Raw genomic sequence first — 72089 nt, 5'->3', positions numbered from 1 at the left:
TTTATTTGCTCCCAATTGGGGTGTGGCTCGGTCTGAGCCAAGGCGAGTTGCAAACTCGTTCGAGCCAGTTGAAAAACAATGAATCAACAATTATTATAGTTTAATACATATGACAATGCCTATATATAATATATTATTATATATATTTATTTTTATATCATTTTGTATATTACTGTATAGTACGAATTTAAAGATATATTATAAGTTTGTGACTCAAATTATCCAATATGTATATCTTTATTACATTATAAAAATTCTTTAACCTAACTTGTTGAAAAGTTTCAAAAAAAAACAAGAAAGGATATTACAAATAACCTAATTGTCCTTAATAAACCCTCTTTTAAAAAGACTTATAAAAGATTACTCAAATTGCTCATAATTAACTAATTTACATCTAAAAGCCTTATATTCTAAAATAGTTTCACTACCACTTGTACATTGATTACATTACATTAACATACACTACTCGATGCGTGCACCGCCACTAATAGTCACTGCCATCACTATCAGTCAACGCCACCATTAGACCGCCGTCGCCGTCACGTTGCGCGAGCACTCTTCTAGTTTTAGTAGATGCATTAAGATAATCAACTTATATTTTGTTTCTAATATCTCATATATGGTAGATGGTAATATAAGGTTGTCGGGTACCTAAGCTTAGGTGTGGAACACTCACATATTAAATTTAATCCATAAAATTCATAGGGGCCCAATCATTTATTCATTAAAACAAAAGATATTATATAAGAATTAATTTAAAAAGATATGAGGTTAGCAGGTCGACTTGAAGGTCGAATATTCCAACCCGAATCCCACCCCAAAAAAGATTAGGTGGCTAGTTGACGGATTAGTAAGTCAAATATACCCAATTCTGACCGGATTTTTTTCAAGACGGTTTCAAGTCGGGTTTCAAATTACGTCGAATATTGACAACCATAATAAATGAACACATAAGCGTTCATGCAAAATGTCTCTTAGATCAAGTTATTGCTTATAATTTAAGTAAATTTTTGTTGTGTTGTGCATGAGAAGCTCCATTTATTTTCAGACATCAACGAGTGTGAGGATCCAGGAACCTACCCTTGTTATGGTATCTGCAATAATACTCTGGGGAGCTACAATTGTACGTGTAAACCGGGAACTGATGGTAATGCAACAATACAGAATGATTGTCAAGCTGTGGAAGCTTCTTCTAAAGCTTCTAAGTTTTCTTGGACCATATTCGTTATAGGTAATATTCTCTCATAAAAGTATGAAAAAAATTGACACCTTGAAAATTAAATTAGCTATCAAAAACTTTGTTCTCCTGAAACTGACTACAATGATTATCCTTTCTAAGTGCTTTTCATTTTCAACTCATATGTAGCAATGGCGTTAGGCCTTTTTGCAATATTATCTGGGATAATGGTGCTTTTCTTTGGTGTAAGAAGAAGAAAGCTAACTAAACTCCGAGAAAAGTTCTTTGAGCAAAACGGGGGTGTGTTATTAAAACAAAAGCTTAACTCACAAGGTTCTCATGAGGCGATGGCTTTGTTTAGCACTCAACAGCTTCGAAAAGCCACCAATAACTATTCTCAAGACCAAATTATTGGACGAGGTGGATATGGAGTAGTGTACAAGGGAGTATTATCTGATGAACGTGTGGTTGCGGTGAAGAAATCTAAACTAGTGGATGGTGGCCAGGCAGAGCAATTTATCAATGAAATTATGATAGTTACACAAGTCATCCATCGAAATGTGGTAAAGCTTTTGGGTGTTGCTTGGAAGAGGAGGTCCCTGTACTAGTTTACGAATTCATATCCAACAACACTCTTTTCCATCATCTTCACTATAGATCGGGCGGAGCGGGTTGGTTATCTTGGGATAACCGGTTGAGGGTAGCTGTTGAAACTGCTGGTGCACTTGCATACCTTCATTCGGAAACTATTATGCCAATCATCCATAGGGATGTCAAGTCGACCAACATACTAATAGATGACAACTACACTGCTAAAATTTCAGATTTTGGTGCATCAAGGTTAGTTCCATTAGATCATGACCAGGTAACCACACTTATTCAAGGAACGCTTGGGTATTTAGACCCAGAATACTTCAACACAAGTCAGCTAACTGAAAAAAGTGATGTTTATAGCTTTGGAGTGGTCCTTACAGAGCTCATAACCGGGAAAAAGCCCATTGGTGTTGACAGAAACAATACTGAAAAAAATTTAGCCAGTTACTTTGTCAATTCAATCAAAGAAAACCGCTTATTTGAAATTGTTGAACCTAGACTCTTACGTGAAGGGACTCTTGAGCAGTTACAAGCGATAGGTAATCTCATAAAAAGATGTCTTAGTTCACAAGGCTGTGATAGACCTACAATGAAAGAAGTAGCGGCGGAGCTAGAGGGCATGAGGAAGTTATCTCATCCTTGGCTTCAACAACAAACAGATGAAGAGACTCAAAGTTTAGTCCTAGAAGTCGAGCAGTCTGATCTTTATGATGTCCCACTAGTTTCATACACTACTAATGAATGGGAAACTTCCTCATGTAGCACGGACTTGGCATTTGGAGAAAACAAACCACGTTAAACATCGATGTTTCTTTTGGTCTCAACCGTTTCAGTGTGCACAAATATAGCTAATTAGGTTAAAGTGCTGATTTAAGTGTTCATCTATTTTGAGATCGTTAATATATAGCTTACTTGGAGTTCAAGAGATGAAATAAAAGCTTTGTATTTTCTTATAACTTTGTAATAGTTTCTAAAATTTCTAAAGGTATATGTAGTTCGTAACATGGATGCGTACAGTTCCGTTTGCTTCAATAGTTAGAAAAACCAAAAACTGAACCACTGTTTGGTTTTTGAAAACAAACGTAATAGAACAATAATATTGACATGTGTTCAATAAGATTTATTTTTTCTCAAGTTGTATCTCAGTACAACTTAAACTGTATCACTATGTACTTAAGTTGGTATCACTGCAACTTAGTTGTACGTACGGTGGTACACTTTAGTCTAACATTTCGTATTAGAATCATACAATAAGGTGTGAATAGCATGGGTGCATTTAGGTGAAAGACCCAACATCAGGCAAAGGGTTTGGAACCGTTCAGAAGGTGGTCTAGAGCATGCCATGGATGCCTTTTAAGAAACTTCCTACTTTGAACCCAAATATATATAGAGTTTCCTTATTTTGAGAGTTTCCTTATATAGAGTTTCCTTATTTTGAGAACCATTTTTTTTTTAAAAACCATGAGAACTCTTAGATAATATACTTGTTCACATGTTTTTTTGCTCATTTACATGTGAATTGATATAAAAAGGTATGTTGTAGAAGAAACTTTTTTATGAAACTTTGAAAGTAGCTTTTTATGAACTTGTGAATGAATTTGTTCACATTTTCTGTTCACATGTGACAAACGGCTATATGTAAGGTTTTGAAAAAAAATTTCTTCTGCAACATATATTTTTATAACGTTTCACATGTGAATGAACAAAAAAACCATGTAATCTAATAAAAATATTAGGAGTTCTTACGGTTCTTACAAAAAAATGGGTTCTCAAAATAAGGCTCCCCTATATATTTATATATATATATAAGGACACTTTTAAAACAAGGACACTAGGGACACTTCTCAATCATTCATTTTTCACCATCTCAACCACCACCACCACCACCACCATGATCCTCCGGTGACCACCGCCACCACGACTTACACATGTGTAAGTTGTACAACCACCATCACCACCACCACCGTCATCTCCGGCCACCATCATGATCCTCCCGCGACGGAAATTGCAAATTTATTGAATGGGTAGGGGACAACTATTTCAGCAGATGTGTTGCAAATTGCAGCGGACCAGTGGATGTACCAGATGGGCGTTGCTCAGGGGAAGGCTGTTGTCAAACACCTATACGAAAAGGTCTCAAATATTTCAATGTTACACTCACCTCGTTAGCGAACCACAATATTATTAGTCTAGCCATATATTTATATTTGTTTATGTAAATATCACAATATTAGAGGGTAGTTTAGTAAATATTCTGTATCTATTTATATTGATGATTAACGAGATGGCAGATTGATTTTCGCCTCGTACCAATTCTATCATGGTATCACGAGTTTAGCCACCTCCCTGCGCAAACCCTATTGCCACCATCGCCAAACCCTACCCTTCATATTTCGTTTGCTTCTTCTCTTCTCTACCTTTTTTTTTCTATCAACAGATCTGCTATCATACTTCATCTAACACTATGGCATCTCTTCACCCAGCAACCGCTGTCTCATCCCCGTCACACTTGAGATGAATAGCAGCGAGTATATTTCTTGGAGACAACTTTTCATAACCCATTGTCTTGCTTACGAAGCCATCGACCACATCATCCCTTCTCCCACAGACTCTTCTGCCGCCTCTCCCGAAAAACCGACCCCTTCAGGCAAGGCTGTTGAAAAACCAACCAACTGGGATCGTATTGATTCAATAGTGCTTCAACGGCTTTATGCAACTATTTCAACCGACCTCCTACAGACTATTCTAAAGCCGAATACCACTGCCCAATGTGGATGGGAAACACTGGAGATGATTTTTCATGATAATGCAAGTACCAGAACTGGAAAATAAGTTTTCCACCACCAAGTTGAATTCCTTCCCTGACATATCTTCGTACTGTCAAGAAGTGAAGTAAATTGCGACTGACCGGTGAATGTTAGCTCCCTTGTATTCGAGAAGCGATTGGTTCTTCAGATTATTTCTCATCTCAATGATAGGTTTAGCACCGTTGCGTCCATCATTCAACAAACCCCTTACTAGATTTCTATGGTGCTAGATCACAGTTACTTATGGAAGAATCCCGTCAAGCAAATCAAGGTTCCTCTCATTCAGTTTTTCTTGCTGCTCCCCCAGCACCACCAGCTTCCCCTACTGTCGCCGAACCACAACCTGTTCAACCCACTACCTAATCGGTCGGTCGTGTTTCTTCGGATTATACTCCTCGCGGCAAGGGGCGTGGGGGACGTTTCCGAGGTCACGGTCGGTCTCGTGGCCGAGGCTATCCCTCACAAACTTGGTATCCTCAGCCATACACCCCATGTTATTCTCAACAGCCTTGGAACCCACCTCCGGTCCCCTACCCGACTACTCCTAATGCTCCTGGACATGGGAGGGGTTCCCCTTTTGCTGGAAACTCGGGGTTGCACCACCAGGTTATCAACCCAATTATTACACACTGACCAACATTCATCAATCTTTGGCAGCACTAAACTTACACCCGGATCCAACATGGTACGCTGACTCGAGAGCTACTTCGCATATGTCTCATTCGCCAGGTAATCACTCAACTCATGTCGATACTAGTACACCAAACATTGTCGTAGCAATGGCTCACACATCCCAGTTCATGCCACCGGCCACACTACCCTTAAGCCACCTTAACCACCCCTTAAAATAAACAATATCCTTTTTTCTCCTTTAATCATTAAAAACCTACTATTTGTTCATTGTTTAACCACAGATAATAACATCTCTATTGAATTTAACGCATTCGGTTTTCTTGTAAAGGATATCAAGACGCGGATTCCTACCCTCCGATGTGATAGCACCGGAGATCTATACCCGCTATCATTGTTGTCTTCACAAGTCACTCTTTCATCCGTCTTTGCAACCCTTTCTCAAGATCTTTGGCATCACAGTTTAGGCCATCGTGGGGACTCATCTTTACGAACTTTGAATAATCAAAACTTTATTCCAGTTGATAGATTTGATAATAAGCGCTATGTCAATCTTGTATTTTTGGCAAACATATTAAACTTCCATTTAATGAATCTTTATCTTTTACTCGTATGTCTTTTGGATTCATAGTGACCTTTGGACCTTACCGTCACCAGCACCGGGGGGCATCATTATTATATCTTATTTCTTGATGATTTCACCAATTACTTATGGACTTACCATCTTGTCAATAAATCATCTGTTTTTTCTATATTTCTTAACTTTCATAAACACATCTACACTCAATTTAATTGTTCAATCAAATCCATGCAATGTGACAATGGCACCGAATATAATAACAAAGTGTTTCATCAGTTTTGCACTCAAAATGGCATGGTTTTTCGGTTCTCGCATTCGTATACCTCCCCTCAAAATGGTAAAGCCAAACGAAAAATCTGTTTCATCAACAACATGATTCGAACTCTTCTTACCCATGCCTCTCTTCCTTCCACCTTTTGGCATCATGCTCTCCAAATGGCCACCTATCTTCTTAACATCCTTCCATATAAATCCAAAAGTCATCACACCCATACGTCTCTTTTATTTCAAAAATCTCCCTCTTACTCACACCTTCGAACCTTCGGGTGTTTATGCTACCCACTCACTCCATCCACTTCTATTCACAAACTAAAAAATCGTTCCACTCCTTGTGTCTTTCTTGGATACCCCTCTGATCATAGGGGGTATAAATGTTACAAGTTGTCTACTCGTAAAATTATCCTTTCCTGTCATATGGTTTTCGACGAACAGGTTTTGCCCTTTGCCAAATTAAACATCCCTAAACCAACATATGATTTCTTATCCTCCCATTTGCACCCAAATTTGTGGCCTTCATCTACTACCGAATCTGAGCAGCCAACTTCACCATCCTCCCCCTCCCCTTCCAACACACCTTCCACCTCTCCCACCCATTTATCGGTCACAAACCAAACAACCTCCCCAACTAAATCCGCCTCACCTTCTGTTAGATACCAACCCACCACCAATGACCCACCCTTACAAACCTATTCTCGTCTACCTTTCATCCGAAACCAAATCCCGATCCCCCCACTCACCAACGCTCATCCAACAGAAACCAACTCGCCTCCACCACCCTCGCCCCCGCCTTTTCCACCGCCACAACATACCATCACCACCCGTAGTATGTCTGGCATTTCTAAACCAGAACCCACATTCAATCTCCATGCCAACACCATTGAACTACTCCTTAAATTGTCTATCAACGCTATTAATAACCCTGTGCGGAGACATACCATCGCGGATGAGTTTCGTGCTCTTATTGATAATGATACTTGGGAGATAGTGCCTAGGCACCTGGACATGAATATTATTCGTTATATGTGGTTGTTTAAACACAAAACAAAATCATATGGGACATTAAAGCGCTACAAGGCGCATTTAGTTTGTGATGGGCGGGCACAACAGGTTAGTGCCAACTGTTTTGAAACCTTTAATCCCGTAGTAAAACCTCCCATCATTAGTACTATGTTGAGCATTGCCTTACTCAAGAACTGGGAAATTAATCAGCTCGACGTTAAAAACGCGTTCCTACATGGCAATCTTTGAGAGACGGTCTATATGCATCAGTCGTTTGGGTTCCGGAACTCACATAAACCCAACCATGTCTGTCGCCTCAAGCGATCTTTATACGGGCTGAAACAAGCTCCACGGGCTTGGTATCAACGGTTCACAGACTATGTCTCAAGACTGGGGTTTCACCATAGTTCATGTGATCACTCACTTTTTATTTACAAACATTGTCAACAAACAGCATACCTACTCCTATATGTCGAAGACATCATCCTAATTACCTCCACCTTGGCTCTAAAGGTAAAGCTTTTATCTCACCTATCATCTGAATTTTCCATGAAATATTTAGGCCCCTTGAGTTATTTTTCAGGGATTTCTGTCACCCGATCGGCTTCTGGTATGTTTCTATCGTAGCATAAATATGCCCCTGACATTCTCCAATGGGCCCTATTCAAAAGGCCTCAGTGGTGGGGTGTGTGTTCTTCATGTTGACCCACGGTACCAGATTGCTGACATCTTCACTAAAGGCCTGCCTTGGATCTTTTTCATAGAGTTTCGTTCGAGTCTAAGCATCCGTAGTCCTATGCCTTAGACTAAGGGGGTATATTAGTCTAGCCATATATTTATATTTGTTTATGTAAATATCAAAATATTAGAGGGTAGTTTAGTGAATATTATGTATCTATTTATACGGATGATTAATGAGATGGCAAATTGATTGTGGCCTCATACATAAGTTAATATATAGTTGGTTCGGTTTTTATAGGTTTTTCAGCATATGAAACCGAAACCCGAACCGATCTGTTCGATTTTTGAAAACGAAAACCAAACCAATAGGTTTCGTTCTGTTTCGATTTTTTTCATTATATTTTTTCAGTTTTTGATTTTTCGGTTCGGTTTTTGCTAACCCCTAATTGGTTCTATACCCAAGTTAGATACATGACAGTCACATATTCTCATCCCCCTCTCTTTATATATATATATGGGGACAATCAAATAAGAACAGATTTAAAATAAGAACGGTGAGAATACCTTAAAATCATCATTTTGATGCATTAAAAGTCCATAAAGCTGACATAGTGCATAACTAATTATCATTATTTATGTGTTTAACAACACATTGATTCATCAAAATCGAAAAAATCACGTTTTTTGTTGGATGCATCATTTTGATGAATATGCATCCAAGATGGATGCACAAAACAAAAAACATGATTATTTCGATTTTGACGGATGAATGTGTTGTTAAACACTTAAATAATGATAATTAGTTATGCACTATGTTAGTTTTATGGACTTTTAATGCATCAAAATGATGTTTTTAAGGTGTTCTCACCGTTCTTATTTTAAAAGTGTTATCACCGGAGTGTTACCCTATATATATATATATATATATCATTCGTTCTATGCTAGTTATCAATTAAGAGTGACGCCAATAACATATTGTTTCTTCCCTATAAAATCTCTTACAAACAGTTAGGAAGTTGGGTGTTGATTTGGAATAAAGAGAAATGCTTACAACACGTTTGAAAAGATACCGAAGACCCGAAGGATATTACTTGAGCTGAGTTGGCCGTTCAGGAGACCATAACGGCTTCTTGAAAATGAACACAGGAAATTAGGTTTTAAGTCTCGTGAAATCTGAGTAAAATCTGATTCATTCTTGGCTGATGTCTTCTAACCTTCAAATCAAAGAACAAAATGTCGGTACAATTCTTTATGTTTATTTCTCAAACGAAGTGACAATGAGACTGCTAAAGTGCTTTTTTTCTATCTACAAAAAACCAAGTGAAACCATTCAAGCGGTGTTTTTATGTTATAATGTAACACCCCGAGCGAGGGCTCGAAATATTACGAAAATTATATAACACGAGGTGGAATTAATGTAGATAACTAAGTGAAAATAAGTGAATTAGGTGAATCCGACCTAGTATGTCAAGTATTCATGCAAAATACATAAGGAGCAAGTGACCATCAGAGTATACGAAAAATATCAGTCTCACGATGGCTATCGATCCTAAGCATAATGCAAGATGAGCAAATGAATCCTTGATCCACAAAAGACCAAGCCCGGGTCAAAAGCAAGTAGAAATCATGCATCACATCCTTGTTCACCTGATTACCTGAAAAGTGTACTAAACAAGTCAACACGAGGTTGGTGAGTTCGTAGTGATGGTTCACAAGGAAGAATTGTCAATAAGCACAAAATGTATAAGTGAAGGCAAATCAACACTTACAAGTAGCCTTTGCGTGTCATACAATCAATATCATAAGATTGCACAATAAAAGTGAGAACGTGTAATGAATAACACAAATGATATCAACATCAAGATATGTGTCGTATGCAAGTTAATGTCATAAAGCGTAGCATACGTGTGACCATCAAGTCATCAATGCAACGATACTCACATGTCATCACAATGAACAATGTGGCATCTCAAAATCATCAGCGTATATACGTCTATATACCCGGAGTCATGTACGTTTATCAATCAACACAAGTGCATACGTCTATACACTCAGATGTACTCATTTGACTCATCAACAATCATATCACTATATATGCGTGTGTGTCTCAACCACGAGTCCATAATCATTAAAACAACCCAAACCGATATGTACATACACTTAGGAGGATTCTACTTTCAATCGGTTCTCGATGCTTATATATAGGGTCACCCGCAGCCTCCCCACCACATTTCAAACCCTTTGAAGGCATAACCGACCTTTATGTATGTACAACTATCCTAAATAATCATCCAATCACATCCACATGCGTAAACCAAGCTCAAACCGAACATTCAATATCACAATCAAACAATCAAGCATTCAAACAATCAAACACATAAGTGTACACTTTTCAGCCCGAATCTCAATTGAGTAGGGAGCTACGGAACTCACCTTGATTGGCAAAGTAGTTAAGTATGATTCAAAGTCGAGTCAATGTCGTTCTACGTTCACTTCACGTCCACCACCTATATATTGATAATATTTGTACACATTAATGCTTAACATATACGTCATTCATTTCGTCATCCTCTAGTTACATTTGTAATTTAATTAATGGCTTCACTAGACCACCGAGACCCGACATGGTCACAAGAGAGGTCAAGTATAAGTTCTAACCTGATAAAGGTCGTTTATGAGTCGTCTCAAGTCCAATGACCATTATTATATTCAAGTATATATATATATGTATGTATTTATAACTTAAGTTAATACCCAAACCATGTTTCATGAATGTCCAAAGGCTTTGAGTGACTCCCACGACCAGAATAGCCTCATAAGGAAGTCCAAGAAACATCCAAATGCAGCCCAAAATGATCCAAGTTGAGTGGGCTTTAAAATGGAATTTCTAGAAAAAAAATAAGAAAAGGAAGCACCGTAATGTACGGCCATTCCAGGCGTAAGATACGGCAGAGCCACCGTAACTTACGGCTTCCCAGAAACAATCATTTTGGCGCCCATTTTAGCGTAAATAGTTTCATTTCAGCGTAAGGTCTATTTTAGCTTTAGAGATAAGCGTAAGCTACGCCACAGTCGACGTAATCATATCCGTCATTTATTTCGTCATCCTCTAGTTAGATTTGTAATTTAAGTAATGGCTTCACCTGACCACCAAGACCCGACATGGTCACAAGAGAGGTCAAGTATAAGTTCTAACCCGATAAAGGTCGTTTATGAGCCGTCCAAGTCCAATGACCATTATTATACTCAAGTATATATATATATATAGATATATGTATTTATAATTCAAGTTAATACCCAAACCATGTTTCATGAATGCCCAAAGGCTTTGAGTGACTCCCACAACCAGAATAGCCTCATAAGGAGTCCAAGAAACATCCAGATGCAGCCCAAAATGATCCAAGTTGAGTGGGCTTTAAAATGGAATTTCTGGAAAAAAAAAATAAGAAAAGGAAGCACCGTAATGTACGGCCATTCCGGCGTAGGTTACGGAAGTTCAAAGTTCCAGGCGTAAGATACGGCAGAGCCACCGTAACTTACGGCTTCCCAGAAACAATCATTTTGGCGCCCATTTTAGCGTAAACAGTTTCAATTCAGCGTAATGTCTATTTTAGCTTTAGAGATAAGCGTAAGCTACGCCACAGTCGACATAATCATATACGTCATTTATTTCGTCATCCTCTAGTTAGATTTGTAATTTAATTAATGGCTTCACCCGACCACCGAGACCCGACATGGTCACAAGAGAGGTCAAGTATAAGTTCTAACCCGATAAAGGTCGTTTATGAGCCGTCCAAGTCCAATGACCATTATTATACTCAAGTATATATATATATATATATATATATATATATATATATATATATATATATATATATATATATATATATATGTATTTATAATTCAAGTTAATACCCAAACCATGTTTCATGAATGCCCAAAGGCTTTGAGTGACTCCCACGACCAGAATAGCCTCATAAGGAAGTCCAAGAAACATCCGGATGCAGCCCAAAATGATCCAAGTTGAGTGGGCTTTAAAATGGAATTTCTGGAAAAAAAAATAAGAAAAGGAAGCACCGTAATGTACGGCCATTCCAGAGTAGGTTACGGAAGTTCAAAGTTCCAGGCGTAAGATACGGCAGAGCCACCGTAACTTACGGCTTCCCAGAAACAATCATTTTGGCGCCCATTTTAGCGTAAACAGTTTCAATTCATCGTAAGGTCTATTTTACCTGGTGGTGGTGTTGATGATTTGAATATGAAGATAAAGATGATGGTAAAAAGACAAAATTACCCTTATGTGCATTGCACATGAGAGGTTTAACGGAGGACAACAAACGGTCGTTAAAGACAGGGGTTTCCAATGATACAAAAAGTCACCACCGGGTGAAGTAATAATAAAAAAATGACAGAGACGTAAATTGATAATACAGCAAACCACATGGTGATGTAATGAAATTTTCTCTTAATTTTAAACCATCTTTTCTAACGGCTAATATATCTTTTGCTACAAATAAACACCCAAAGAAAAGACAATGGCACAATAAAATAACGGCTAATATATCTTTTGCTACAAATAAACATCCAAAGAAAAGACAATGGCACAATAAAATAGAAGATAAGAAGACTACTTCTACAGTAACGTGTGGAGAATTTGGTTTCTATGCTTCCATAATGACCACTATCAAACAAAGCAAGTTTGCCTTTAACACACGTTCTTGAACTTTTTGGGATACAAGATTACAAACTATCTCTTAATCTCTTATCCGCTCTAAAATAACTAAAGGCTGGTCATTTGGAATGTCCATGTTAAATCATTTTGCCACAAGAGTATTAAGTTTCAACGCAAATGGGCAGTATCCAAAGATATGAGCAGCTCCATGAAGTGAACAAACAGACATAAAATATTGGGGATGTCTAAACCTCTCCAACGTAAATTAAATCAACTTGATAGGCCAACTTGAAATTTTTAGATAATAAAAACTACAGTAATAAAATAGATCGATAATAAGAACATCGGATTTATGTACTGGCCGGCCATAATAACAACATGACCTGTTAAAGTTGTTTTTTAATTTGAGAGGATCCTTAGCTCAAACGGAGAGTCGAACTCTGGTCCATAAAAATCTAACACACTTGATATTAAGGCAAAAACCAATTGAGCGGAATTAACAATGCAAAATCTTTAATATAAAATCTAATAGATGACAGGATAAACAAAAGTGTTTTTTTTTTTTTAAGATTTCAAACGATTAAACGGTCAAACCCAAAGTCATTGAACCATAACACAAGTTGATGTCCACTCAATGCAAAACAGCAATAGCAGTACTAGTACCTATCAAAGTTTTTTTAAAAATAATAGATCTGAATAACAATAAAGGAAGATAGTTTATCCTTTTAATATATTAGCTTAGATTAAAACCAAATGAATATGTAATATGAATTCCATTAAATCTCTTTATTAATCTATCTTTCCAATTGTCAACGTTTTGCTATTAAGAGGATTTTTAAGATGATGAATTAGAAAGATATAAAATCATCAGTCAAACAATAAAATCAGAAAATTTAAACGTAACGTGGCCTAGTGATTAGCCTTTTGTTATTCTATTAGCATAAACCGAATAGAAAAGACCTCATTCGTTTACATCACTCTGATTGTGGTGGGTATACTACTAGTCTCCAGCCATTCTATAAATTGCTTGCTTTGAGAACTGTTAATAAAGAAACACACACACATACAAAATAAAAAATAAAAAAAACCCTCATAAACAAGCTAGATAGAAGGGAGAAACATGCTTCTTCACTTAATTGTCATGTGTCTCTTTACTACATTACCTTTTACAACAATATCTTTAGGAACTCTTCGAAGTTCCAACTCAAGTAATATGGGCCAATACATATCAAAGCCCAACTGTTCATCCACCTGCGGGGATGTTACAGTTCCTTACCCTTTTCGTATTGGCAATGACACGGGTTGTTCTCTAGACGACACATTCTACGTTACTTGTGACACGTCCGTAAAGCCCCCTAAGTTGTACCTCACATCAAGCAACATTGAAATCTACAACATTTCAGATTCAGAGTTGCGCATTAATACTGGAGCGGGCTATAAATGCTACGCAAGTAATGGAACTGTAACCCAGGACTATAATTATTGGACTAACTTGGCGTACGAGGGATTCACTTTCTCGGAGAAGAATATGTTCACAGTCATTGGGTGTGATGATCTTGCTCTTATCGAATGGGTAGGCGACCACTATTTCAGCGGATGTTCTGCAACTTGCAGTGGACCAGTGGATGTACCAGATGGGCGTTGCTCAGGGGAAGGCTGTTGTCAGTCACCTATACCAAAAGGTCTCAAATATTACAATGTTACACTCAACTCATTTAGGAATCACACGGATATTTGGTCCATCAATGACTGTGGCTATGCGTTCCTTGGTGACGTAGGCACTTTTAAGTTTCTTGGTGCCAGTGATTTATCTGCTTCCTCAGGCTTAGAGAAGAGGGTTGAGGCGAATGTTCAAGTTGTGATCGATTGGGTTATCAGACGAGACCATAATTGCACTCAGGCTACGGAATGCAAACAGAATAGTCAGTGCTATAAATTGGGACAAAGTGTATGCGGGTAACCCGTATCTTGATCAAGGCTGCCAAAGTAAGTTTCCTGGTCAAATCAGTGGGGAAATACATTTTATTTTATACTAATATATTATGCATCAATTCTCCATTTAAATATTTTAATTATTATCTTGTTTTTACATTTTACCAATTTATTTAATGAACTTAATGTCAGAGTCATAATAAATTGGGACAAAACAAAAATCATGGGAATTTAGACCTTAAACGTGTGCACATGTTAAAGTGTGTATAAAAATATAAAATCACAAAGGGTAAAAGTTTAGACCTTATTAATATTTATTCGGTTCTTTTATTTATATTTTTAGCATGTTTGGCCTACTTAGTGTCTTTAAGCATGAGATGAGAGGATACAATTAACTTAGAAAATTTTAAGAAAACGCAATCCATTAAATCATCTCCGATTTTACCTTAGTGTACATATTTGATTCTCTAGAGTGACGTATTTCCAAGGCTTTTCTTTTAAATCATTTATAACAACTCATTATCTATATCTCATAATCTAAAGTATGTTATAGCTTCACCGACCATTATATGATAACGTGTTCCCACTGGAAAAAACTTGATAGTTTTCTTTGGGGGAAAAATGTAATATATGTGAATTTAACTTTTAATAACATTGAATTAAAAAATATATAGTGATTTTACATATATGTATAATTTCGTAAAAAAAATTAACTACCAATAATTTATTGTTCAATTCATGAATTACTTAAAAAAAAAAATTTAACTACAAATAGTAGATTATTTTTTCCATGTTTTTGTTATTCTTGTTATTTTATACTCGTACATAACTTTACTTATACTATATAATATACATAGTTGTCGACTCGTAACTTTTGACTCGATTCGAAAACATGATTTTTGACTCGTGACTCGAAATGTGACTCGACTGGTAAGAGTCTGCACATTTGTATATTCTATATAATATCATATAATTATATATATGTGAGGTATTTATAAACAAAATATAAGTTGATTATCATAATACATTTTTAAAATATCACATATTCCATACTTTTAAGTCATAAACTTACCGTTTATCTCTAAATTCGTACTAAAAGAATAAAAAAAAAATACATATATAGAATACAAAATAATGTAACCATGAATATGATATACGATACATAACCATATTATCGAATTACAACAATCATAAGTTTGCGATCGACTCGCAGTGACTTGTTTCAAATTCACACCGCGACTCGTAAGAGTCAAGAGAAAAAAAAGTCACACAACGAGTTGCATTGTTTTTGGTCTAAATCGACTCGACTCGTAAGAGTCGACTCGTGACTCGTAAGAGTCTAACAACTATGATTATATATATAAAAGGTAGATTGTTGGTAACCTCTAGTCAAATGTATCATATTGGTATATATATTACCAGGTGCTAGAATAGCATCAAGGTTAATTAACTACCCTTTGTATATGATAATAGAGATTATGTGGTTGTTAGATACCTAAGTTTAGATATGCAATTTCTCACATATTAATATTATAATAGATAAAAAACATGAGGACCAATTATATATACATTATACAATAAATATTCATATGTGAAAGATTCTATCTCCAAGCTTAGATATCAAACAACCACATGTTATATTTTCTATATATATGTCTATGTGTGTGTGCATGTGTGTGATGTTGATAAAGCTTTGTAAGAAGTGGACAACATAACACAAAAACGAACACATCATAATAGAAAGAAGTAAGAATAAAACTTAAAGCACGTATGAAATGAAAAAATTGTAAGAATAAAACTAAAGGCACGTATGAAATGGAAAAATTGAAAGAAATGAAATGAATCAAAGAAATGATATACAAAAATGAAATGAATTGATAGATAAATTGAATGAATACCCTTGTTTGATATTAACAAGGAAATCAATTTAGAAAATGAGCAAAACTATATATTATTTCGTTGAGTAAGTAATTTGAAAAGTGAACCGATTCAACATTAATTGTCAAATAACACAACACAAAATTAAATAATCATAATAGCTAATCATATCTAGCCTAGTTGGTCAGAAGCATAAATTTCTTGAAAAATTAGTTTCTTCTGAAATCGAAATTGGTACATAAAGATACGTGTTTGAGAATTCAAGATTTCAAAATTTGAATTTTAATTATGCATATACACTTTTTATAATCATTAGCACGGTTCAAGCACAATCACTACAACAAAAATGTTAATTTCCTCGCATTTCTAAAAAATGTGAAAAAATATGTTAATTTGTTCACATTTTAAATTGTTTAAAAAAAATTCACACTTAGAAATGTGAAAAAATTAATAAAGACATACTTTTTTCACAAGTATAAATGTATAAGCAAAATGTTCACACTTAAAAGTGTGAAAAAATGTCAAACATTTTCACACTTAAAAGTGTGAGAGCTAATTTGTCACACTAAAATCCTCGCACTTCCTCTTGTGTGAGGAAATTTGGTGTCACAAATTACTTCCACACTTTTAAGTGTTAACAATTATACATTTTTACACATTTGAAAATGTGAACTTTTTGTTTCTACATATATAATTGTGAACATTTTTTGATCCTTTAACTTTATTCACACTTTTAAATGTGAGTCTTTTTCACACATTTATAAGTGTGAACAAATTTACAATTTTTTAAACATTTTTAAAAAGTGAGAAAAAATGAGTGTTAAAATATAACATATTTGTTGTAGTGAATGTAGCGACTGTTTGATGACGGGAACAAATGGTGATGGTGGTGGCGTCATCAAATGACGTAAATAATTGATGTAAATGTGTTTGATTTAAAGATGATAGTAGAGATTTATAGTATAATGGACTAATTAATAGAGTACTTTGATCAATTCACATGTCTCATTGTTTTTAACTTTCAACGTATGGGGCGATAAATTTTATATAGAAGTACAGATTAGTAGTATTTAATAATGTTTATGCTGTTAATTATGTGGATACTTGGTAATTAATTTTGTTATGTAATAAAGTCCATGTAGATGTTTATATGGATGCATGCTTAGTTGTCATCTCTATATTGGAAGAAGGCGTATTATAGAGATGTAACATAGTAATAAAAAGTTCTACGCGATGAAGCTAGAGAATGATCACATAAAGGCTAAAGGATAGTCTCTTGTATATGTAGATAAAGTTCTTGATTCTAAATTAAGTAAATTAATTTGGTTGTGTTATGCATGACAAGTTCCATTTATTTTCAGACATCAACGAGTGTGAGGATCCAGGAACATACCCTTGTTATGGTGTCTGCTATGATACTCTAGGGAGTTACATTTGTACATGTCCACCGGGATCCGTTGGGGATGCAACAACACAAAATGGTTGTCAAGTTGTTGATCGTCAAGATAAATTCTCCAAGATTTTTTGGACCATATTAGCTCTAGGTAATTCTCTCATAAAAGTATGAAGCGGCTAATCTAGCGTATAATACAATAATCAGAAGTGTCAAGGATTGGATCAACTTTAACCATTTGGATTAAATTTAATGGTCAAGAAAAACTTGGATTAAACTCAATAGTCAAGATTAATCTTGACCATTGAATTTAATCCAAATAATTTAAGTTGACCCAAAATTTACCTACAAAATTGGATCAACTTTATAGGCTCTCAATCCGGTTAATATTGCCTGTTTATGCAAATAAATATTCGTTATTGCATATTTGTTTTAAAAAGGAAACGCACTCAACATAAAAGCAGTAAAATAAAGAATTCCAACGAGAATGTTAATTTCCACACATTTTTTTATGCAAAAGTTGAATGAGAATTAACACTTATTTTCTAAAATTAAAATGAAAAGTGTGATTGGAAAAGATCAGTTTTTTTTTCTAAAAAAAATTTATCAGTTTATTTTTTTCCCTTGAATTAAACGACTTACAAAATCCAGCTAGACTTAAAAATATTAGTTCAATGGGTTTAATTATCGGATTGAGATCCTCGTTGATCAAACTTTATATGTACAGTTGGATCAACTTGTATCACTAGATTAAATCCAATGCTCAAGATTTAAATCTTAGTATAATGTTGATATGTCATGCCACATCACAGTTTATGACTTTTATTTATTTAATAAATTCTTCACAAGTATGGGCTTTCTCAATTTATTACTTGTAATAGTCACCGTGGCCTGTTAATAGTCGAAGTTAAACCATCACCATCAAGTGGTCTAATGACAAAAAGATATGTTTTTTCATAGGAGTTCTTAGGTTCGAGTTTTACTTAGGGCATATTTAGGGATGACCATAAGTATCTAATTTCCACCTGTGGTGGGCCTTAGTAAGTTTTCCCCTTTAGATCTCTGGTTGATAGGAGTTTTTCATCGAGACGTTTAAATTGGGGATCTATGATCTGCGAGGGCTCTCTAAAGCAATCCGATTAAAACAATGTATATTAGACATTCCGATATTAGTGATTAATTCACACCTTAAAAAAAAGCTATAATTAAACTTGGTCCAAGTTAAAAAAACGTATATGTTCGGGTGTTTTCTTGGGCACTGGGATATTAGTTTTAGCAATTTGGATGAGCAAAGTGGTCAAAAGGAGGAAAGACAAGAAACAGAGAGAGAAGTTCTTCAAAAGAAACGGTGGATTGTTGTTGCAACAACAAACATCAAATGGTGGAGATGCAATTGAGAAAACAAGAATGTTCAGTGCAAGAGAGTTAGCGAAAGCCACCGATCAATACAACAGTAATAGAATAGTTGGACGTGGAGGGCAAGGAACAGTATACAAAGGGATGTTACCAAATGGAAATATAGTAGCAGTAAAGAAGTCTGTGTTGGTGGATGAAACTCAAGTTGAGTCTTTTATCAATGAGGTATTTTTACTTTCCCAAATTAGCCACAGGAATGTGGTAAAGCTAATAGGGTGTTGTTTAGAAACCGAAGTCCCAGTTCTCGTATATGAATTTGTCTAAAATGGTGATCTCTTCCAATTCATACACGATGAGGATTACGAGTTTCCTACTTTGTGGAGTATTAGGGTAACGATTGCTACCGAGGTTGCTGGAGCTCTTGCCTATATGTATTCGGCAACTTCCATTCCTATATATCATCGAGACATAAAATCTTCAAACATACTTTTGGATGAAAAATTTAGAGCAAAACTATCGGATTTTGGAATATCAAAGTTGGTCATGGGGGATCAAACCCACTTAAGCACCTTAGTCAAAGGGACTTATGGGTACCTGGATCCTGAGTACTTTCAATCAAACCAATTCACAGAAAAAAGTGACGTTTATAGCTTTGGGATTGTTCTGGTTGAGCTGTTAACCGGAAAGAAGCCTATATATTCGATAGGCCCAGGGGAATCGAGAAGCTTGGCAACATTGATTTTGTCAATGGAAGATGGGTTTATATTGGAAAACATTGACGATAGAGTGTCTGATGGTCCAAAAGAGCAGCTCATAGCAGTTGCTAAGCTTGCAAAAAGATGCTTAAATTTGAATGGTAAACTACGGCCAACTATGAAAGAAGTTGCTTTTGATTTGGAGGGAATAAGATCATCAAGTCCTTAAAATCGATCATATTGAATCGATCAGTTGTATGCTTTTATATTTTTATATTTCGCATCATTGGTATTTCGTGGAATATGTTATATTGAAACTTTTTTGTAATTTATCTCGTTACACGGATCCATGTTTGATGACAATTCAAGTAAAAGTTAAACGATTTACAGCTACAACAAGACGACGACCACTGCATTCAAGAAATGCTGGCACATATTTACATTAACTTATGGGTTGTGTGTTCCCAGCTAAGATATTTTATTGAACAGTTTCATTTTTCTACATTAGTAATATGACAAGCCCTTTTATACTCTCATCCTTTCTGATCTATGTGTATTTCTGTCGCAAAATAATTTAATAATCTTGAAAGAGTCTTTCATAGACTAGTGTTTTTAAAAGAAAAAAGGCTTGATGGGTATCCCATATTTTAGTTTTGCTGTGTACAGATATACAATCTTCTTATCTTCTAAATTTATTTTGTTTGCCTTCAAAACATTAGATTACTGTTAAACACATTAATTATCTATAAGATGGTCTTGAAGAGTTTGGACGAGTGTTTCCTGCTTGACCCGTCCTTACGACCTGTATCTCACACCAATAGCATATAGCGTAACTCATGTGAAACTACAAAAAATGCTTGTGGGTCAAATTAAACCTACTGTATCTGACTGGCCCAATAATTGAGATGTCACAGACTGACCCATTACCTAACCCATAGACTTATGTATTATGCATCCATTTTAAGCACATATATTGATATATAAATTTTGTAGGTTTATATATATATAAAATATCTCGGGACTGTGTTTATTGTTATTTGATTAAAGTTTTTTTGTTTTGATTTGCTTAGTTGTACATTCCAAAGACATTAGATAATGTAAAAAATGCTGAGGCGGATGTAATACGTCTAACGAGTGGGCAAGACACAAAAGACATGTACTATCAAACCATTACAGGGCTTAAACATGCCATCTCAATTGAACAACATCAGGAAGCAAGTCTTCAACAAGAATCCCCTAAGGATCCAGCTCAACATTCTAATTCACAAGATCATGAATCACAAACCGAATCAGATGAAGATAATTATGATGATTCTCAAGATGATGACGGATCTTCTTTTGATAATGATAAACTGATCGACACTGATGGTCCACGAATGCACAACTTATGTTTTAATTAACTAGACAAGAAAGTAAGCAAGCAAGTAAATAACAAGAACAATGTTAAGTTCAATTGTAATACATCAATGCAAGGATAATCATATGTATCATTGATTAAACGATGAATACATGGTTGATCTTATACACTTGACTTACAAGAATACAAAAGAACAAAGATAATTGCTAAGTCTAGACACACTAAAAACTTAAGCAATTACAAGTGACACACACTTTCAAGGTGACTAACACACTGATACAATGTGGCTGTGTTGCTTTATATAGGAGAAGACTTGGGGCAACACAGCCTGCTTTGATTGTGACTTGATGGTGGTTGTCGACATCCAATTGGCTCATGGTACTTGAATCATGTGCCTTTGTCTTCTATACCAAATCGGGTAAGAGAGAGAGAACCCTTGCTTTGGTCCCAATATGTATCTTTGCCATTCAAGGCATATTACAGTTGGTTAACCACCATGTGATCTTTTTGTCTTCATGTGATTTGAATGCTTCCCGCCATGATGAACTTTTGGTCAGCATGCAACCCGCTGAAGAGAGTTACTGGACTTACTAAAGACTTGCTGACTATGCATGTCAGCGAGTAAGTCTTATCAGCGAATCCCGGTCTCAACAATCTCCCCCTATTCGCTGAAGAGACTTGATGAATAAGTAAGAAGAATGTACTATGATCAAAAGATGTCTTTTATATCATTAAAGTGAATTACAAGCTAAGCATAACGCTTTTACAAAGTTGACATCTAAAGATTTGCAGCTTCTATCTCCCAAGCATCTTCCTGCTTGGCAATTCTCAGTACTAGATCTTCTCTTCTTGCTGGCTTCATTAATTCCTCATCAATCCTGTTGATTACAGATCTAGCACTAATCATCTTTGCAGATCTTCTTCTAGTGCTGATCAGGAAACCAATAGATGCTTGTTCAATTTCTGCCAGTCTAAAGAAGAGTTGATCGTTTCTGAAGTTTTGGAAGATCATGCCAGCAGGGTCTTCAAGTATTCCTCCTTCTTCAAAAGAACACCTGGGAGGAAGCCTCGAATTTAATCCAGCATCACCGGAGATAGGAGGAAGGTCAGCAGGCAAGGGTTGTATGGCACGCTTTCTTTTTAGGACACGCTTGCCTGCTGAAGAGGATACAGCTGCTGGAGACCCAAAGACTGCCCTCAGCATGGGAAGGTCTGCCTTGAACTTTGTTTCAAACTTCAGTGCCTTTTCAAAATAATTTTTCAGCATCCCCTGAAGTTGTTCATAGCTGGCAGCCTTTTTATCCTTGATAATCATATAGATTTCATACCACTCTGAAGCCCCCAAGTTGGTCAGCTTTACATCTTCAATCTTGGTTGGGGCGCTGTGTCCTTCCCTCAGGAACTTCAGATTGGTTTTTGTTCCCATGGCAGCTTTGTGAGCTTCAACTGCTGTGATTCTCTTTGGCCTCTTCCTATCATTCATGATTTTCAACCACTTGGCCTTTTCCACCTCAAATTTCTCTCTCTTTTCCTTTAGTAGCTGCTCTACATCAGCTTGCTTTTGCCTGTAGAGAGCTTCAGGCCCACCAGTGGTCAACAACATTCTTTGCTCTCCATCCATCTCATCTTTCTCCAAGAGGGCCAGCTGCTTGATGTACTCAAGATTTTTCTTCTCATTTTCCTTGTTTGCTTTCAGCCTATACAGCTCCTCCAGGGCCTCCTCTTGAGTTTTTCCCACAGCAGTAATTGATAATATGTCAATGACTTGAAATTGATTTCCTGCTGGGGATGTGATGGATAAATTTTGTGCAGTCAGCGGAAAGGGACTCTTGAAAAAGCCAGTATCAGTCAGCTGCTTTCTCTGTGCTGCTGTTATTCTAGAGACTTCAGCATTTCCAAGGAAGCGAGGATGGAAAATATTGAGCACTTCCCTGGGTGTCCCTAGCCATTTCTTGTGCAAACCCGGCTTCCCAGGCTGTCCTGACTACACGAGGACTCATTTCCTCTTCTTCAATCTGGGAGCTTCAGCAACTATCAATTGTTGCTCCCCCTCAGCAGTTTCCTCTCCAACCGTCTCCCCCTCAAAATTAGTAGGGAGAACATCAGTTCTTTTCTCCCCCTCAGTATCAGCAGGGGGAGAATCCACCTTGTCTTCACTGACGGCCACTATTGCCAGTTCATCAGTGGCCGCTGCAGTGTTTTCTTCACTTGCAACCTTGTCAACTGAAGCTTCATAAATATCATTTACAGCTTTGTTAACGGCTTCACTGACAAGTGCCATTACGGCAGCATCAACTTTCTCCCCCTTGGAGGTAGTATCATTAACAACTACCTCCACTGTCGCTGTTGGAGCTGCCTGCTGTTGAAGAAGTTGGGATAGCATCTTCTTAATATCCCCAACCTCTTGCTCCAATTTTTGTTGGCACTTACGATCTTCCTCAGTAAATGAGACTTGAGGAGAAGGAAGACTGGCCACAGTGGTTTCCAAGGCATTGATAGCCTTGGTATCGTCTTCAACCTGGGTGGTAAGACGAGAAACTAGGTCAGCCACTGTTTTTACTTCAGCAGCAGCAGATTTACTGCTGGTGGATGCCTTCTGTGCTGAGAACCGTACAGCAGGTCCAATCTTGCACAGCGATCGAGAGAGCCCACGAATGGCCTGCTGATCCTTTTTGATAGAATTTGTATAAGTGCGTAGTTTTTCTTGATCAGCAGCCATAGAGACAGATTTTTCTTTTATAGTCTCAATGCTGGCAGTGTTTTCATTTTGCTTGCTGTACCAGTTCTCCAATATCTTCACCAATCTGTCATCTTCATGAGTTTTAAGTTGAACAGCGAGTGTGGCAGCCTTGGTGAGATCATTTAGTTGGTGTTCTACTCTGGCCAGCCTGTCAGCAATTTGAGAATCGACAGGTGTGGCAAGAGGTTGCACCTCAGTTTCTTCAGTATTAGCTGCTGCATTGTCATCAGCAGCAGCTTCTTGTACATTTTCATTGGCAGCTGCTGCAATGTTATCAGCAGCAGCAACTTCTACATTATCATTGATGGCTGCTGCATTTTCATCAGCAGCAGCAGCCTCTTCTTCAACCTCCATATCACTTGCCTCAATTTCATCAGCCTGGATGGAGGAATCCAGCTGGAATTCGTCAGCCACAAACTCTCCTAAATCAAGATCACTTTCCTCATCATCTTCAACATTTCCTTCTTCCTCTACGTTACCAACATCAACCTCCATCCTTTCTTCCAGCGAAAAATTTAGAGGGGTAGGGGAACCGGGTGCCTCAGCTTCAGTGTGTTGTATCACCAAAGCATCATCGGCCGTAGACTTTGTTGTCTCTAGCATCACCTGTGATATGGCTGCTAACAACGACTCAGAGGGTTGAGAAGAAGAAGAGGGAATGATCTATTCGGTGGACTCAACTCTAATGGGCTGAGGTGGCCCTTGATCTTCACCAACCTCGCCTACAGAAGTTTGAGGTGGTTGCTTGCGGTTACCCTTTTTCTCGTCAGCAGCCTTTTTTGAGGCTACTGATGGGCTGGCTGGGTCTCTATCGTCCTTGGGCAGTGAGGACTTCTTAACCTTAGTTGTTTTGCCCTTTGGTACTCGCTGCTGCTGTTTTGGGACAGTAGCAGGAGGTGAAGTGGAAGAAGATGCAAGTGTTTTGGTTTTCTTGGAAGCTTTGGAGGTTGCTGGGGGGATTATCAGCATACCAGCTCCAGCAAGATTGGGTTTATAGACATCAGGATATACAGAATAAAGTACCTGTTTCATTTCTGAGTGAGCACAGCATACTTAGAATCGAACTGCTCAGGATCACAAGCTGGAATTTTGTAAACAGTGCTTGCAACCCTAGGAGAGAGAATGAATTGAGCCCTTTTAGGGAGATACCTTTCCTTCAGCTCCTTCTTGAAAATTAATGAGAGAAAGCGTGTGAAGGGGACTGAGCTTGATCTGTTCTTTATCGTGACCTTCCCCTTTAGGTCTTCAAAGATTACGCTGGCAAAGTCAATGTTGCGACCATTTGCCAGCGCATAAATCATCTGCATTTGTGCAGCTGTGGCCTGATCAAAAGAGCCATTGTTGCCACCCAGACACTGAATAACGTGGGTGAACAGCAGTCTCCATACACCTGGCAGATATATCTTCTGAGGGTTGCTGTGCATAGGTAGTGCAGGTTCCATGTTGGTCCCATATCCAATGGTTAACAACCATTCCTTCCACACTCCAATGGGGACCAACTCCACATATGGATGCTCTTCAGATTGTTTAGGAAGACGAAGAGCATTTCTTAATGAGTCTACAGAGATGGAGATAGTGTGTTCTCCTTTAAGTACAGTTCCAGTGATGGTGCTACTGGCAACCTTGTAGTCACATGTCCACCAAAACTCTCTTAAGAGGTGGACACTCATTTCCTTTGGATCGGAATAAATAGCCTTTCTGGCAGGACATCCCATGATGAAATCTAACATGGAGAAGTATCCCTTGGTTTTAGATGGGATCTCTTCAACCCCAGATAGTTGTTGGCCTTAATGACCAGTTTTGAAGCTTGGAAAGATACTTGATTAGAAGGATTGATGCCTTCATTATCATATACCTTAGAGTTGAGATAAGAAAGGTTCTGTTGTTCAGAAGCAGATGAAGAAGCCATTTAGACGAAAGTAAAGATAAGAGAAGATTAGAAAGATGGATGTTTTTAAGGAAATATGAAAGATTTGAGAGAATATGAAGGATTTGAGAGAATATGAAAGATTATGAAAGTTTAGAACGAAATGAACGTAAGAGAAGACGAAGTGGAAGAGATTTGCATATATATGGCATGGATATGGGTCCCATGACTGCAAAAAGTGAGTTGTCATGTGTCCTCTCTTTCATACGTGGCATACAACTATTATTTTAAAAATTATAGGATACTGTATGTATATACGTATGAGAGAGGCATGATGTGACTATATGAACCACGATTTCAACTGTACTCGAGTTCATACGGCGCATACAGTGTACAAGTTGCCCATTTGGGAGGAAATCGAGGTAACCGTTTGAGATATATATAATATAATATTAACAAAAATACGTAGTGGAATACACTCAGATAACTTGAGGTATCCACTAAAGAGTTGTATAATTTTGAAGAAATAATGGTTACCAAGTTTTAATCAGCACCACAAAGATAGAAGGGGTGGATGCTGATGAGCATTAAACAATTTTTGGCAAATTGTCAGCCATCAACGGATTTTAGACGTCTTTACCAGCAGCCGTTTGCTGCTGGACTAGATAGGGACTTTCAGCACCCTATTACTTTTGTTATGCTTTTTCCCAAAGCATCAGGGATCAACGGATTTTAGACGTCTTTACCAGCAGCCGTTTGCTGCTGGACTAGATAGGGACTTTCAGCACCCTATTACTTTTGTTATGCTTTTTCCCAAAGCATCAGGGATCAACGGATTTTAGACATCTTTACCAGCAGCCGTTTGCTGCTGGACTAGATGGAAACTTTTGGCTTTCCATTGCCTTTATTTTGCTTTTTCCCAAAGCAACAGGGATCAGCGAGTAAAAGGAAGAGCTCGCTGATGACTTTGACTTAAGAAGTCGCTGCTCATCTTCATAAGAGGAATATGGGCAGCAAAACATGAGTGATCATGTTGTTGAACCTGTAAAATCACCATTTAACATTCCCAACCTGCTGACGAGATCCTTGAATCTCTTTTCATCTAAAGGTTTAGTGAAGATGTCAGCAAGTTGGTCATCAGTGGGAATGAAGTAAATTTCAACATCCCCCTTCATGACATGATCACGAATGAAGTGATACCTAATGTCAATATGTTTAGTTTTGGAATGCTGAACAGGATTATGTGTGATGGCAATAGCACTAGTGTTATCACACATGATGGGGATCTTGGAAAAATTTAGGTCATAGTCAGCAAGTTGGTTTTTCATCCAAAGGACTTGTGCACAACAACTTGCTGCAGACACATACTCTGCTTCAGCAGTGGAGATGGACACTGTATGCTGTTTCTTACTAGACCAACTAGTCAGCCTTCCCCCCAACAGTTGACATCCACCACTGGTACTTTTTCTATCTAACATGCAGCCAGCATAGTCAGAGTCAGAGTATGCAACTAAGTCAAAAGAAGACTCCTTGGGATACCAGAGACCTAAAGAGGAAGTCCCTTTGAGATATTTAAAGATTCGCTTGACAGCGAGAAGGTGAGACTGGGCTTTGCCATACCAGTGAGTCTGAGGCGCTGCTCTCGACCAAAGTCGCACGTGCCAATCATTCCACGATAGAGAGTGGGGTTTACATGCTTACCATCAGGATCAACATGGAGATTGTTTGGAGGAGACATGGGTGTAGACTTTGTGGTTATATTAGACATATCAAATTTGGCAAGCATGTCTCGTATATACTTTTCTTGGTTTATAAAGATGCCATCAGTGAGCTAGCGAATTTGTAAACCAAGGAAGTAGGTTAGCTCACCCATCATACTCATTTCAAAATGAAAAGACATTAGTGAGCTAAATTTATTACAAAGTATCTTACTGGAGGATCCAAATATGATGTCATCGACATATATTTGTACATAGAGAACATGAGCACCCTTTCTATAGATAAAGAGGGTGTTGTCTATAGATCCTCGCTGAAACTCATGAGAAAGAAGAAATTCAAAGAGAGTGTCATACCAAGCTCTGGGAGCTTGTTTAAGACCATATAATGCTTTATTAAGACGAAAGACGTGGTTTGGCTTGGTTAGATCTTCAAAACCAGGTGGCTGCTTCACATAAACTTTTTCTTCGAGTTTTCCATTTAGGAAAGCACTCTTGACATCCATTTGATATACAGTGAAGTTTCGATAAGCAGCATGTGCCAGGAATAAGCGTATTGCTTCAAGTCTAGCCACTGGAGCAAAGGTTTCGTCATAGTCGACACCTTCTTCTTGAAGGTACCCTTGAGCTACTAACCTAGCCTTGTTGCGAATAACAACACCATCTTCATCCATCTTATTTCTATAAACCCATTTAGTTGCAATGGGTTCTTTGCCAGGAGGAAGAGGAACTAAGAACCAGACATGCTGTCTTTGAAATTGAGTTAGTTCTTCTTGCATGGCAGCAACCCACGATGGGTCAACCATTGCCTCTCCAATATTCTTAGGAGTGATCATTGACAAGAAGTTAACATATAGACACGTGTTTCTAGTCGCTAATCTAGTCACGATGCCTTGCTGAGGATCACCAATATTTTGGTGAGCAGGATGACTTGAAGTCCATTTAAGTGATGGGACACTTGATGAACCTAGAGTGACAGCGGAAGATATTTGCATAGGATCAGCAGGAGAAGAATAAAAGGAGAAATCAATGGTAATGGACGGATCAAGAGGAGTTTGATTAGTGGAGCCATTTGACTGATTTGAGTTATCAATGATGGGGTCATCAGCAGACACCATGTCCTCAGTGTTAGCTAATGCATCATGAAACTCATCATCAGCAGAGTCATCAACTTACACATCATCAGCCAGTGATCTAGTTTTGGCTGATGCTGCATTGATTGATCTTAAGATAGGCTCAACTGGCTCAATCGTATAGATATGAGCAGCAACTTGCTCCAGCTCAGGGTCTGCTGAACTATCCTCAGGAAGATGCTGAGGAGGAAGTGAGCAAGAAGCATCAATAAATGAGTCAGCATCCTCCATAGGAGGGTTAGCGAACTCATTGAAGATCTCTTCAGTAGAAGATGGTTGGATATCATTAAGAGCAGATGAGCTTTCATCAAAGGTGACATGAATGGATTCATCCACTTTTTGAAGACGAGTATTGAATACTCTAAAAGCTTTGCTAATGGAAGAGTATCCAACGAAGTAACCATCATCAGCTTTAGGATCAAATTTCCCTAAATGATCCTTATTATTAAGAATAAAGACAGGACAGCCAAATACATGAAAGTATTTGATTTGAAGTTTCTTTCCTCTTAAAACTTCATATGTTGTTTTGTCATGTCTTTTAACAATGAGACATAGATTTTGAGTGTGACAAGCAGTGTTGACTGCTTCAGCCCAAAACCTACTGGGAAGAGAGGACTCAATGAGCATAGTACGTGTTGCCTCTATAAGAGTTCTATTTCTCCTTTCAGCAACACCATTTTGCTCAGGAGTTCTAGTGGAAGAGAAGTTTTGTGAGATCCCTTGATCAGCACAAAAAGTTTCAAGAGTGTGGTTTCTAAACTCAGTGCCATGATCACTTCTGAGTTCTTTGACCCTTATGCTGTTGAGATTTTCCATTTTCTTAATGAATTTGATGATTTCATCAGCAGCATCACTCTTAGAATTAAGAAAAATTATCCAAGTGTATCGTGAATATTCATCCACGATCACTAAAGTGTATCTGCTACCCTTTAGACTTTGGACATTCACTGGTCCAAAAAGGTCCATATGAAGAAGGTGAAAGCAACCCTTAACAGAGTTGGCTTGTTTAGTTTTGAAAGTAGCTCTATGGCATTTGCCTTTTTTCACAAGCACCACAAAGCCTATCTTTTTCAAAAGACAGAGGAGGAAGGCCACGAACAAGGTTCTTTTTGGCCAGTGAGTTTATGGTTTTGAAATTCACATGCGACATACGCTTGTGCCATAACCAATTCAACTCCGATGCTGACTTAGCAAAGAAACAAGTTTCACTATCAGTCTTGATAGGAGTGAAGTCTACAAGATATACATCTCTTTTTCTTGGTGCAACCAAGACGACTTCCTTGTTGATGTTCACTACAGTGCCTTGATGTTTATCAAGGATTACCTTGTAGTCAGCATCACATAGTTGACTTATGCTGATGAGATTATGCTTTAATCCATTTACATAAGCAACTTTTGAGAATTTTATGAGGCCATTGGAAAGAAGACCATACCCTTCAGTCTGTCCAGTGGAGTTATCACCAAACACCACAGTAGGACCAGGTGCCTTAGTATAGTCATCCAACAAGGACTTAGAGCCTGTCATGTGTTTTGAACAGCCACTGTCCAAATACCACACTCTTTTACCTAGCGAGCCCTGCATGGATGAAAAGAGGATTTAAGGTTCACTTTGTTCATCCATTTCTATGTCAGCAGGATTATCTGAAGGTACTTCAGTGGAGGAAGTTGGCTCTACAGAGAGAGCCTCCTCCAGAGTAATGTGATCTCCCACAGAGACAGGGATAGTATAATCTTCATTTGTGGGCATAATGCTGGTTTCATTACTATGAAGATAAGCAAAGCTGCTCACTACATCAGGAGCGCTATACTTAACCAGCATTGAGGGTTGCCCCCAAGCATTTGAAATAACCCTTTGAGAATGGGGAATTTCAAAGCGCTGAGCAGCAATGTATTCAGCAATGCTTGCATTTGTGACAGAGGAGGTGTCACTGATAACCGGTTCAGTAGAGAGGTTCTCACTGATCCTATTAGAGGAGGAAGATGTTTCAGCAGCAGTAGAGATGTTTGGTTGACATACAACCGTTGGAGCATCTTTTGGGCTGAACAAAACACATTCAGAGGCAACATGTCCTCTGCTACTACAAAGATAGCATTTTTTGTCAGAGGAATTGCCTTGATTTTGAAGAAGAAAGTCCCTCAGCTAAGAGGAAAGATCATTTACTCGCTGAGTAAGTTCATTTATTTGTGGAGTGGAGGAAGATGAAGCCTTGCTCTTTTGCTTAAACTTGGACTTGTTCCTTTGTCTAAGTTTAGGAGGGGGCATTTGAGGAACAGGACCAAGTATGGATTCACCATGATGATTTTGAGGAATCTGATGTCCTCTAATCATGGTCCATGCTTGCTTTCCAGCAGGATAGGAAGAGGAGGAACCCTGCTGAGACTGATTCTCACGATTAGGAGTTGTGGATCTGACTTGACGTTTTGGAGTGACTGACCTCATTTGCCTATGAGGTAGATACTCCCTGTTGGGTATTGAGGATTGACTGTGCTGAGAGGGCACTTGTCCTCGTTGTGGAGTAATAGACCTCATTTGCTGATGTGGCAAATGTCCTCGCTGAGGAGTTATATGCCTTACCTGCTGATGAGGAAAGTGTCCTCACTGAGGAGTGTCAGATCTATTTTGAGAAGGCTGTCTTCCTCTTTTAGGAGCAACATGCCTTAGATTTGATTTTGAGGGCATTGATTGAGATACTGTATCAGTTCGAGCATCAGCTTGTACAACCTTTGTGGGAAGTACTTGCTGGTGTCTTACATCAGCGAACCTAACCCTTCTGTTCATTTGATGATCAGACATTGAATTTGTATGGGAAGGTTCAAGTTGAGATGAAGATTGAGCACTAGAGAGTTGCTGACCGACATGATTGTCCTGCTGAGGGATACCATAGTCATAGGGAGCAGCAATAGTGCTTCTTTTAAAAGGCTCAGCACCTTTTATGGATAGAGGCTGAGGAGCAATGGGTACATACCCATCACTCGAGATATCCCCTTTAAAGGTTCTTGGTGGAGAATTTTGAATTCTCCCTTCATGTGGCATCATGCCAACAATAGGGAGATGGGAGAACATGCCAAAAGTACTGGTAGAGGTACTGGTACTTTTAGCATTTAAAGAAGAGGGAACAATGGTAGATGTTGTAGCTTTTGAGTCCATCTTAGCATGATAGTCATTTTGTCCCTTGACAAAATACCACTTTTTCATTTCAACTTGTGAGATGGAAGATGAACAGGGTGGAGGAATGGAGATTTCAGGCTTTACATCATCATTAAAGGAATCAGCGATAGAGGCAGCAACATCAAAATTGCCACCAATTACTGCCTGTACTTGAGCAGGGACTTGTTCGCTCAAGCATTGATGATGAAATTTAGAAGCCTTTGACCAGGAGGTCACAATCTTCTTTAGATTAGAAACTTCAGCCTTGAGAGTTTCATTCTCAAGTTGAAGTTTTTGAGTCATCAACTCATGAGATTGAAGTTCAACATGAACATTTTTCAATTTCACAAGTTTTTCAGATTTTTCACTTAACCCTACTCCGGCCGAGTTAAGTTTAGATTGAAGTTCAGCACGTAGACTTTCTACGAACTGAAGATCACAAGACAAGGACTCAATAATTTTGGTCTTGTCTTGACTAGAAGAAGAGAGAAGAGAGTGTACCTTTTTAACAGTGACGTTCACCCACTGACTAGAGGAGACTTGATCCTTGGTCAGAGCATCACTGTCAGCAAGTGCCATAAGGCACATGGCATCAACATAATCGTCATCAGAATCATCTGAGTCAGCCCAATCATGTTCTTCAGCAATTAGACCTTTTGCTGGAATTTTGACATCCTCTGTTTCAGCCACCTTAGCCTTCAGCTGATAATATTTGTTCCTATATTCATCAGCAGATTTGGAAGGATTAGTTTTGGAAGCAGCAGGATTGGGTAAGGAGACTCTACACTCCTTCTGGTAGTGGCCTTTCCTGCCACACCTCCAGCACTCTTCCTGTGATTTGTCAATAGGAGGTTTGAGGGGAGTAACCGTTTTGCGATTATTCCACCTTCTGGAGTATCTTCTACCAGCAACCAGGGCAAAGCCCATGAAATCATTAAACATATCTTGTTTTTCTTCATCATCCAGCTCATTTATGAGAGTTTGAATTGATGCTGGAAGATTAGAGGTACTGGCACCATCATAGAGATCGATGGGCTCAGTAGAAACAAGAGCAATAGGGTCAGAAATAGGATGAGGAGAGATGCTGACAGAGGAAGAAGAAGAAGAAGAAGAGCCAGCATGTCTTTTGGCATCAGCAGAGGCTCGAATATTTTGAGCCAATGCTCTTTCTTCAAATTGAAGAGTGCCAAAAAGTTCATCAAGATCAAAATCTTGGATTTTCTTCGTAGTACAAAGAGTTTGTCTTAAGTTCTGCCACTTAAGAGGAAGAGAATCGATGAATTTATGACATACCTCAAAGTTATCATGGGTAATGCCAACATTTGTCATATCATTGAGCAACCCTTTAAAGCGAGTATAGGTGCTCTCACGACTTTCATCAGGAAGGGAGAAGAAGTTTTCATACGCTCTTTTCAAATCAATTTTCTTGATTTTGATAAGGTCAGCAGATCCTTCATAGGTGCTGACCAGTCTATCCCATACTTCCTTTAAAGAGGGATACTTGATGACTAGTTTCGTGATTTCAGTGGGAAGAGTAACTATAATCATGTTTTTCAGTCTAGCATCAAGATTTACCAGCTTTCTTTCTTCATCTGTCCATTGAACTTCTGGTTTATTATATAATTCAGCTTCGATAATCGGTTTACTTTAACCACAATTTATTTCTTATTCACGAATCATGTATGAGGTATGTTCGAATTTCTTTATAATACAATATATATAGCTACCGTACATCGTACGGATAATAGTACTTTGTACAATTATAAAAATCTTAGAGCGACATCTGATGCTTCTTTGATAGGGCGTGCGAATTTATCAAGAACCATTAGGAGCAAAAAGCATTAGAATTGTGAACCTATAAAAGATCCATGGTCAACCATTATAATAAGACAAACAAATGAATTAATACGTATAGTATGGAATGAGATTTAATATATATTTCAGTCCTATGAATATAAATACAAGTGACTTATATGATCTATGATGATTAAGTGGCTGAGATTAGAAGGACTGGGGTGTAAATACCCGTTTACAACCTATATATTATGTGATGTTTATTTAGGTGCTAACTGCTAAGGACTTGGAAGCTTGATTGTGCAATAAACGTGCTTATGCTAAAAAAAGCGAGTGTTATGGGGATTGCACCGGTGGGAACCGTGGGATGATTATATGAATCCGAATTACATCCGTATAAAAGGTTTTATATATAGTAATAAAGTAGGTACATTTGATTATTGATGTTTATTATTTGATTTATGTAATGTTTTGCACGCGTTGGTTGAACATGAATTTATTTTAGTAATACAAAAAGGAAGACCAAATTCAGGAGTCTTTAGTATTAAAGACTTTGAAGTTAAAAGTATTTTTAAGTTACAAAACTAGTTTCACGTAGTTAGTTACGTAGACATGAATAGTTTTGCTACCACATATGAAGTCTTTATCACCAAAGTTTAAGTCCTGACAATTCTCGGTTCCAATTACTCATAGGAAAAGACAAATTTGAAAGTTTATTTAAAGAAAAGTAGGTGATATAAATAGAGGAAGACAAGAGGAAAAGAGACATCGGCTTGAAATACATCTAGGCTATAATTTTCAAAGTCTATTTAATAAAAATCTAGTTTGTTATATTTTTCATGTACTTTCCATTATTATTCCATTGTAATATTTCCATCATGAAATAAATTTTTTCCATTTTCTTATAAAATCTTGAGAAAATTTCATTACATACCCCTAGGGTATGTCATATTATAAAATCTGGGTTAACTAAGCAAAATCTCTACCAACTATCAATAGATGGATTGTTATATAGCGTAGCTTGAGAGGTTTTGAGTTTAAAATTCTAGTGGGTGCAAAATGTTTACAAGAAAATGGAGACAGAGATTTCATTTTTAATTGGAGTTAAGTATATAAAAAGTCATGCTGCTAAACGTAAATTTGTCGTTAAAAGAAAAAGCTATGCAAAAATCTTTCATATAGACGACAAAATAAACAAGAGTGTTTCTTTGAATTGAATATTCTAAACGAGTAACGGTCTAATCCAAATTAAGTCATTGAACCATAACACAAGTTGATGCCCCGAAAAACTTTTCCTATCAAATCTTTTTTCAATAATATATCTGAATAATAATAAAATCAGAATGTACAAAACGTAAGACGGGCATACTTTGTTATTCTTATATATAATATCGAGGTCAAAGATTCGAATTTGTCTGGATAACCTGAATATAAAAGACTTTTATCCGTTTACATCCCCATTGTACGTGTTGGGTATATACTACTAATCAGTCTATATATATTGCTCTGAAAACTGTTTAAAATGAATAACACACATATCTTTAATTATAGAAACGTACCCTCATAAACAAAGCTAGATAGAATTGAGAAACATGCTTCTTCATATCATTATCATGTGTCTCTTTACATTACCTTTTACAACAATATCCTTGGGAACTCTTCGAGGGTCCAACTCGAGTTATATGGGCCAATACATATCAAAGCCCAACTGTTCATCCACCTGCGGGGATGTTACAGTTCCTTACCCTTTTGGTATTGGCAATGACACAGGTTGTTCCCTAGACGACACATTCTATGTTACTTGTGACACGTCCGTAAAGCCCCCTAAGTTGTACCTCGGCAACATCGAAATCTACAACATTTCGGATTCAGAGTTGCGCATTAATACTGGAGTTAGTTTTAAATGATACGCAAGTAATGGAACTGTAATTGATAAATTTAATTATTGGACTGATTTGGCATACGAGGGATTCACTTTGTCGGAGAAGAATATGTTCACAGCCATTGGGTGTGATGATCTTGCTCTTACCGAATGGGTAGGCGACGACTATTTCAGCGGATGTTCTGCAAATTGCAGTGGACCAGTGGATGTACCAGATGGGCGTTGCTCAAGGATGTACCAAAAGGTCATTTGATTTACAATGTTACACTCAACTCATTTAGGAATCACACGGATATTTGGTCCATCAATGACTGTGGCTATGCGTTCCTTGGTGACGTAGGCTCTTTTAAGTTTCTTGGTGCCAGTGATTTATCTGCTTCCTCAGGCTTATACAAGAGGGTTAAGGCGAATGTTCAAGTTGTGATCGATTGGGTTATCAGACGAGACCATAATTGCACTCAGGCTACGGAATGCAAACAGAATAGTGATTGCTACGATGTAGAAGGTGGAGGCTATCGATGTAAATGCAACAACGGTTATGAGGGTAACCCATATCTTGATCAAGGCTGCCAAAGTAAGTTTCCTGGTTGAATCAGTGGGGAAATACATTTTATTTTATGCTAATATATTATACATCAATTCTCCATTTAAATTTTTTAATTATTATCTTGTTTTTACAATTTACCAATTTAATTAATGAATTTAATGTCAGAGTCATAATAAATTGGAACAAAACAAAAATCATGGGAATTTAGACCTTAAACGTGTGCACATGTTAAAGTGCGTATAAAAATATAAAATTCTTCATCACAAAGGGTAAAAGTTTAGACCTTATTAATATCTAGGGATAAGTATCCTGAAATGTAACAAACTTTGGACGAATGTCTATAATAAGAAATAACTAAATTTTTGTGTATTGTATGTAAAAAACTTTAAAAAATGTTTATTTTATGTAAGAAAACATACGTGGCAACCATATAGAGGTGCCACTTGTCTGATTTTAATTGGTTGAATACATTTTCTTACATACAATAAACATTATTTTCGAGTTGTTTACATACAATGCACACAACCTTAATTATATCCTACTATAGACATTCGTTCAAAGTTTGTTACATTACAAGATACTTATCCCTAATATTTATTCGGTTCTTTTATTTATATTTTTAGCATGTTTGGCCTACTTAGTGTCTTTAAGCATGAGATGAGAGGATACAATTAACTTAGAAAATTTTAAGAAAACGCAATCCATTAAATCATCTCCAATTTTACCTTAGTGTACATATTTGATTCTCTAGAGTGACGTATTTCCAAGGCTTTTCTTTTAAATCACTTATAACAACTCATTATCTATATCTCATAATCTAAAGTATGTTATATAGCTTCACCGACTATTATATGATAACGTGTTCCCACTGAAAAAACTTGATAGTTTTCTTTGGGGGAAAAATGTAATATATGTGAATTTAACTTTTAATAACATTGAATTCAAAAATATATAGTGGTTTTACATATAATTTCGTAAAAAAAATTAACTACCAATAATTTATTGTTCTATTCATGAATTACTTAAAAAAAAAAAAAATTAACTACAAATAGTAGATTATTTTTTCCATGTTTTTGTTATTCTTGTTATTTTATACTCGTATATAACTTTACTTATACTATATAATATACATAGTTGTTGACTCGTAACTTTTGACTCGATTCGAAAACTTGATTTTTGACTCGTGACTCGAAATGTGACTCGATTGGTAAGAGTCTGGACATTTGTATATTCTATATAATATCATATAATTATATATATGTGAGGTATTTATAAACAAAATATAAGTTGATTATCATAATACATTTTTAAAATATCACATATTCCATACTTTTAAGTCATAAACTTACCGTTTATCTCTAAATTCGTACTAAATGAATAAAAAAAATACATATATAGAATACAAAATAATGTAACCATGAATATGATATACGATACATAACCATATTATCGAATTACAACAATCATAAGTTTGCGATCGACTCGCAGTGACTTGTTTCAAATTCACACTGCGACTCGTAAGAGTCAAGAGAAAAAAGAGTCACACAACGAGTCACCTTGTTTTTGGTCTAAATCGACTCGACTCGTAAGAGTCGACTCGTGACTCGTAAGAGCCTAACAACTATGATTATATATATAAAAGGTAGATTGTTGGTAATCTCTAGTCAAATGTATCATATTGGTATATATATTACTAGGTGCTAGAATAGCATCAAGGTTAATTAACTACCCTTTGTATATGATAATAGAGATTATGTGGTTGTTAGATACCTAAGTTTAGATATGCAACTCCTCACATATTAATATTTTAATAGATAAAAAACATGAGGACCATCTATATATACATTATACAATAAATATTCATATGTGAAAGATTCTATCTCCAAGCTTAGATATCAAACAACCACATGTTATATTTTCTATATATATGTCTATGTGTGTGTGATGTTGATAAAGCTTTGTAAGAAGTGGACAACATAACACAAAAACGAACACATCATAATAGAAAGAAGTAAGAATAATACTTAAGGCACGTATGAAATGGAAAAATAGTAAGAATAAAACTAAAGGCACGTATGAAATGGAAAAATTGAAAGAAATGAAATGAATCAAAGAAATGATATACAAAAATGAAATGAATTGATAGATAAATTGAATGAATACCCTTGTTTGATATTAACAAGGAAATCAATTTAGAAAATGAGCAAAACTATATATTATTTCGTTGAGTAAGTAATTTGAAAAGTGAACCGATTCAACATTAATCGTCAAATAACACAACACAAAATTAAATAATCATAATAGCTAATCATATCTAGCCTAGTTGGTCAGAAGCATAAATTTTTTGAAAAATTAGTTTCTTCTGAAATCAAAATTGGTACATAAAGATACGTGTTTGAGAATTCAAGATTTCAAAATTTGAATTTTAATTATGCATATACACTTTTTATAATCATTAGCACGGTTCAAGCACAATCACTACAACAAAAATGTTAATTTCTCACAATTATTTCCTCGCATTTCTAAAAAATGTGAAAAAATCTGTTAATTTGTTCACATTTTAAATTGTTTAAAAAAAATTCACACTTAGAAATGTGAAAAAATTAATAAAGACATACTTTTTTCACAAGTATAAATGTATAAGCAAAATGTTCACACTTAAAAGTGTGAAAAAATGTCAAACATTTTCACACTTAAAAGTGTGAGAACTAATTTGTCACACTCAAATTCCTCGCACTTCCTCTTGTGTGAGGAAATTTGGTGTCACAAATTACTTCCACACTTTTAAGTGTTAACAATTATACATTTTTATACATTTGAAAATGTGAACTTTTTGTTTCTACATATATAATTGTGAACATTTTTTGATCCTTTAACTTTATTCACACTTTTAAATGTGAGTTTTTTTCAAACATTTATAAGTGTGAACAAATTTACAATTTTTTAACCATTTTTAAAAAGTGAGAAAAAAATGAGTGTTAAAATATAACATATTTGTTGTAGTGAATGTAGCGACGGTTTGATGACGGGAACAAATGGTGATGGTGGTGGCGTCATCAAATGACGTAAATAATTGATGTAAATGTGTTTGATTTAAAGAGGATAGTAGAGATTTATAGTATAATGGACTAATTAATAGAGTACTTTGATCAATTCACATGTCTCATTGTTTTTAACTTTCAACGTATGGGGCGATAAATTTTATATAGAAGTACAGATTAGTAGTATTTAATAATGTTTATGCTGTTAATTATGTGGATACTTGGTAATTAATGTTGTTATGTAATAAAGTCCATGTAGATGTTTATATGGATGCATGCTTAGTTGTCATCTCTATATTGGAAGAAGGCGTATTATAGAGATGTAACATAGTAATAAAAAGTTCTACGCGATGAAGCTAGAGAATGATCACATAAAGGCTAAAGGATAGTCTCTTGTATATGTAGATAAAGTTCTTGATTCTAAATTAAGTAAATTAATTTGGTTGTGTTATGCATGACAAGTTCCATTTATTTTCAGACATCAACGAATGTGAGGATCCAGGAACATACCCTTGTTATGGTGTCTGCTATGATACTCTAGGGAGTTACATTTGTACATGTCCACCGGGATCCGTTGGGGATGCAACAACACAAAATGGTTGTCAAGTTGTTGATCGTCAAGATAAATTTTCCAAGATTTTTTGGACCATATTAGCTCTAGGTAATTCTCTCATAAAAGTATGAAGCGGCTAATCTAGCATATAATACAATAATCAGAAGTGTCAAGGATTGGATCAACTTTAACCATTTGGATTAAATTTAATGGTCAAGAAAAACTTGGATTAAACTAAAAAGTCAAGATTAATCTTGACCATTGAATTTAATCCAAATAATTTAAGTTGATCCAAAATTTACCTACAAAATTGGATCAACTTTATAGGCTCTCAATCCGGTTAATATTGCTTGTTTATGAAAATAAATATTCGTTATTGCATATTTGTTTTAAAAAAGAAACGCACTAAACATAAAAGCAGTAAAATAAAGAATTCCAATGAGAATGTTAATTTCCACACATTTTTTTATGCAAAAGTTGAATGAGAATTAACACTTATTTTCTAAAATTAAAATGAAAAGTGTGATTGGAAAAGATCAGTTTTTTTTTCTAAAAAAAATTTATCAGTTTATTTTTTTCCCTTGAATTAAACGACTTACAAAATCCAGCTAGACTTAAAAATATAGTTCAATGGGTTTAATTATCGGATTGAGATCCTCGTTGATCAAACATTATATGTAAAGTTGGATCGACTTGTATCACTAGATTAAATCCAATGCTCAAGATTTAAATCTTAGTATAATGTTGATATGTCATGCCATATCACAGTTTATGACTTTTATTTATTTAATAAATTCTTCACAAGTATGGGCTTTCTCAATTTATTACTTGGGCTTTCTCAATTTATTACTTGTAATAGTCACCGTGGCCTGTTAATAGTCGAAGTTAAACCATCACCATCAAGTGGTCTAATGACAAAAAGATATGTTTTTTCATAGGAGTTCTCGGGTTCGAGTTTTACTTAGGGCATATTTAGGGGTGACCATAAGTATCTAAATTCCACTTGTGGTGGGCCTTAGTAAGTTTTCCCCTCTAGATCTCTGGTTGATAGGAGTTTTTCATCGAGACGTTTAAATTGGGGATCTATGATCTGCGAGGGCTCTCTAAAGCAATCCGATTAAAACAATGTATATTAGACATTCCGATATTAGTGATTAATTCACACCTTAAAAAAAAGCTATAAATTAAACTTGGTCCAAGTTAAAAAGACGTATATGTTCAGGTGTTTTCTTGGGCACTGGGATATTAGTTTTAGCAATTTGGATGAGCAAAGTGGTCAAAAGGAGGAAAGACAAGAAACAGAGAGAGAAGTTCTTCAAAAGAAACGGTGGATTGTTGTTGCAACAACAAACATCAAATGGTGGAGATGCAATTGAGAAAACAAGAATGTTCAGTGCAAGAGAGTTAGCAAAAGCCACCGATCAATACAACAGTAATAGAATAGTTGGACGTGGAGGGCAAGGAACAGTATACAAAGGGATGTTACCAAATGGAAATATAGTAGCAGTAAAGAAGTCTGTGTTGGTGGATGAAACTCAAGTTGAGTCTTTTATCAATGAGGTATTTTTACTTTCCCAAATTAGCCATAGGAATGTGGTAAAGCTAATAGGATGTTGTTTAGAAACCGAAGTCCCAATTCTCGTATATGAATTTGTCTCAAATGGTGATCTCTTCCAATTCATACACGATGAGAATTACGAGTTCCCTACTTTGTGGAGTATTAGGGTAACGATTGCTACTGAGGTTGCTGGAGCTCTTGCCTATATGCATTCAGCAACTTCCATTCCTATATATCATCGAGACATAAAATCTTCAAACATACTTTTGGATTAAAAATTTAGAGCAAAACTATCGGATTTTGGAATATCAAAGTCGGTCATGGGGGATCAAACCCACTTAAGCACCTTAGTCAAAGGGACTTATGGGTACCTGGATCCTGAGTACTTTCAATCAAACCAATTCACAGAAAAAAGCGACGTTTATAGCTTTGGGATTGTTCTGGTTGAGCTGTTAACCGGAAAGAAGCCTATATATTCGATAGGCCCAAGGGAATCGAGAAGCTTGGCAACATTGATTTTGTCAATGGAAGATGGGTTTATATTGGAAAACATTGACAATCGAGTGTCTGATGCTCCAATAGAGCAGCTCATAGCAGTTGCTAAGCTTGCATAAGCTTGCAAAAAGATGCTTAAATTTTAATGGTAAACTACGGCCAACTATGAAAGAAGTTGCTATTGACTTGGAGGGAATAAGATCATCAAGTCCTTAAAATCGATCATATTGAATCGATCAGTTGTATGCTTTTATTTTTTATATTTCGCATCATTGGTATTTCGTGGAATATGTTATATTGAAACTTATTTGTAATTTATCTCGTTACACGGATCCATGTTTGATGACAATTCAAGTAAAAGATTAACGATTTACAGCTGCAACAAAACGACGACCATTGCATTCAAGAAATGCTGGCACATATTTACATTAACTTATGGGTTGTGTGTTCCCAGCTAGGATATTTTATTTAACAGTTTCATTCTCTACATTAGTAATATGACAAGCCCTTTTATACTCTCATCCTTTCTGATCTGTGTGTATTTATGTCACAAAATAATTTAATAATCTTGAAAGAGTCTTTCATAGACTAGTGTTTTCAAAAGAAAAAAAGGCTTGATGGGTATCCCATATTTTAGTTTTGCAGCGTACACATATTCAAGAAATGAATCACAAACCGAATCAGATGAAGATAACTCTGATGATTCTGAAGATGATGACGGATCTTCCTTTGATAATGATAAGCTGACACCTTCGGAGAAAAAAGCAGCTACAAAAGAGAATAAGAAGAAAGTAAAAGAAGAGAAAAGAGAAGCCCGGAAGACTAAAGTGTTGAAAGCTGTGAAGAAGAAAAAGAAGAAGTTGGCGAAAGCAAAGAAGACCCGTTAGATAACAATAACATGTTCTGATTAGAAATATGGTAAACTTAGGTATATGACAATTTTGCGGTAAGATTTTTTGTATATTGTAGAGAATCTCAGATATTCTTTGCATTTATCTATATCTATGTTGCTATTGTCATTTAATGATTTAAAATCAGATAATGAGTATTTTGGGTCTAATTACTAGAAATATTTTATGCAAATTGCATTGTTGCTAGAATATCTACCTATGAATGTTTAATTCTGAAACACATTGTTCAAAAAGGTGACATAATTTAAAACCCGAGATATCTACCGATTGAGATTTTCTTGAAATCACACGTGGCGTAATCTGATCGACATGTGTCCTTTTAGTTTATTTATTTGTATTAAAATTAGCTTTTTTAATTGTATATAGATTCAATTTCCTTATTAGACTTATAATTAAACTCTAACTCTTGGCTTATTGAATACAAACACATTATAACTTTATTTGATTAAATTGTTTTCACATTAATAAGTTTATTGGTAGATATTACTTATAATAAGTTATTAACATGAAGATTTCAAAATTTTGAGTTTACGGTTCGAAATCACAAAACTGTTTGTCGTCATATACTATGCTTACAAGTTCCGATTTTGATGTGATTGTAAAAATTTAAGGTAAACCCATAACTCTTACTAAACATATATTATATTTATCACTACCGTTTATTATATAATTCAGCTTTGATAATCGGTTTACTTTAACCATAATTTATTTCTTATTCACGAATCATGTATAAGGTATGTTCGAATTTCTTTATGATACAATATCTATAGCTACCGTATATCGTACGGATAATAGGACTTTGTACAATTATAAAAATCTTAGAGCGACATATGATGCTTCTTTGATAGGGCATGCGAATTTATCAAGAACCATTAGGAGCAAAAAGTATTAGAATTGTGAACCTATAAAAGATCCATGGTCAACCATTATAATAAGACACACAATATGAATTAAAACGTATAGCTAGTATGGAATGAGATTTAATATATATTTCAGCCCCTATGAATATAAATATAAGTGACTTATATGATCTATGATGATAAGTGGCTGAGATTAGAAGGACTGGGGTGTAAATACCCGTTTACAATCTATATCTATATCTATACTATATTATAAAGCAGATCTCCCCTGTTTACATTTTAAGTTTCAACATTTACTTTCCCTAAATGCCCATATATCAATTCTATATTTACCTAACACCCTTTCTCTTTCCTCAAATCTCAACCAATCATTTTTTTCTCCCTCCTCCATAAATCATTTCTTCCTGCAATTCATTCAAAATCTTTTATCTCAAAAACCGTACATCGATAAATTATAAAAATTATATGGGTGTTTTTAAAATTTAATGCTCTTTCATTAGAGATGTCATTCGATATACTTTCGACGAATTTTTAAATCCGAGGGCGGAACCTGTACGGTTAGGCATTTCGCTATCACACTCTATGAACTATCACCCCACCATCTCACCGCTGCAACGCGCGGATACTTGCTCTTGTATTATGTGATGTTTATTTAGGTGCTAACTGCTAAGGACTTGGAAGCTTGATTGTGCAATAAGCGTGCTTATGCTAAAAAAAGCGAGTGTTATGGGGATTGCTCCGGTGGGAACCGTGGGATGATTATATGAATCCGAATTACATCCGTATAAAAGGTTTTATATATAGTAATAAAGTAGGTACATTTGATTATTGATGTTTACTATTTGATTTATGTAATGTTTTGCACGTGTTGGTTGAACATGAATTTATTTTAGTAATACAAAAAGGAAGACCAAATTCAGGAGTCTTTAGTATTAAAGACTTTTGAGTACCAGTTGATGCCAGTCAGCGCAAAACTTTAATAGAGTACCTATCAAATCTTTTTCAATAAATATATCTGAATAATAATAAAATCAGAATGTACAAAACGTAAGGTTGTTATACTACTTTGAAATATTAGCCTTTTCTTATCACTAAGAAAAAAATTTCATTTGTCCACTTTTTTATTGGAGTGTGAACAAATTAAAAAATTTGTCATGCTTTTTTGTGTGTAAAAATATATAGAATTAAAAGTGGGTGGAAATTTCTTTACACTAAAAAGTGTGTAGAATTAAAAATTCACACTTTTTAGTGTGAACTTTCATAATTATTTTGTCACACCTTATTTGTCCACGCTACCTAAAAAGTTAGCGTGCACAAATATAAAAGATATTTCTATATATTTCTATATATTTTTCTATATATTCTTGCAAGATCGAGGTCTCATGTTCGAATATGCTGTCTAGGTAACCTAAATATAAAAGACCTTGTCCACTTACATCCCTTTTGTACGTGTTGGGTATACTACTTATCTGCAGCCACTCTATATATTGAACTGAAAACTGTTAGATATTGAATAACATACACATCACACGAGGAAAAAAAAAACCTCTTAAACAAGCTAGATAGTCAAAAGATAAAATGAGAACCACTAAATTGTCAAGAACCGCGAGAACTAATATTTAATTAATATAGGGTAAATTACAAAAATCATACCTGATGTTTGTTTAAAACTACACTGATCATACCTACAATTTAAAAATTACGCGAGACATACCCATCGTTGTCAAAAATTTACACTGACCATACCTATCACTAACGGTCGTCTATTTGGCCGTTAAGTCAAGTCATGTGCCGTGCATGGAGGTATCAAAATCATAATTTTGTGTATAATTCAGGTATCATCTGTGTAAGTTACCCTAATAAAGAATTATTAAGATATTTATATTTATATTTCATTTATTAAAGTTGGTAGATATTGTATATTAAATTCACACACACATATATATATTAAAAAACCTATTTCAAAATAAAAAATTTATAAAAAATATCATCAAATGATATAGGTTTAGGCTTAGGAATTTTAAGGTTAGACTAACAGTTAACCCTAAAACTCAAACCCAAAATGCTACAGGATTGCTAATTTGAGATATATTCTAAAACGGTGACGACTCTTCGACTTTGATTTACCCCTCTAATATGATATGGATGTCATCAAACCATACGAGAAAATTATATTGTTTTTTTATATTTTTCTTTTTGTTTTGTATCAATAAGATTCTATTAAAAACAATAAATCATAAAAAATAAAATATAATAATATAAAAGTGAAAATTTTAATGGTTTTTATAATTTTCATCCTTGTTATATTCATTTTACACGTATAACAAAATAATAATGACATACATAATAATAAACTAGATTTTAGACCCGTGTAAAATACACGAGTTTTGTTATAAAGATTAGATAATATTACAATTAGTTTTAAAAAACTTATATCAGTTATTATTCATTATCTATTATATTAGATTTAATGGTAAAGAGTATAAATTTGTGATTGAAAACAAAAAAGTGTAGATTAAAATAATTAAAAATTAAGTATTTACTGAGGATATATATAGTGTAAATTAGTGATATTTTTTCTACAAACATTAAAGTGTAAAGTATAATATTTTAATATATTTGGATAACGATTATTAGGATTTTTAATTTATAATTAGATTAATAATGACATCATCAATTTCCAATTCGATAAAAGTGAAAGCTATGATTGGTTAATAAACTATTAGGTCAGTTGTCTTTTAATATAGATAAAGATGCATTCTTGCATCAACTATTTTTCCTGATATATTTTTCATTAAAAAAACTATTTTTATTTTCATAATAAATTTCATATTTACCAAACTTAATAATTAAAGTATAAATAAAACTCTAAAGTTCTTAATAATTATTTTTATGATGAATTACAAGGATAATACCTGAAGTGTGCACGAAATTACGGTTTTCATACCTCACATGCATGGCACGTGACTTCACTTAACGGCGAAATAGACGACCGTCAGCGAAAGGTATGTCCAGTGTAAGTTTTTGGCAACGATGGGTATGTCTCGTGTAATTTTTAAGTTGTAGGTATGACCAGTGTAGTTTTGAACAAACCTCAGGTATGATTTTTGTAATTTACCCATTAATATATTTAAAGGTATTGCTGTCATTTAATTAATACATTTCAATTAATTATCAATTGTGAATAATATCCCCCATGAATAGGTAAGTTTTCATTAATAATCGGGAGTTACAAAAAGAATTTTCTTTATATAAATATCATCTCATAACATGCGTAAACAACATACATACTATAACTACATGCAAATGTTATGTTCCTTTTAAGATTTAATATCATATTGATAAATATGCAGGTTTAACAAATCATTTAAATTAAACACATTAACACCGTAACACATATGTACACCAAAACACATGTTCCCTTTGATTACGAAATAAACACATTCACACCGTAATACATGTGTACACCGAACACATGTTGCATTTGATCCCAAAATAAAAAAAATTAATACCGTAACACATGTGTACATCACATATTGTCACACATGAATACATATATATATTTTAGTGAATAGACATGTTCAAATGTGTTCCTAAATTTTAACTATTTTGGTGTTCATATATTTCACTATACCAAGTTACGTGTGAAATATAATTCAGTTTCTTTAACACATAAACAAAACACAAATGGTAACACAATTCTCCACACTCCAAAGTAGTCAATGAAATGAAAAAACAATCTTTCAAAAAGATAAACAATAAGTTTTAAAAAATAAAACCAAGTCCATAACTTTAATTTTGGAAAAGGCTGGACCGTTTCTTATGGAGAGTTACAAATTTATAATCCCTTCTTTACCCCTTTTAATCGTTAAATGAGTGATTTTATTTACAAAACTGCCATTGGTGCTTATTAGCCTTTGATTTATCTAATCTAATGGTTATGATTAGTTGTCGTAGTTCTCAACAATTTTTAAGTTCTCACAATAACCTCACTCTATATATATGTATGTATATATCACAGCCACATATTCTCATATCTCATATGAGAAAAGGGAGCGTGTGGTTGTTTTGTACCTAACCTAGGTATGTAACCCTCAAACATATTAATATTTTAATATTTATTGTACAATTAATAAATGTTTGCCCCCTAGGTTTTTTAAGGATTGAAATATTAGCATGTAAGAGGTTCTAGGGTGAGTATGGGTCGGTTTTTGCTTATAACCAAAACCCGAACCGATCCATTCGGTTTTTATAAATCCAAAACCATTGGATTCGGTGTTTGTTCGGTTATGTTTGGATATGTTTCGGTTTTTGTTTCGATTTCTTTTATATATATATTTTTTTTACGTTTTTTGTTTATTATGTTATAAATTTAACTTTCGATTGTTAAGAAAAAAGTATGATCTAGTATATATGTTATATTATTAATTGTAATCAAATTAATTGTATAATGATTGTTGTTAATAATTGCAAATTTGTAATCAATTTCTTTTTAAAGTATATTTTTACATTAAAGTATAAGTAATCTTTGTTTCATATTTTAATTCTTAGATTGTTAATGTTGTAAAATCCGTGTATTTGACACGGGTCTAAAATTTAGTATAAAAACTAAAATATAGAGATGCTTTTTATTAACTAATTACATTTTTTAAAAAGACAAAATTTAAATATATTAACATATTAACAAATTATAAGTAATAAACATAAATGTAATATGATATAAATATTATTAGTCTAGCCATATATTTATATTTGTTTATGTAAATATCACAATATTAGAGGGTAGTTTAGTAAATATTCTGTATCTATTTATATTGATGATTAACGAGATGGCAGATTGATTTTGGCCTCGTACCAATTCTATCATGGTATCACGAGTTTAGCCACCTCCCTGCGCAAACCCTATTGCCGCCATCGCCAAACCCTACCCTCCATACTTCGTTTGCTTCTTCTCTTCTCTACCTTTTTTTTTTCTATCAACAGATCTGCTATCATACTTCATCTAACAATATGGCATCCCTTCACCCCAGCAACCACTGTCTCATCCCTGTCACACTTGAGATGAACAGCAGCGAGTATATTTCTTGGAGACAACTTTTCATAACCCATTGTCTTGCTTACGAAGCCATCGACCACATCATCCCTTCTCCCACAGACTCTTCTGCCGCCTCTCCCGACAAACCGACCCCTTCAGGCAAGGCTGTTGAAAAACCAACCAACTGGGATCGTATTGATTCAATAGTGCTTCAACGGCTTTATGCAACTATTTCAACCGACCTCCTACAGACTATTCTAAAGCCGAATACCACTGCCCAACGTGCATGGGAAACACTGGAGATGATTTTTCATGATAATGCAAGTACCAAAACTGGAAAATAAGTTTTCCACCACCAAGTTGAATTCCTTCCCTGACATATCTTCATACTCTCAAGAAGTGAAGTAAATTGCGACCAACGGGTGAATGTTAGCTCCCTTGTATTCGAGAAGCGATTGGTTCTTCAGATTATTGCTCATCTCAATGATAGGTTTAGCACCGTTGCGTCCATCATTCAATAAACAAACCCCTTACTAGATTTCTATGGTGCTAGATCACAGTTACTTATGGAAGAATTTCGTCAAGCAAATCAAGGTTCCTCTCAATCAGTTTTTCTTGCTGCTCCCCCAGCACCACCGGCTTCCCCTGCTGTCGCCGCACCACAACCTGTTCAACCCGCTACCTCGTCGGCCGGTCATGTTTCTTCGGATTATACTTCTCACGGCAGGGGAAGTGGGGGACGTTTCCGAGGTCGCGGTCGGTCTCGTGGCCGAGGCTATCCCTCACAAACTTGGTATCCTCAGCCATACACCCCATGGTATTCTCAACAGCCTTGGAACCCACCTCCGGTCCCCTACCCGACTACTCCTAGTGCTCCTGGACATGGGAGGGGTTCCCCTTTTGCTGGATACTCGGGGTTTGCACCACCAGGTTATCAACCCAATTATTACACACCGACTAACATTCATCAATCTTTGGCAGCACTAAACCTACACCCGGATCCAACATGGTACGCTGACTCGAGAGCTACTTCGCATATGTCTCATTCGCCAGGTAATCACTCAACTCATGTCAATACTAGTACACCAAACATTGTCGTAGCAATGGCTCACACATCCCAGTTCATGCCACCGGCCACACTACCCTTAAGCCACCTTAACCACCCCTTAAAATAAACAATATCCTTTTTTCTCCTTTAATCATTAAAAACCTACTTTTTGTTCGTCGTTTAACCACGGATAATAACATCTCTATTGAATTTGACGCATTCGGTTTTCTTGTGAAGGATTACAAGACGCGGATTCCTACCCTCCGATGTGATAGCACCGGAGATCTATACCCGCTATCATTGCTGTCTTCACAAGTCACTCATTCATCCATCTTTGCAACCCTTTCTCAAGATCTTTGGCATCACAGTTTAGGCCATCGTGGGGACTCATCTTTACGAACTTTGAATAAACAAAACTTTATTCCAGTTGATAGATTTGATAATAAGCGCTATGTCAATCTTGTATTTTTGGCAAACATATTAAACTTCCATTTAATGAATCTTTATCTTTTACTCGTATGTCTTTTGGATTCATAGTGACCTTTGGACCTTACCGTCACCAGCACCGGGGGCATCATTATTATATCTTATTTCTTGATGATTTCACCAATTACTTATGGACTTACCATCTTGTCAATAAATCATCTGTTTTTTCTATATTTCTTAACTTTCATAAACACATCTACACTCAATTTAATTGTTCAATCAAATCCATGCAATGTGACAATGGCACCGAATATAATAACAAAGTGTTTCATCAGTTTTGCACTCAAAATGGCATGGTTTTTCGATTCTCGCGTTCGTATAGCTCCCCTCAAAATGGTAAAGCAAACGAAAAATCTGTTTCATCAACAGCATGATTCGAACTCTTCTTACCCATGCCTCTCTTCCTTCCACCTTTTGGCATCATGCTCTCCAAATGGCCACCTATCTTCTTAACATCCTTCCATATAAATCCAAAAGTCATCACACCCATACGTCTCTTTTATTTCACAAATCTCCCTCTTACTCACACCTTCGAACCTTTGGGTGTTTATACTACCTACTCACTCCATCCACTTCTATTCACAAACTAAAAAATCGTTCCACTCCTTGTGTCTTTCTTGGATACCCCTCTTATCATAGGGGGTATAAATTAAAGGAAACGACGTCTTATTTTATTTCCTTAGTTGTAGGACATAATATTTTCCTAGTTCATCTGTTACCTATTTTGTATCCGTGACTTTAGCTGCAAGTTGAATGTGGCTATATAAACTTATTATGCATGATCGATCATATATATGAAAAACATAGATTTCTGCCTTCAATCAAAATTCTCATGGTATCAGAGCAGTCGATCTAGAACCGCTATTCATAAGCCAACATGACAGGAGAAAAGGGCAGCGGTAGTGGCAAGAACAATGTCATTGACGCAAATTCTCCTTACTATATACACCCATCCGATTTACCAAAACAAATACATGTTAACGATATCTTGACTGATGGAAACTATAATGATTGGGCCAAGGAGATGGCCAATTTTTTATTTGCAAAGAACAAGATGGGATTCGTTGATGGTACGATCCCGAAACTAGAAAAAACATCTGATGATTATATGCACTAGATGCGATGCGATGCTATGATCATTGGATGGTTCACGACAGCAATGGATAAGGATATTAGAGCAAGCGTTCGATATGCCAATTCATCTTCAGAGATATGGAAAGATTTGAAAGAACGATTTGGTAAAGAAAGTGCACCCCGTGCTTATGAATTGAAGCAGTTGATTTCCTGTTCGCATCAAGAAGGAGCCTCTGTTTCGTCTTATTACACTAAGCTGCGAAGCATATGGGATGAAATACGATCTGTTTTACCAATTCCACAGTGCACATGTGGAAATTGTACTTGTGATATTGGAAAAAGATTGAATGATTTTCAAGAAAATGAGCGTTTATACGAGTTTTTGATGGGCCTGGATGCTGATTTTTCGACTATACGGACCCATGTTCTCTCAATGAAAACGACACCCACTCTTGGAGAGGCTTATCGTCTTGCCTCCGAAGAGGAACAACAAAGATTGATTACTTCAACTAAAAGAACAGCCGTTGAACCAATCGCATTTAAGACACAGGGGTGGCGAGATGGATCTTCAAACTCACAGAGGAACTATAAAGGTAACCTCAGAGATTTTAAGCGAAACGGCGACGATAAGGTTGACCATTGTAGCAAGTGCGGAAAGGATGGTCATAAACGTGAAAGTTGTTTCGAGATCATCGGATATCCCGAATGTTGGCCAGATAAAAGAAAAATTGATAAGTCGAAATCGAAGGTGGCGCATGTAGAGAAGGAATCTGGTGTTGCTGGACTTACTGATGTGCAATACCAAATGCTTATGAAGCATTTTAACGAGCAAAAAGAAGAAGGCGACATCACGCGTAAGGCAAATATGGCTGGTAAGATTGATAAAACCTCTGATTGGATCGTAGATTCGGGGTCTACCGACTATGTAGTCAACAAACTTGAGTTTCTTGAAAGTAGTTTGCCTGTTGCACGAGAGATACCCATTATGATTCCTGATGGGAATAGTGTACCCATTCATGCTAAAGGAGTTTGTGCCTTGGATGCTGAACACAAAATTAACGAAGTGTTATATGCTCCTGAATTTAATTGCAATTTGCTTTCTGTTAGTAAACTTTCGAAGGATTTGCAATGTGTAGTAAGTTTTTTTCCGGATTTTTTTGTCATGCAGGACTTACACTCGAAGAAGTTGATTGGCACGGGCAAATGCAAAAATGGTCTTTATCGGATGAAGATGGTAGCACAAGCAAGGAAGGCTATGGCGATCAAGGTTGACGCAAAAGTTTGGCATTCAAGATTAGGTCATGCATCTCATTCTAAATTGTCGCATATAGATTTTTTAAGGGATGTTTCTTTTAATTTTGGAGATTATGTTTGTGATTCTTGTGTTAAAGCGAAACATACTCGAACCCCTTTTCCTAAAAGTTGCATTAAGACCAATGATTGTTTCGAGTTAATCCATTGTGACATTTGGGGAAAATATAGAAAGGCGTCAACAACGCATGCCAATTTTTTTCTAACCATTGTTGACGATTTTAGTAGAGCTCTTTGGGTGTTCCTTATTAAACATAAAAGTGATGCTAGTGATTGTTTAATTAATTTTCACAAAATGGTGAAGACTCAATTTTCGAAATCCATAAAAAGGATTAGGAGTGATAATGGGGGGGAATTTACTTCTAATAGGATGAAGGAGTTTTATGCCAACGAGGGAATTTTACTTGAGACTAGTTGCCCTCACACACCCCAACAAAACGGGGTTGTAGAAAGGAAACATAGACATTTACTTGAGACTGCCCGGGCCCTCATGTTCCAAGCAAATATTCCAAAACGTTTTTGGGGTGAGTGCATAGAAACCGCCACTTACATCATAAATCGCCTTCCTTCTAAGGTCATTAAAAATAGGACTCCATATGAGATGATTTTGGAGAAAAACCAAGCTATGACCACATGAAAACTTTAGGATGCCTGGTTTATTATAGTAGCATAGAAACGGGGGGTGATAAGTTCGAATTCAGGGGGAGACCGGGGGTATTTATGGGTTATCCCCAAGGAACTAAAGGGTATAAGATTTTTGATATTGAACATGGAAAAATGGCAATCTCCCGGGATGTTAAATTTGTTGAAACCAATCTTCCTTTTTTGCATCCTAAATTCAATGACACAATAAAAGAAAATTTTGATATGAGTTGGTGTGATTATGAACCTATTACAAAAATTGGTGTTGAAATACCACAAGAAACCCCTGTTGCACCGTCATCTATTTTTGAAACCACAAATGATCAACTTCTCAGTGGTGACACAAATGAAACAAATGAAGTAGTTCTAGACGAAAATCCCATGCAAAGAACTTCAAGGACTAAATTTCCATCAACAAGGTTACAAAATTTTGAAGTTGAGCTACCACTATCCATCGACCATGCAAGGCCCGTGCGTGATCATACTTCTTCTACGGTACATCCTCTTGCCAATTATGTTTCTTATGAAAAAATTTCGGATTCTCATAAAGTTTTTTTAGCGGCCATTACTTCAATAAATGAGCCAACTTCTTTCAAGGAAGCTATGCAGGATAAAAATTGGCAAGATGCAATGCAGCGTGAGATTCAAGCTTTAGAGGACAATGAAACATAGGTTTTGGAAACGCTACCAGAGGGAAAACATGCAATAGATTCGAAGTGGGTATACAAAGTTAAGTACAAACCCACTGGAGAAGTTGAAAGATACAAGGCTCGCCTTGTTGCCAGAGGTTTTACCTAGATCAAAGGAGTTGATTATCATGACACGTTTGCCCCCGTGGCTAAGTTGGTCACGGTTCGAGCCTTAATTACTGTGGCTGCAAAAAGAAATTGGATGTTACATCAATTGGATGTAAATAATGCCTTTCTTCATGGTGATTTACAAGAAGAAGTATATATGAAGATTCCACAAGGTTTTTCCAACAAAGAAGAGACTAGAGTGTGTCGTTTGAAAAAGTCGTTATATGGTTTGAAGCAAGCATCACATGCTTGGTATCAAAAATTCACGGAGTCTTTGTTACAAGTCGGTTTTACGCAGTCAAAGGCAGATCATTCTCTTTTCATTCATCGCGAAGATGATAAGTTTGTTATGCTTTTGATATATGTCGATGATGTGATTGTGACAGGGAACGATGTGAAAAAAATTGACGAAATCAAGGCATATCTTCATGATATTTTTAGCATAAAAGATTTGGGATGCTTGAAATATTTTTTGGGGATTGAGGTTGCTCATACAGCCGATGGGATAGTACTCAGCCAACATAAGTATTCTTTGGATATTCTTTCTGATTGTGGACAACTTGGATGTCGACCTAGTGCTTTTCCTATGGAACAAAATTTGAAACTTGATCAGTGTGCAGTGACAGTCATAAGGTTGATGCAACACTTTATCGTCGTCTCTTTGGTCGGCTACTTTATCTTCAAGCAACACGACCAGACATCGCTTATGCGGTGAATATTTTGAGCCAATTTGTTTCTGATCCTTGAGAAGATCATATGAATGTTGTGATTCGTGTTCTTCGATACATCAAGTCAACTATTGGCCAAGGCATTTTTATTCCCAAAACTGGTGTTTTTGATCTAGTTGCCTTTTGTGATGCGGATTGGTTGGGATGTCCATATTCTAGACGTTCCCGGACAGGTTATTTATTGTTGTTAGGAGGTGCTCCAATCTCTTGGAAAACAAAGAAACAATCCGTGGTTTCTCGTTCGTCAGCAGAGGCAGAATATCGAGCTATGGCTACTACAGTTAGCGAGGTTCTTTAGGTTAGATGGTTGCTGAAAGATTTTGCAATCGATATCGTTGAAGCTACACCTCTTTATTGTGACAATGAAGCTGCTCGTCACATAGCCAATCATCCAGTTTTTCATGAACGTACTAAACATGTTGAAATGGATTGTTATTTTGTTCGTGAACGAGTCGAATCTCAAGAAATTTTTCCGAAGTATGTGTCTAGTAAACAACAAGTGGCCGATCTTCTCACTAAACCTTTGGGCTCACAAGCACTTCAGAATTTACTTGGCAAGCTGGGTGTTCGGTATCTTCACACTCCAGCTTGAGGGGGAGTAAAGGAAACGACATCTTATTTTATTTCCTTAGTTGTAGGACATAATATTTTCCTAGTTTATCTGTTACCTATTTTGTATCCGTGACTTTAGCTGCAAGTTGAATGTGGCTATATAAACTTATTATGCATGATCGATCATATATATGAAAAACATAGATTTCTGCCTTCAATCAAAATTATCCTTTCCCGTCATATGGTTTTCGACGATCAGGTATTGCCCTTTGCCAAATTAAACATCCCTAAACCAACATATGATTTCTTATCCTACCATTTGCACCCAAATTTGTGGCCTTCATCTACTATCGAATCTGAGCAGCCAACTTCACCATCCTCCCCCTCCCCTATCAACGCTATTAATAACCCTGTGCGGAGACATACCATCACGGATGAGTTTCGTGCTCTTATTGATAATGATACTTGGGAGCTAGTGCCTAGGCACGGAATATAATTCGTTATATGTGGTTGTTTAAACACAAAACAAAATCAAATGGGACATTGGAGCGCTACAAGGCGCATTTAGTTTGTGATGGGCGGGCACAACAGGTTGATGCCGACTGTTTTGAAACCTTTAATCCCGTAGTAAAACCTCCCACCATTAGTACTATGTTGAGCATTGCCTTACTCAAGAACTGGGAAATTAATCAGCTTGACGTTAAAAACGCGTTCCTACATGGCAATCTTTGAGAGACAGTCTATATGCATCAGTCGTTTGGGTTCTGGAACTCACATAAACCCAACCATGTCTGTCGCCTCAAGCGATCTTTATACGGGCCGAAACAAGCTCCACGGGCTTGGTATCGGTTCACGGACTATGTCACAAGACTGGGGTTTCACCATAGTTCATGTGATCACTCACTTTTTATTTACAAACATTGTCAACAAACAGCATACCTACTCCTATATGTCGACGACATCATCCTAATTACCTCCACCTCAGCTCTAAAGGCAAAGCTTTTATCTCACCTATCCTCTAAATTTTCATCAAATATTTAGGCCCCTTGAGTTATTTTTCGGGAATTTCTGTCACCCGATCGGCTTCTGGTATGTTTCTATCGCAGCATAAATTTGCCCCTGACATTCTCCAATGGGCGCTATTCAAAAGGCCACAGTGGTGGGGTGTGTGTTCTTCATGTTCCTCCACGGTACCAGATTGCTGACATCTTCACTAAAGGCCTGCCTTGGATCTTTTAGACAGAGTTTCGTTCGAGTCTAAGCATCCGTAGTCCTATGCCTTAGACTAAGGGGGTATATTAGTCTAGCCATATATTTCTATTTGTTTATTTAAATATCAAAATAGAGGGTAGTTTAGTGAATATTATGTATTTATTTATACTGATGATTAATGAGATGGCAAATTGATTGTGGCCTCATACATAAGTTAAAACATAGTTGGTTCGGTTCGATTTTTATAGATTTTTCGGCATATGAAACCGAAACCCGAACCGATATGTTCGAATTTTGGAAAACGAAACCCAAACCAATGGGTTTCGTTCTGTTTCGATTTTTTTCGTTATATTTTTTCAGTTTTCGATTTTCCGGTTCTGTTTTTGCTAACCCCTAAGAGGTTCTATACCCAAGTTAGATACATGACAGTCACATATTCTCATCCCCCCTCTCTCTCTCTCTCTCTCTATATATATATATATATATATCATTCGTTCTATGCTAATTATCAATTAACAGTGACGCCAATAACATATTGTTTCTTCCCTATAAAATCTCTTACAAACAGTCAGGAAGTTGGGTGTTGATTTGGAATAAAGAGAAATGCTTACAGCACGTTTGAAAAGATACCGATGACCTGAAGGATATTACTTGAGCTGAGTTGGTCGATTAGGAGACCATAACGGCTTCTTGAAAATGAACATAGGAAATTAGGTTTTAAGTCTCGTGAAATCTGAGTAAAATCTGATTCATTCTTGGCTGATGTCTTCTAACCTTCAAATCAAAGAACAAAATATCGGTACAATTCTTTATGTTTATTTCTCAAACGAAGTGACAATGAGACTGCTAAAGTGCTTTTTTTCTATCTACAAAAAACCAAGTGAAACCATCCAAGCGGTGTTTTTATGTTATAATGTAACACCCCGAGCGAGGGCTCGAAATATTACGAAAATTATATAACACGAGGTGGAATTAATGTAGATAACTAAGTGAAAATAAATGAATTAGGTGAATCCAACCTAGTATGTCAAGTATTCATGCAAAATACATAAGGAGCAAGTGACCATCAGAGTTTACGAAAAATATCAGTCTCACGATGGCTATCGATCCTAAGCATAATGCAAGATGGGCAAATGAATCCTTGATCCACATAAGACCAAGCCCGAGTCAAAAGCAAGTAGAAATCATGCATCACATCCTTGGTTCACCCGATTACCTGAAAAGTGTACTAAACAAGTCAACACGAGGTTGGTGAGTTCGTAGTGATGGTTTACAAGGAACCATTGTCAATAAGCACAAAATGTATAAGTGAAGGCAAATCAACACTTACAAGTAGCCTTTGCGTGTCATACAATCGATATCATAAGATTGCACAATGAAAGTGAGAACGTGTAATGAATAACACAAATGATATCAACATCAAGATATGTGTCGTATGCAAGTCAATGTCATAAAGCGTAGCATACGTGTAACCATCAAGTCATCAATGCAACGATACTCACATGTCATCACAATGAACAATGTGGCATCTCAAAATCATCGGCGTATATTCGTCTATATACCCGGAGTCATGTACGTTTATCAATCAACACAAGTGCATACGTCTATACACTCAGATGTACTCATTTGACTCATCAACAATCATATCACTATATATGCGTGTGTGTCTCAACCACGAGTCCATAATCATTAAAACAACCCAAACCGATACGTACATACACTTAGGAGGATTCTACTTTCAATCAGTTCTCGATGCTTATATATAGGGTCACCCGCAGCCTTCCCACCACATTTCAAACCCTTTGAAGGCATAACCGACCTTTATGTATGTACAACTATCCTAAATAATCATCCAATCACATCCACATGTGCTCAAACCGAACATTCAATATCACAATCAAACAATCAAGCATTCAAACAATCAAACACATAAATGTACACTTTTCAACCCGAATCTCAATTGAGTAGGGAGCTACGGAACTCACCTTAATTGGAAAAGTAGTTAAGTATGTTTCAAAGTCGAGTCAATGTCGTTCTACGTTCACTTCACGTCCACCACCTATATATTGATAATATTTGTACACATTAATGCTTATATACACACATATACGCCATTTATTTCATCATCCTCTAGTTAGATTTGTAATTTAATTAATGGCTTCACCAGACCACCGAGACCCGACATGGTCACAAGAGAGGTCAAGTATAAGTTCTAACCTGATAAAGGTCGTTTATGAGTCATCTCAAGTCCAATGACCATTATTATACACTCCAGTGAGAACAGTCTTAAAATAAGAACGGTGAGAACACTTAAAAAACATCATTTTGATGTATTAAAAGTCCATAAAACTAACATAGTGCTTAACTAATTATCATTATTTAAGTGTATAGCAACTCATTGGCCTGTCAAAATCAAGAAAATCATGTTTTTTGTTTTGTGCATCCATTTTGGATGCATATTCTTCAAAATAATGCATCCACCAAAAAACGTGATTTTTTCGATTTTGACGGATCAATGTGTTGTTAAACACTTAGATAATGATAATTAGTTAAGCACTATGTTAGTTTTATGGACTTTTAATGCATCAAAATGATGTTTTTTAAGTGTTCTCACCGTTCTTATTTTAAGACTGTTCTCACTGGAGTGATACCCTATATATATATATATATATATATATATATATATATATATATATATGTATTTATAATTTAAGTTAATACCTAAACCATGTTTCATGAATGTCCAAAGGCTTTGAGTGACTCCCACGACCAGAATAGCCTCATAAGGAAGTCCAAGAAACATCCAGATGCAGCCCAAAATGATCCAAGTTGAGTGGGCTTTAAAATGGAATTTCTGGAAAAAAAAAAATAAGAAAAGAAAGCACCGTAATGTACGGTCATTCCAGGCGTAAGATACGGCAGAGCCACCGTAACTTACGGCTTACCAGAAACAATCATTTTGGCGCCCATATATATATATATATATATATATATATAGGGTAACACTCCGGTGAGAACACTTAAAAAACATCATTTTGATGCATTAAAAGTTCATAAAACTAACATAGTGTTTAACTAATTATCATTATTTAAGTATATAACAACACATTGGCATTTCAAAATCAGGAAAATCATGTTTTTTGTTTTGTGCATCCATCTTGGATGCATATTCTTCAAAATAATGCATCCACCAAAAAACGTGATTTTTTCAACTTTGACGGATCAATGTGTTGTTAAACAGTTAAATAATGATAATTAGTTAAGCACTATGTTAGTTTTATGGACTTTTAATGCATTAAAATGATGTTTTTTAAGTGTTCTCACCGTTCTTATTTTAAAATTGTTCTTATTTGATTGTCCCCCTATATATATAATATATATATATATATATATCTAATAAAACAATAGTTATCCTAGCTTTTTAAAGTCATTCAACTTAACTTAAAGCTACCCTTAGATTTTGCCACATAAGATATTTCCTATGTGTCATCTTTATAAATTTTTCCCATTTAATATATACTACATTCCTTTTTTGTTAGAGTATCAATAAAATAAAATCACAACATATTATGAATAAAATAATCAATTTTTAATTTGTTTCCAAATAAATAATTGCTAGCACCTTTTTCCCAATATATAAGTTTGTTAATTACTAACATATAAAAGCGTCTATATCAATATATGTTTTATACTAAATCAATATAACAAGTTTATTTCACAAAATTGTTGTTGCTAATTATTTAAATGTATTCTAATATTTTGTTTGTCCACTCATTTATGCAGTGGATTTGATTATTAAGAAAATTTTGAATATTTGATTTTTAAATATTTTTAATTATTTTATATAATTTTTTTTTCTATCTAAACGTTGTTTATTAGAGATTTTATTGATTCAATACTAAAATTTTTGAAAATATAATTCAAAAGTCGCGCATCGTGCGGGGTAAAAATCCTTGTATATATATAAATGTTTAAGAGCGAGTTAATAGTTAGAATGGAAAAAAAATTGTTTAGTAAAAATACAAATATCATAAATGTGAAATGCCTAAATTTTATAATTTATATACTTTCTCATTTCTTGAAAGAAAAAAGAAATTACTAATAACAACACCAATTTGACAAAATGTTCAACTTCCACAATATTATAACTTAGAAAGGGGCTCAATTTTGGAAAAAATAAGGCCTCGTTTGTTTTTTAAGAAAATATCTAAATAACCTCTTTGTTCCGACCGAAAAAGAAGATTCCATAGGTTTTGCAAATATTGAGTGTTTGTTTTTGGCTCAGATCCAGAGGCTCAAACCTCTTAAACATGTCATATTCTCTAAGAGGTCTCCAAACCTCTATTTTCTCTAAGGGCATGTTTGGTTGGCATAATTTGAAGGAATTTGATGAAATTAGAATATAAATTCCATTCCATTTCATGTTTGTTTGCAAAAATATGAAGGAATTCGATTCATATGAAATGTAAAGATTCCTTCATTCATATGAATCATATTCTTTTGGTGGGATATAAAAGAATTCAATTCCATGAAGGCTTGAATCTACAAAGTACCATATTATCCTTACAATCTCATCTTCTTTAAACCTTCTCAGCATGTCCTCTCCAACTTCTGGCCAACCACGGCAACCACTTCTGCAGGCCTACCGGAAACAGTAACTGTCACCCACCAACTGGAAACAACCACCGTCACCCAAACGTTGGAAATAACCCACCAGTTACAACAACAAAGAACCCCCACCACCCACGGCCGGAAACAAACCTCAGCCACCCATAGCCGGAAACAACCACCGTCACCCACCCGCCGGAAATAACACACCAGTCACAACTAGAAAAAAAACCAGCACCGACAATCGGAAACAAACCCCAGCCAACCATAGCCGAAAACAACCACCGTCACCCACTCGCCGGAAATAAACCACCATCATCTGCAGCAAGAAACTTCATTTATCTTTTATGTATACATATATCATTTGCTGGATATGTTGGTGGTTATAACTAAAATAATAATAATAATTATTATAATAATATAATTGGAGATGGAGAGGTTGGTGTAAAATCAAGAAAGAAGAAAGTTGTTGAATAAATGGTGATGTTGGTGGTGGTTTAAAGAAAATAATTGGAGATGGAGAGGTTGGTGTAAAATCTAGAAAGAAGAAAGTGTATAAAAAAACAAATGAGTGACTTTTATGAAGGGTTATAAACATAAAGATAAATAAATAAGGGTAGTTGAGTCATTGACTACTGTATGAGATAATACATTCATTTTTGTTATTTACCAACTAAACACACTATTTAATTAAATTCCATTCCATCAAATTCCATTCCATTCCATTAAATTCCATTCCTTTTAAAAACATTCTGTGAACCAAACGCGACCTAAGGGTATTGCTTATAATAGTCCTTGAGGTGCGTCCTCAAGGTTGGAAGACGCTGGACATTATATATAGTGGGTGTCTTTGATGAGAGTCTTCAAGCAAGAGTCTTCCTGGAGAATATGGAAGACGCTGAAAAGGTGGGGTCGTAATGTTTTTTTATTTTTATTTTATATATGTGTGGGGCATATATGTATATTTGTATGTAAGAGATAAATTATAAAATAATTAATGATGTAAAAAGAAGTTTCAAGAAGCTTTTCTTTATAAACAGTGAGAGTCCAGATTAGAGTCCTGGGTAATGTAATGCTGAGTTGGCAGACAAGAAGCTCCAAGAAGCTTCGCCTCATAAGCACCGGCCTAAGAGGTTTACAACATGAAGATCCATTCATCTTTATTACAAAAACTATTCACTCACGGACTCACTGTTGTTTACAACTCATGAATTCTTACCGCCAGCTCACAGTATAATCATCGTCGACGAGGTACCTTTGTCGGCCGTAGGTGCGTCGCCACTAACCACTGCCGCCGCCGCCGGTAGTTGTTTTCGATTGTTGATTACAGTGATGTTTGAAATCTGCCAAGCTAGAGTGCTACTTCTTCAAAGATAGGTCCTATGAAGATGCTCAATGCATGGTTTGCTAGAGTATCTACTTGTGAACTTTTTATAATAATGAAACACATTGCAAAACTGCCTACTCTTTTGGAATGTTTAGAATTTTTTTAAATTTACCTCAAATGATAACAGGAGATTCTGAAAATTATAAACCAAGAAAAATATGAACTCAGGGAGTGTAATTGATGATTAAAAAAATGCTGACTCATATGATCTATGATGATTGAATGGCTGAGATTAAAAGGACTTGGGAAGAGGGGGGGGGGGGGGGGGGGGGGGTTGAATACCTGTTCACAACCTATGTACACTTCAAAAAAAAGAAAGAAGAAAAAAAGCTGGTCATTATTCAAGTGACATTATGGATAGTAGTTTGACTTAAGTCAAACTGGTCATAATAATTGAAATGATTATGTGATGTTTGTTGATGTGCTAAGGACTTGGAAGTTTGATTGTGCAATAAGCGTGCTTAAGCTAAAAAAAGTGAGTGTTATGGGGATTACTCGGGTGGGATAATGATTATATGATTCCGGATTACATCTCTATAAGAGGTTTTATATAGTAATAAGGTTGGTACATTTGTTCATTGATGTTTATTATTTGATTTATGTGATGTTTTGCACCTTTACGATGAAATTGAATTGCGATGATCATGTGATGTACGTGTTGGTTAAAAATGGATTCATTTTAGTAATAAAATTCTGCTCCTTATGTATGCCTAGCTAATGGTGTGTTGATTATATCTCCAATTGCCTATTAGCTCACTAAAGTGTTATACTCACTTTTGGCGATATTATCTGGCAAAATATATGAAGCGCAGGAAGGGTTTGTCGTACCTCTAGTCCTCTACAAGTTTGACTTGTAGTTGGAAAATTCTAAAATTTACATACAATTTCTTAAATTTATACTAGTTTATTTTATTTATTTCATTACTTATTTTATTATGACCCTCTCAAGAATTCTATATCAAAAATTTGTTCTCTCTTATAAAGATTTTCAAATTCTGCCGATGGTTATATGTAGGTATGGGTGTTTTGAGTGCACAAAATGGTCATAGAAATAGGAAGCTAGGACACTGCTATGAACTAAGCATTGCTATGCTATGCACTTGCCGTAAGGTTATGCAGGTGTTAGCTTTGGAACTGGTTAAATATACATAATCCCAAGCCAGTTTTATTCTGGTCGAGTTTTGAGTTGGGTTGAATATTTGTCATTCTTAATCTTAGTTATGATTAAACACTTGAATCTTGAGCTCAATACTGATGAATATTGATCCAAAGTCTTTGTCCCACATTGGTATGGGAAGAAAAATACCTTGTTGGGTTGTCTATATAAATAGGAGTTATTAGTTATGTTTTATGTACTTCATTCTTATGTGAGAAATTCTTGAGAGTTAAGAGATTCTAGTAAAGAGTGAACCTTGGTGAGGGATTATAGATTGTCGAGAGTGAGCGTCTCCATTCTTATAATCCAACGTTTATAGTGATTTTGTAGTAGTGGATTAGACTCATTGAGTCGAACCAAGTAAATTATTGTGTCGTTTGTTTTTTCTTGTTTACTTTATTATTGGTTATTTGCGTGTTGATTTCTTCGTTTGTGGTGATCGATCCCAACCCTACACTCATTTATTATGATTCAAAACAAAGCGTTTGAATAACTTTTTGGAAAGGTTGGCGGGGATAGATGCCATCACCACTTTCCCAACTTGCTAATTTCATTTATGATCTTAACTGTATATCTATTGCATATGCGGGGTCGATGCCATTACCACTTTTCCAAGTTGCTAGTTTACATTTCTTTGTCTTTCCTGTTTATATACAAAGAATGGAACATGATTATGTTGAATGATTTGCTTGCTTAATTATATATTTATTTATTCTGTTTTATATATGGAGTAGAATTGGCACTTTAGTGTAATATTTTTGTGTGTGCAAGTTTAATGATTTGAATGAAGGGTACCTTTTTTCTTATTTGATGTGTTGATTGTAATGTACTAGATGAAATGGAATAAAAATTTTAGGTTGATGGCCTAAAAGAATAAGGGAAAAAGTTAGGTAAAATATGTAATATTTATTTTAGGTAAAGCATGGGATTATGTAAAATTCATAGGAAGGTTATGTAAAATTCAGAAGGGAGGGGTATATATATTTATCAAATTCAAAGGTTTAATTAGTAAATTTTTTTAAAGTGACAATACCTAAATTTAAATAAAGTATACAGTACGAATCATTTTCTAAACAAAATAAATACAAACAATTGGATGACCTTTTTGCACATTATCCACTAGAAAGTTAAATGTCGTTTTTGAGACCTTTTTGCACATTATCCACTAGAAAGTTAAATGTCGTTTTTGAGACAACTTTTTGCTTTAGGAGTCTCCTCCACTGACCACTAGACAACAAAGAGGCTGTCATAACTCATATAAAAGTAGTCCAAATCACCAATGATGAAGCTTAACAAATATTTTGAGTATATCCTTTAATTTTAAACCATCTCTTTAACCGGCTATAAATGTTATTCGTAAAGCTTCGGCAAAATGCTAAAACAAGAAAGGATTATAAAAAATTATTATAAGAAATGACGGAAACACCGACTATAACGACCAAGAGACACTAGATCTTTTACTACGACTAGACACCCAAAGAAAAGACAAAGGCATAATAGAATAGTACAATGAGACTACTTCTAGAGTCCTATGTGGAGAACTTGGTTTATGCATGACCCCTATCAAACAAAGTAAGTCGCCTCTAACACGTTCTTGAACTTTTAAGGATACAAGTTTACAAACTATCTGGTATCCATTCTAAAATAACTAAAGGGTTGTCATTTGGAATGTACATGTTAAACCATTTTACCATAAAAGCATTAAGTTCCAACGCAAATGGGAGGTATTCAAAGGTATGAGCAGAATTCTCTCCATGAAGTGAACAAACAGACAAAATATTTTTTAGAAAATAAAAACTAATAAAATAGAAAAGAAAATCGGATTTATGATGAAGATTCCACGTATTTTTTGGACTGGCCGTAATCACAACACCTGTTAAATTGTTTTTTAATTTGAGAGGATCCTTAGCTCAATCGGAGAGTCGAACTCTGGCCTATAAAAGCGTAACACACTTGATATTAAGGCAAAAACCAATTGATCTGGGTTAGCAATGCAAAATCTTTCATATAAAATCTAATAGACGACATGATAAACACAAATGTTCTTTGAAAGATTCCAAACGATTAAACGGTCAAACCCAAAGTCATTGAAGCATTGAACCATAACACAAGTTGATGTCCAGTCAACGCAAAACAGCAAATCAGCAATAGCAGTACTAGTACCTATCAAAAGAAAATTTTGATTTCCTAAAAGATCTGAATAACAATAAAGGGAAATAGTTTATTCTGTTAATATATTAGCTTAGATTAAAACCAAATGAATATGACATATGGATTCCATTAAATCTCTTTTATTAATCTATCTTTCCAATTGTCAACGTTATGTTATTGACAGGATTTTTAAGATGATGAATTAGAAAAATATATCATTAGTCAACAAAATCAGAAAATTTAAACGTAACGTGGCATAGTGATTAGCCTTTTGTTATTCTAATAAGATCAAGGTCTCAGGTTTGGATCTATTAGCATAAACCGAATAGATAAGACCTCATTCGTTTACATCCCTCTGACTGTGGTGGGTATACTACTAGTCTACAGCCATTCTATAAATTGCTTGCTTTGAGAATTGTTGATAAAGAAACACACACACATACAAAATAAAAAATAAAAAAACCCTCATAAACAAGCTAGATAGAAGGGAGATACATGCTTCTTCACTTCATTATCATGTGTCTCTTTACATTACCTTATACAACAATATCCTTGGGAACTCTTCGAGGTTCCAACTCAAGTAATATGGGCAAAATATCAAAGCCCGACTGCTCATCCAAGTGCGGGGATGTTACAGTTCCTTACCCTTTTGGTATTGGCAATGACACAGGTTGTTCCCTAGACGACACATTTTATGTTACTTGTGACACGTCCGTAAAGCCCCCTAAGTTGTACCTCACATCAAGCAACATTGAAATATACAACATTTCTGATTCAGACTTGCGCATTAAAACTCAAATAAGTTTTAAATGCAACGACAGTAATGGAACCGTAACCCAGGACTATAATTATTGGACTGATTTGGCATACGAGGCATTCACTTTCTCGGAGAAGAATATGTTCACAGTCATTGGGTGTGATGATTATGCCTTGATCACAGGGGTAGGCGAAAACTATTTCAGCGGATGTGTTGCAATGTGCAGTGGACCAGTGGATGTACCGGATGGGCGTTGTTCTGGGGAAGGCTGTTGTCAGACATCTATAAGAAAAGGTCTCAAATATTACAATGTTACACTCAACTCATTTAGGAATCACAGTGATATTTGGTCTATCAATGACTGTGGCTATGCGTTCCTTGGTGACGTAGGCACTTTTAAGTTTCTTGGTGCCAGCGATTTATCTAGTAGTTCAGGCTTAGAGAAGAGGGTTGAGGAGACTATTCAAGTTGTGATCGATTGGGTTATCCGACGAGACCAAAATTGCACTCAGGCTACGGAATGCAAAGAAAATAGTCAGTGCTATGATGTAGACGGTGGAGGCTATCGATGTAAATGCAACGACGGTTATGCGGGTAACCCATATCTTGATCAAGGCTGCCAAGGTAAGTTTCTTGGTTGAATCAGTGGGATATACATTTTATTTTATGCTAATATATTATGCATCAATTCCTCATTTAAATATTTTAATTATTATCTTGTTTTTACATTTTACCAATTTAATTAATGAACTTAATGTCAGAGTCATAATAAATTGGGACAAAACAAAAATCATGGGAATTTAGACCTTAAACTTGTGCACATGTTAAAGTGCGTATAAAAATAAAATTCTTCATCACAAAGGGTAAAAGTTTAGACCTTATTAATATTTATTCGGTTCTTTTATTTATATTTCTAGCATGTTTGGCCTACTTAGTGTCTTTAAGCATGAGATGAGAGGATACAATTAACTTAGAAAATTTTAAAAAAACGCAATCCATTAAATCATCTCCGATTTTACTGTAGTGTATATATTTGATTCTCTAGAGTGACGTATTTCGAAGGCTTTTCTTTTGAATCACTTATAACAACTCATGATCTATATTTTATAATCTAAAGTATGTGATAGCTTCACCGACCATTGTATGGTAATGTGTTCCCACTGACAAAACTTGATAGTTTTCTTTGGGGAAAATATGTAATATATGTGAATTTAACTTTTAATAACATTGATTCAAAAATATATAGTGGTTTTACATATATGTATAATTTCGTAAAAAAAATATAACTACCAATTTATAATTTATTGTTCTATTCATGAATTACTTAAAAAAAAAATTTAACTACAAATAGTAGATTTTTTTTTCCATGTTTTTTGTTATTCTTGTTATTTTATACTCGTGTATAACTTTACTTATACTGTATTATATACATAGTTGTCGACACGTAACTTTTGACTCGACTCGAAAACCTGATTTTTGACTCGTGACTCGACTTGTAAGAGTCTGGACACTTGTATACACTATATAATATCGTATAATTATATATATGTGAGGTATTTATAAACAAAATATAAGTTGATTATTTTAATACATTTTTAAAATATCACATATTCCATACTTTTAAGTCATAAATTTACCGTTTATCTCTAAATTCGTACTAAAAGAATAAAAAAAATACATATATAGAATACAAAATAATGTAACCATGAATATGATATACGATACATAACCATATTATCGAATTACAACAATCATAAGTTTGCGACTCGCAGTGACTCGTTTCAAGTTCACACCACGACTCGTAAAAGTCAGGAGAAAAAAGAGTCACACAATGAGTCGCCTTGTTTTTAGTCTAAATCGTAAGAGTCGACTCGTAAGAGTCTAACAACTATGATTATATATGATTATATATATAAAAGGTAGATTGTTGGTAACCTCTAGTCACATGTATCATATTGGTATATATATAACCAGGTGCTAGAATAGAATCAAGTTTAATTAACTACCATTTGTATATGATAATAGAGATTATGTGGTTGTTAGATACCTAAGTTTAGATATGCAACCTCTCACATCTTAATATTTTAATCGATAAAAAACATGAGGACCAATAATATATACATTATACAATAAATATTCATATGTGAAAGATTTTATCTCCAAGCTTAGGTATCAAACAACCACATGCCATATTTTCTATATTTTCTATATATATGTCTATGTGTGTGTATGTGTGTGTGATGTTGATAAAGCTTTGTAAGAAGTGGACAACATAACACAAAAACGAAAACATCATAAGGGTGGGGGGAGGGCTTCCCCACTCCTCCCCTCCCCTCCCCAATTTTTTCTTCTCCTCCCCTTTTGCTAGGAGCACCTTGCCACCCCTCCTCTCTCCTCCCCACCCTTTTCTATTTAATAATAATAATAATAATAATAATAATGATAATAATAATAATAATAATATATACATGTTTGTGTATATGTGTCAGTGTTTATGTGTGTATGTGTATTAAATATATTAGTAAAATAGTTTTTAAAACTATAAATTTAAACATTTTATAGACAGTTAAAATCAATTTAAAATACTATTAATAATAATTATGTACAAAAAACAAGAATATAGGAAAAACATTTTGAGCCAATATGATAAATAGCTTAAACTCTAGGGTATAAAGTGTAAATTTGAGTTTAATATATACCACATATATCGATTGTGAGTCTTCTGTCTTCTTTCCCAACTCTGCACACACATATACATATACTATATATATATATATATATATATATATATATATATATATATCAATTTCCATGGCAGCCAAAAGAGAAAAAGAAAAAAAAAAGAAAAACAGAAGCAACAGTCAAAAAACGGTAACAAAGGTGGGGATAGACCGGGGACAGCCTTCTCCATGCCGGTCACCACCCAACCGGTACCGCTACCACGGGGCGGTGTTCCCCTCGGTACTGGACTGGTACCGGTGTGGTGCCTAACCCACTCTGTCCAGCCTAACAGAAAGAAGTAAGAATAAAACTAAAGGCACGTATGAAATGGAAAAATTGAAAGAAATAGAAAAATTGAAAGAAATGAAATGAATCAAAGAAATGATATACAAAAATGAAATGAATTGATAGAGAAATTGAATGAATACCCTTGTTTGATAATAACAAGGAAATCAATTTAGAAAATGAGCAAAAATATATATTATTTCGTTGAGTAAGTAATTTGAAAAGTGAACTGATTCAACATCAATTGTCAAATAACACAACACAAAATTAAATAATCATAATAGTTAATCATATCTAGCCTAGCTGGTCAGAAGCATAAGTTTTTTGAAAAATTAGTTTCTTCTGAAATCAAAATTGGTACATAAAGATACGTGTTTGAGAATTCAAGATTTCAAAATTTGAATTTTAATTATGCATATACACTTTTTATAATAATTAGCACGGTCTACGCACAATGCAACGGCGGTTTGATGACGGCAATGAATGGTGATGGTGGTGATGACATCAAATGACGTAAGTAATTAATGTAAATGTGTTTGATTTAAAGAGGATAGTAGAGATTTATAGTATAATGGACTAATTAATAGAGTACTTTGATCAATTCACATGTCTCATTTTTTTTAACTTTCAACGTATGGGGCGATAAATTTTATATAGAAGTACAAATTAGTCGTATTTAATAGTGTTTGTGCTGTTAATTATGTGGATACTTGGTAATTAATGTTGTTATGTAATAAAGTCCATGTAGATGTTTATATGGATGTCATCTCTATATTGGAAGAAGGCGTATTATAGAGATGTAACATATAATAAAAAGTTCTACGCGATGAAGCTAGAGAATGGCTAAAAGATAGTCTCTTGTATATGTAGATAAAGTTCTTGATTTTAAATTAAGTAAATTAATTTGGTTGTGTTATGCATGACAAGCTCCATTTCTTTTCAGACATCAACGAGTGTGCAGATCCAGGAACATACCCTTGTTATGGTTTTTGCAATAATACTCTAGGGAGTTACATTTGTATATGTCCGCTGGGATCCGTTGGGAATGCAACAACACAAAATGGTTGTCAAGTTGTTGATCGTCAAGCTAAATTTTCCAAGATTTTTTGGACCATATTAGCTCTAGGTAATTCTCTCATAAAAGTATGAAGCGGCTAATCTAGCGTATAATACAATAATCAGAAATGTCTCAAGGATTGGATCAACTTTAGCCATTTGGATTAATTTTAATGGTCAAGAAAAACTTGAATTAAACTCAATAGTCAAGATTAATCTTGACCATTGAATTTAATCCAAATAATTTAAGTTGATCCAAAATTTACCTACAAAATTGGATCAACTTTATAGGCTCTAAATCCGTTTCATATTGCCTGTTTATGCAAATAAATATTCGTTATTGCATATTTGTTTTAAAAAAGAAACGCACTAAACATAAAAGCAGTAAAATAAAGAATTCCAACGAGAATGTTAATTTCCACACATTTTTTTATGCAAAAGTTGAATGAGAATTAACACTTATTTTCTAAAATTAAAATGAAAAGTGTGATTGGAAAAGATCAGTTTTTTTTTTCTAAAAAAAAGTTTATCAGTTTATTTTTTCCCCTTGAATTAAATGACTTACAAAATCCAGCTAGACTTAAAAATATTAGTTCAATGGGGTTAATTATCGGATTGAGATCCTCGTTGATCAAACTTTATATGTAAAGTTGGATCGACTTATATCACTAGATTAAATCCAATGCTCAAGATTTAAATCTTAGTATAATGTTGATATGTCATGCACATCACAGTTTATGACTTTTATTTATTTAATAAATTCTTCACAAGTATGGGTTTTCTCAATTTATTACTTGTGATAGTCACCGTGGCCTGTTAATAGTCGAAGTTAAACCATCACCATCAAGTGGTCTGATGACAAAAAGATATGTTTTTTGATAAGAGTTCTCGGATTCGAGTTTTACTTGGGCATATTTAGGGGTGACCATAAGTATCTAATTTCCATCTGTGATGGGCCTTAGTGAGTTTTCCCCTCTAGATCTCTGGTTGATAGGAGTTTTTTATGAAGACGTTTAAATTGGGGATTTATGATCTGCGAGGGCTCTCTAAAGCAATCCCATTAAAACAATGTATATTAGACATTCCGATATTCGTGATTAATTCACATCTTTAAAAAAAATAGCTATAAATTAAACTTGGTCCAAGTTAAAAAGACGTATATGTTCAGGTGTTTTCTTGGGCACTGGGATATTAGTTTTAGCAATTTGGATGAGCAAAGTGGTCAAAAGGAGGAAAGATAAGAAACAGAGAGAGAAGTTCTTCAAAAGAAATGGTGGATTGTTGTTGCAACAACAAACATCAAATGGTGGAGATGCAATTGAGAAAACAAGAATGTTCAGTGCAAGAGAGTTAGCAAAAGCCACCGATCAATACAACAGTAATAGAATAGTTGGACGTGGAGGGCAAGGAACAATATACAAAGGCATGTTACCAAATGGAAATATAGTAGCAGTAAAGAAGTCCGTGTTGGTAGATGAAACTCAAGTTGAGTCTTTTATCAATGAGGTATTTTTACTTTCCCAAATTAGCCACAGGAATGTGGTAAAGCTAATAGGGTGTTGTTTAGAAACCGAAGTCCCAGTTCTTGTATATGAATTTGTCTCAAATGGTGATCTCTTCCAATTCATACACGATGAGAATTACGAGTTCCCTACTTTGTGGAGTATTAGGGTAACGATTGCTACCGAGGTTGCTGGAGCTCTTGCCTATATGCATTCGGCAACTTCCATTCCTATATATCATCGAGACATAAAATCTTCAAACATACTTTTGGATGAAAAATTTAGAGCAAAACTATCGGATTTTGGA

The 72089-nt window shown here is 35.4% G+C and overlaps 2 protein-coding genes, 1 long non-coding RNA gene and 3 pseudogenes across 4 annotated transcripts in view; all 6 read left to right on the top strand.

Annotated features, from left to right (window-relative positions):
- The window catches only part of LOC122609040, a 4339-nt pseudogene extending 1566 nt beyond the window's left edge, over nt 1–2773 (top strand).
- A 10708-nt stretch (nt 2774–13481) lies between these two features.
- Nucleotides 13482–17850, top strand: LOC122609039 (wall-associated receptor kinase 2-like). 2 transcript variants are annotated; one of them, XM_043782100.1, is made up of 2 exons: nt 13482–14405; nt 17591–17850. In XM_043782100.1, the coding sequence occupies exon 1, from the start codon at nt 13540–13542 to the stop codon at nt 14377–14379; it is 840 nt and encodes a 279-aa protein (XP_043638035.1). In that variant the 5' UTR covers nt 13482–13539; the 3' UTR covers nt 14380–14405; nt 17591–17850. The 2 variants fall into 2 exon arrangements, with proteins under 2 accessions (XP_043638035.1, XP_043638036.1); XM_043782101.1 differs by lacking the exon at nt 17591–17850 and adding an exon at nt 17363–17439.
- Nucleotides 17851–18314: 464 nt separating this feature from the next.
- LOC122609038 lies at nt 18315–20072 on the top strand (annotated as a pseudogene).
- Nucleotides 20073–39413: 19341 nt separating this feature from the next.
- Nucleotides 39414–41719, top strand: LOC122608787 (annotated as a pseudogene).
- Nucleotides 41720–61540: 19821 nt separating this feature from the next.
- On the top strand, nt 61541–62242 carry LOC122606769. The gene is made up of 2 exons (XR_006324992.1): nt 61541–61673; nt 61808–62242. It is a non-coding gene; the product is annotated as an uncharacterized LOC122606769 (long non-coding RNA).
- A 3535-nt stretch (nt 62243–65777) lies between these two features.
- LOC122606768 (wall-associated receptor kinase 2-like) overlaps nt 65778–72089 on the top strand; it is a 7722-nt gene continuing 1410 nt past the window's right edge. The window contains exons 1-3 of the mRNA XM_043779625.1: nt 65778–66842; nt 70168–70350; nt 71449–72089. The exon at nt 71449–72089 is cut by the window's right edge and continues 1410 nt beyond it. Coding sequence (XP_043635560.1) covers nt 65957–66842; nt 70168–70350; nt 71449–72089 — 1710 coding nt within the window. The 5' untranslated portion in view covers nt 65778–65956. The remainder of the gene's footprint in view (nt 66843–70167; nt 70351–71448) is intronic.

This window comes from Erigeron canadensis, chromosome 7 (genome assembly GCF_010389155.1).
Source record: "Erigeron canadensis isolate Cc75 chromosome 7, C_canadensis_v1, whole genome shotgun sequence".
NCBI lineage: Eukaryota > Viridiplantae > Streptophyta > Magnoliopsida > Asterales > Asteraceae > Erigeron > Erigeron canadensis.
The sequence above is the reverse complement of the archived record's forward strand: the minus strand, read 5'-3'. Positions and strand labels throughout refer to the sequence as shown.

Excerpts from the sequence above, each read along its gene's own strand:
- LOC122609039 (XM_043782100.1), top strand. The coding sequence starts at position 13,540 with ATGCTTCTTCACTTAATTGTCATGTGTCTCTTTACTACATTACCTTTT.